General features: G+C 34.3%; 4 protein-coding genes and 1 long non-coding RNA gene across 8 annotated transcripts in view; 3 read left to right on the forward strand and 2 right to left on the reverse strand.

Annotated features, from left to right (window-relative positions):
• LOC132253277 (uncharacterized) overlaps positions 1-920 on the reverse strand; it is a 1,011-nt gene extending 91 nt beyond the window's left edge. Inside the window, exons 1-2 of the long non-coding RNA XR_009465147.1 lie at positions 735-920; positions 1-602 (exon numbers count right to left, since the gene is read on the reverse strand). The exon at positions 1-602 is cut by the window's left edge and continues 91 nt beyond it. This is a non-coding gene — a long non-coding RNA (uncharacterized LOC132253277). The remainder of the gene's footprint in view (positions 603-734) is intronic.
• Positions 921-6,862: 5,942 nt separating this feature from the next.
• LOC100258135 (tetraspanin-8-like) lies at positions 6,863-11,982 on the reverse strand. The gene is made up of 3 exons (XM_019216332.1): positions 11,782-11,982; positions 11,393-11,620; positions 6,863-7,003 (listed from the first exon to the last, which is right to left on the reverse strand). Exons 1-3 carry the CDS (start codon positions 11,980-11,982, stop codon positions 6,863-6,865), a joined length of 570 nt encoding a protein of 189 aa, XP_019071877.1.
• A 13,345-nt stretch (positions 11,983-25,327) lies between these two features.
• LOC100247883 (G-type lectin S-receptor-like serine/threonine-protein kinase LECRK1) lies at positions 25,328-30,824 on the forward strand. The gene is made up of 3 exons (XM_002264238.2): positions 25,328-25,411; positions 28,357-28,408; positions 28,513-30,824. Exons 1-3 carry the CDS (start codon positions 25,328-25,330, stop codon positions 30,822-30,824), a joined length of 2,448 nt encoding a protein of 815 aa, XP_002264274.2.
• A 437-nt stretch (positions 30,825-31,261) lies between these two features.
• On the forward strand, positions 31,262-48,539 carry LOC100242739 (RNA-binding protein 2). 4 transcript variants are annotated; one of them, XM_019216724.2, is made up of 8 exons: positions 31,265-31,365; positions 31,518-31,588; positions 45,457-45,590; positions 45,692-45,977; positions 46,099-46,160; positions 46,259-46,340; positions 46,945-47,096; positions 48,126-48,539. In XM_019216724.2, exons 2-8 carry the CDS (start codon positions 31,525-31,527, stop codon positions 48,129-48,131), a joined length of 786 nt encoding a protein of 261 aa, XP_019072269.1. In that variant the 5' UTR covers positions 31,265-31,365; positions 31,518-31,524; the 3' UTR covers positions 48,132-48,539. The 4 variants fall into 4 exon arrangements, with proteins under 4 accessions (XP_059590803.1, XP_019072269.1, XP_019072268.1 ...); XM_019216723.2 differs by having other exon boundaries at positions 31,269-31,365; positions 31,515-31,588; XM_059734820.1 differs by lacking the exon at positions 48,126-48,539 and having other exon boundaries at positions 31,262-31,365; positions 46,945-47,289.
• A 2,253-nt stretch (positions 48,540-50,792) lies between these two features.
• On the forward strand, positions 50,793-55,693 carry LOC100265028 (extensin). The gene is made up of 4 exons (XM_059734485.1): positions 50,793-51,905; positions 53,217-53,305; positions 54,699-55,306; positions 55,420-55,693. Exons 1-3 carry the CDS (start codon positions 50,844-50,846, stop codon positions 55,276-55,278), a joined length of 1,731 nt encoding a protein of 576 aa, XP_059590468.1. The 5' UTR covers positions 50,793-50,843; the 3' UTR covers positions 55,279-55,306; positions 55,420-55,693.
• The last annotated feature ends 16,396 nt before the right edge of the window (positions 55,694-72,089 follow it).

Consider the following 72,089-nt stretch of genomic DNA (forward strand, 5'->3'; position numbering starts at 1 on the left):
GGGAGGAAGCAAAATGATGAGAAGGTAGGAGGGAGAGGTGATCGAAGAGGAAGACGGAAGGGCCTACGGGCGATGTGTCAACATCATTGATGACATGAATAGGCCTTTCATGTTTCACTAATTGGAATGTGAAAATACCAACTTTATTGGAACATGGGGGCTGGCCCTTCCATTCCCACCATGGCTGTCTTCTTTGTCATCATTATAACCCCATTTTAATTCCTTCCTCCTCGTTATGCCTCAATCATATTCCACAATAACTGCCCTTGCTTCTCTCTTAAGCACCTCCAATTTTTTCCCTAACTAATAATTTTAATCACTCATTTATTCCCTAAATTCTAAACATCCTTCTAGAAGTCAGATGAGTAAATGGGCACCCATGGGTCAGCCCGCTCATGTTGTAGCCCAGCATGGGCTGGGCTGAACTAATCCAAAAGCTAGAGGAAGTCCAACACGAGGCCATATATGATTTTTCTAAGATGCATACCTTTCTCTCTGAATGTTCTCTTCCTACTGTTACCGCCTTGTTGGGACAACTTCGACTGGGCTGGTTTGGTGCTTAATTGTGATCGAACCGTCTCTTCTCGATGGCCTGGTAGCATCTGTCACATAAGGAAGATCCGAGGGGGGATATTAAGAATTCCCATCCGACGATGGAGTCAGGATTTGAGTAAGGGGCAAGGAGAAAGGAAAGAGAAACTTAGCCAAGAGAGATGGAGAGAGAGAGAACCTACCTTGTTCATTGTTGGGCTCCTTTTTATAAACCCTTCTCCGGGTGTTGATTAGTGGGCATGGACTGCTATGCATGGTCTCATAAATTTGTGCCAGGTTGGAGGTCCAGACGGGTGACCGACAACATTTATGAACCGTTGCCGATGCTAAGCGTCTAGGGCAAGGCACGCCATTCCGGGAGGCAGAGATGCAAGTGCGCATTATGATCCGAGAGACGTGGCCGACATTTTGCGGAGCTGATCTACACATGGAGGGTAGGTGTGGATACGAGTATGGGTCCCATACGAATCCGAGCCTTCACTCTGACTGTTACTAGATGTTGATTTATCAAACATTCTTAAAATTAAAATTTAAAAATTTAGAAAAAAAATTAATAAAAGAAAAAAATATTTAAAAAGATTACTTCTTTGGTATTATTTTCAATTATTGCCTTTAGTCAATTTAAAGATATTGTTATATGGAGAATTGTTTGAGGATGTCACTCCTACCATTTACTCAAGGAGGGCTCTTCGAACAACAATTGGGGAAGAGAACATTTGGCACTGGTTTGAAGGGGGCTCTATCAAGTAGGAAGAGGGCAATCACTGTCAACTATCAAGAGAGAAAAAATTGTGTAGGTTAAAATCGTATTAGCCTGTTCTAAAAATTTTTGATAACTAATACCCGTTCATAGTAACCTTTTTCTCAATTTTATGTCGTGAAAATCATATTGTTGTAGGATGTTTGGTATAAATACTGTGAGAATTGAAAAATTCCCTAACACCACTATGGATCTAGAAGACTTTTGGGACGTGTGACTACTAGGTGGCAATGTAACTTGCCCTTCAATGAATCTTTCTAAAAATGAGATTATTCTTTCAGATTGCGTTTGCGGGTGTTTTGAGGCCAGTGAGCTGGGTAGGCTGGTGGGCAATGAAAAAGTGCAAGAGTAGGAATTGGAGAGAATTGTAAGGCATGGGCTTTGGTGCATCCAATATGAGCCATCACTTAGCTTTCAATGAAGAAGGTGGTTGTGGACCCGTATTTTTCACGTGCGTCCCCACTCAATAGGCGATACTCATTTTTATTGGTGAAAAATTAGTTTTGGAAAAGTCAGAATTGCTACTTATTTTATTTTATTTTAAAATAAAAAAATAAAACAAGAAAGAAAATCCTAAAAAAATGACTTCATAGTTTTTGGAAAAACATGTCTTTGAAAAACCTGAGTCTAGGTTTAGGAATCAGGTTACTTATTGGGAAGGTATATCTAAAAGGTAGTACCCCTCTAAGCCTTACAGAGGTCTCTACTGACTAAGTTAAGGGAAACGTGACAATGAATTGGTCGATTATAAATACCTAGGTAGGCTAGGTGATTTAAAAAATAGCATGCCTAACAAGAAAACCAATCACAAATCATAAAGAATATTTAGGGTGTGTACTTGGTGTAGACACTCCATTTTGTCCTCCTAGTACATGTCCTATTAGGTATTTGTTCGGTACTTTACAGTAATTCCTTGGTGGGCCATCACTACTCGTGTAGCCTATCTTTTTTAAGCTACATTTGAGACTTTGATTGAGGGATTTATCTAACTCTATTGTGACACTTGGCAACCCTAAATTAGACTTAGGCTTATTTAGGTACCTTAGGCCCATTTAGGCACCCTACACTCATTTAGGTACACTTGGCCCATTAGGCACCACCTTAGGCCCACTTAGGTACCTTAGGTCCACTTAGGTATCCTAGGTCCATTTAGGTACATTTGGCCCATTAGGTACAACCTTAGGCCTATTTAGGCACCTTAGGTCCATTTAGATACACTTGGCCCATTGGGCACCACCTTAAGCTCACCTAGGCACTTTTCTAAGGTGGTGTTTGTTTTTTTGGCTTTTTGCTGAAAATCATTTAGTTTTAGAATTTAGGTTGTTTGTTTTTTTACTTTTTTATGACTTATTATAAACTTTTTACTAAATAAAAAAAGCCAAAATATATGGCTTTTTCTAAATAGAAAAAATAACACAATGGTTTTTTTTACTTTTTAATACTTAATAGAAATAAAATACTACAAAAACAAACAACCTAATATTTAATACTATTAAGTATTAAGGTTCTATTTAGAATTAAGTAAAAAAACAAACGCCACCTAAGTTTAGTTTTACTTAGAGTTGTTTTCTTGTCTTTATTTATTTATTTATTTTATTGATTGATTTTAGGATTAAGTGAGTTTTGACTTATTTTACATTATTTCATTATTATTATTATTTGTATTTTTGTTTATTTGTTTTATTTTTATTTTAGGGTTAAGTGAGTTTTGACTTATTTTATATTATTTCATTATTATTATTATGTGTATTTTTGTTTATTTATTTTATTTTGATTTTAGGATTAAGTGAGTTTTGACTTATTTTATATTATTTCATTATTATTATTATTATTATTTGTATTTTGTATATTTATTTTATTTTGTGATTACATGAAATGAATTTTTTGATTTTTGGTGGTTTGAGTTTGACACTTTGATTATTATTATATGTTGCATTAGTTTAATTTTTTTTATTAAATATGAGTAATATTTATTTATTTATGTATTATACCTTTTATTTATGTATTGATTTTTTTTTTCTTATTTGCAAATTTAATGACTTTTGGAAATGAGAGTGAAAGGAATCTTGACTTAATATGAGGGGTTTGAGGTCTGCTAGGCCGAGAAATAGGCCGTTGGATATGCACATGGAGTCCAAGTCAGGAACTCCATCAAAAGATGATGAGAAGTCGAAAGCATCATGAATTGCTAGGAATGGGAATTATCGACCCTTAAAGCGAACAATGGAGAATTCCTTGGAGGACTGGGATCAATTCGTTGATAAATCCCGGGATGCTTGGCAGTATGGCATTCAAAAGAAGCAAAGTTCTGCTAGGGTTGTAGCGAATAGAGATTCATAGCAGTTGGTTTTTGTTGTCCGTAAATTCTCTTAGTGCCTTCGAGAAGCTTTAGGCATAATTTATTTTTTGTTACTTTTCTGATGCTTGTTCCTAGTGCTGAAAGCTCTTGAAGCATTAACTCCTTTTGCTGATCTTGTGAATGAAACACAGTTAATTCGGAACAAGTTCCTATTGGCTTATTCAGGATACTTTTCATTAGTTGAAAAGATCAGGGAAAAGAGAACCTGAAGAGACAGTGGCTAAGATCTCCTGACATGGTCGTCTCCTGGCTTGGCTTTTTATACATGGATCTGCACCGAGTTTACTGCACGTCCAATTACAAATAATTAAAGGGTTCAATGTGTGGGTTGACCAGCATTCTGCCTCCTTGGATACGTGAGCTGCAACTTTTGCCCTGTGAGTACCCTCCTCAACTCGACATTGTGTTATGGCTTTGATTGAGTAGGAGTTGGTGAGAGCTTCCCAGTTATGCCCCTAACATTGTAGTTTCCCTCACACAATATAGCTACTGACTCCTTGGATCTTGAAATGCTGATAGGCTTCGTTCATGTAAAACAATTCACATTTAAAAGATGCAATGTACATTCTTGGGATTGGACAGGTTTAGGTTGACATCTGAAGAGGCTGCAACATGCATACACATGGAAGGCGACCTCTCCAAAAAAGGAACACGATATGCATGGCATGGAGAATATTTTTGGGAAGGTGACTCAGCAGCACGTGGATGATTGTTGGCTCTCTTCGGGCTGGTGAGTTGTCTTCCCATGTTGGTGGAGTCAACGAGAGGGAAGAGAGATCTTTGATTTGGGAAAGGATTTTGAGGGAAGAAAACACGCCGGTTTGAGGGGAAATAAAAATGATTTTCAGCACGTGGAGGAGAAAAATGACAGGCTAGTGGAAGAATTAGTCTCACTTTCGGGGAAGATACAACAAGCGTTTTAAAAGGGCATTACGCTGATTTTGGGTGAGAGATTCAATGCTCCATTAAAAAAAAAAAAAAAAAGGAAGAGGAAGTGATCACTCAGATTTTTGTTGTTTATTGGATCAAAACAAAATTTATAACCTAATTCACTATTCTATAGCAATTTGTACCCGATCAAAAAGTGGTTTTAGTACAAACTACTATAGTATAGAGGTTTTTAGGTATCGTCCACAAGAATGGATTATTCTTGGTAATCAAGCCTTGAATGAGAGGAGAAGAAATGATTGAGATCAAGTGAAAATGATTTGACAATTCATGATAAAAATTCAAAATGACAATGATTCCAAATTGAGAGGAAAATGAAATGTAAAATAGAAGAAAATTAATAGAAAATGAAATTCTCGGAGTTAGGATTTTCTAGAAAACAATTTCCATGGTGAATAGATGTTGAGATCTAACTTTCATCAAGTTATATTGAAAACCTAAATTTTCATCTAAACCAAATTTTGATTTAGCTTTAGGTCTAGATCTAATTTCTCTTCAAATTAGGTCATTTAATCCAAGAGATCAATTCAAATCATATATTCAATTCATCTTAAATTATCTTCCAATGATTCACATAATGCAACTATTCAATCTCATCAAATCTAGCATTAAAAATTTGATGAATCTACCTAGTTTGCATTGTAGTAATCATTCAAGACAATTTGAAGAGAAAAATCCTCAAATTTCAATTAATCAATCAATTGGATCAAATTGCTTTTGCAATTCAAGCTCATTTCTCTAATTCACCATAGATCTTGCCTTTAGATCCTCTATCCTCCGAGAAAAATGAGATTTAGTAGCTCATGCTTGGAGATTTGATCTCACAAGGCATGTTTGGCTAGTGAGCAAATAAGAGAAAATGAAGGAAAGTAGAAAACTCTATAGAGAGAAAATCTGGAAAGATTTACAATTAGAAAAATGTAAAAAATCCTTAAAATGAGTAAATCAATCTATTTATAGGTCAAGGTCAAGTGGATACTTGGCATTATTTAAGAGGTCTTTTAGAGGCTTTTTCACCAAGAAATCTGGAAAAAATGCAATTTCGCATGAGCTCCAACAATTTCGCTCGATTGTGCGGAGTGGAAAATGCATCAACACCAATTTCGCCTTCTTGGAGCATTTCACATGATTGTGTGAAATTTTCGCATGGTCATGCGAAATCAGTTTTCAGTTTTCCCTTTGAGTTGCAGTCAAATTTCCTTTTGGTCCATTTCGCAAGACTGTGCGAATTTTCCCCATGTTCATGCGAAATGGAAAAACATAGATTTCAACTCCTTTTTGTCATTTCTCCCATTTCTTTCTTTTGAATCCACCTCAACCACCTTCAATTAAGCTCCAAAGCTTGGTCCAAGTGCATTGCCTCTTCCCCATCATCCACATTGTGTACCCTCCTCAATTCCATTTCTTTTTTGTCACTCAATGCTTAAAAAATCACTTCAAAATATCTCCAAAACTTCACAAAAACCACTAGTATCTCTTGCAAGGGTAACAATGTATTACTTGGGCATATTAGACATAATTACTACTCAAAAGGTATGAAACTCATGAGAATTAGTATCTAAAATGTGTGGTTTTTGAGTAGTAATCAAGAAGCAACCGCACAGGAAAAGAAAAAAGGGAAAAATGCAACATGAGAAAACGACTAGGAGGGAGGATTAGAGAAGACTTTTGGAAGATGATATGTGGAGAGATGTTTTAAAGAGGAGGAAGACTGGTCTTGAGAGATATTTTGGCCCAAGGTTTAATGATATTGAGATCGTGAGGTTATGAGGAATTCAAGCCATGATCGGAAGAAGATTCATGCCATGTTTTAGAAGAGACTTAGGTCATTTTTAGAAGGGTTTTAGGCTACAATCTGGAAAGTTTTTGGTCATAATCTGGATGTGCACTTCAGGTCGTGTTCGGGAGAGTATTCAATCCATTTTCTAAGGCAGTTCAAGACGTATTTTTAGTGAAGGATATCGTTGAAAGATGATGGAGAGGGGAGCATGACGATTAGGAGGTGAGTGAGATTGATTGGGAGAGAAGAGAGTTAGGCCGCACCATAAGAGGCTTCGGGAGACACTACTACATCAGGGAGCCACACCATCAAAGGAGATAGAAAAGGAGGACCGACTTCACTACTCAAGGGTTGGCTTGGCTCGATCATTCATCGATCACCATAACAAGAAAACACTAGTAAGGTTGTATTGATCATTGTCAAACCGAAAATTCTAGATTTCTATTTACACTTTCAGCATCAATTACACGCTGCAACTTGGAGCAAGCATAGCTAGCCGGTTTTGGCTCACCACATCATCCATACGGTTGCCACTTTGAGAAGGAAGTAGTCCACACGCCATTAGAGCCTTCACGGGTGGCACTTCTGGGCACCATCTCCATCTCTGTAAAGAGAACACACCACTCCTTTGAAGCAAGATTCAGTAAGCATCTCCATGTAAGGAAAATCACTCATACGGTTGCCACTTTGGGAAGCATACAACCCACACACCCATTCGGCTAGGCAACCACGCACCATTACATGCTGCAACCTGGAGTACGCATAGCCAACTAGTTTTGGCTCACCACATCATCCACACGACTGTCACTGGGAGTAGGAAGCAGTCCACGCACCAATAGAGCCTTCACGGGTGGCACTTCATGGCACCATCTCCATCCATGTCAAGAGAACACACCACTCATTTGAAGCAAGATTCAACAAGCATCCCCACGTAAGGAAAATCACTCACACGACTACCGCTTTGGGAAACATACAACCCACACACCTATCCAACTGGGTAAGTTATTATTCTTTTATATTTTTTTTAATTAGTCAACACAATTAATACCATGTGTTAAAGATTTTCTTGGAATTTACTATAGTACATTTGTAAGTCATCATTAAATTTGAGTTATATTTTATTTATCAATGTGTTATCTATTTATCCATTCGGTAATAAGATTGATTCTATAGGTTAGAGATTTAGTTTTAAAAATTTGTTTTGGTTAGTTTTTAATTTACCTTTAGGTTTAAGCCCTCTTATAAAATTTTAGTTCGTTAAAATAATTGATCATATGTGTTAAGGATTTGATTTTAGATTTGCCCTAATTAGTGTTCAATTCATTTTAAGCTTAGAGTTCATTTTAGTAATGTAAGTTTATTTAGAAAATTGATTCCATGAATTCGTATTTTGTTTTTAATTATATTTATTTATTTATGTGTTATCTATTTATCCAATTTTAAATAAAATTGATTCTATAGGTTAGAGATTTAGTTTTAAAAATCTGTTTTGGTTAGTTTTTAATTTAACTTTAGGTTTAAGCGCTCTTATAAAATTTTAATTCGTTAAAATAATTGATCATATGTGTTAAGGATTTGATTTTAGATTTGCCTTAATTAGTGTTTAATTCATTTTAAGCTTAGATTTCATTTTAGTAATGTAAGTTTATTTAGAAAATTGATTCCATGAATTCATATTTTTTTTTTTTTTTTAGTTTGCTTTCATTTAATTTGATTCATTTCAATTATTTTAGGTTGCTTTTATAATTTTAGGTCATTAAAAAAATCAAGTCTATATTTGAGAGTTCATGCCTTTAGTTTACTTTGATTTAGATTCACTCATCTATTCAGTTTAGGTATTTTTTATAATATTAGTTCATTAATAAAATTAATTCTATGATTGAAAATTCATGTTTGCCTTGATTTAGTTTGCTCCATATTAATTAGTCTAGATGTGTTTGCGTATTTAATTGATCATATGCTAGTTCTTGATTGCTATTCTCAATTGATGTGCTTCTTGAATACTAGTCATTAATTTTTGGTGAATGTCTCATTAGCTTATTTGATCTAAGTTCAAATAGTTTATTACTTTGATAGTCTCTTGTAAAATTTACTTTTCAGAGGCCATCGGAAAATAGTAAAGATTGACCTCCATTCTCACCACTTCAATTTTCTCTATTGTCAAAAATTCTACATTATGATTTTGTTCTCTTTTGTTTTGCTTGGTATTTTGTTTCTTATGTTCTGTTGTTTTCAAATTAATTTATTTTATTTTAAAATAAAAATACTTCTCTCAAAAGATCCCTTTAAAAATCTATTTTTTTTATAAAAAAAATATTCATTTAGAGTCTTTTGAATCAAAATCTCATTTTCTTAAATAATATGCAACCATGTTTTGATCGGTTCGCATCTTTCTCAGTTTTCAATAAAAATTATGGTTTTAAGTAAGACACGAATCCAAGCTTGTGGTCCAAAATAAATGGGATAATTCTAGGTTAGATTTGTGTGTATCATTTGGGGAATTGGTGAAACCCCTACATAAAATTATTTTTAAAAAAACTCATCTTTGCTGCCACATTTGCTACTTGTTGCAATCATATCTATTTTTTTTAGGAATTATATACAAGATGTATGTAATAATTTTTTATTTCGTATACTTTGATAATTTTTGCTATGTTAATTTGATAACAAACATGCTAGGATTTCTTTATTTTATTATTTATTATCTAACCCCTCATGTCTTGTGGAAGCACGTTATAAGTTACCTATGCTATTTAGGTATATTTCTTACCTTCGTATCTTAATTCCATAAATTATGTATTTGTTTTATATATGATTGTTATGTATTGCTTCGTATGCGATTCTCAACATGTTCAACATATCTTTTTGATTGTTTGTTTAGCTTGCCATGTTTGATTAAGAGACTAGGGTAAAACAAATGTTGTGTGTTATATTTCTATACTAACTTTGATGTTTTGTGATAGTGCTTGAGAAGTAGTTCAGGTACACACCCTAAATCTCCTTTATGATTGTGATTGGTTTTCTTGTTTGACATGTTATTTTTTGAAATCACCTAGCCTACTTAGGTGTCTATAATCAACCAATTAATCGTCATATTTCCCTCAACTTAGTTAGTAGAGACCTTTATAGGGCTTAGAGAGGTGCTACCTTTTAGAGGTACTTTCCTAATAGATAACCTAATCCTCGGACCTAGACTCGGGTTTTTCAAAGACACGCTTTTCCAAAAATTATGGAGTCACCTTTTAGGGTTTTCTTTCTTATTTTATTTTCCATTTTAAAAAATAAAATAAAATAAGTGGCGACTCCAACTTTTCCAAAATAAATTTTTCATCAACAAAAGTGAGTCTCGCTGATCGAGTGGGGACGCACGTGAAAAATATGGGTCCACACCTGGACTGCTTCTTAAGCGCTATCATAAAACATCAATAGTTAGTTTGGAAAATAAAGCACACATGTATTTTACTCTAGTATCTTAATCAAACATGGCAAGCTAAACAAACAATAAAAAAGATATGCTGAACAGGTTGAGAATCGCATATGAGGCAATACATAACGATCATGTATAAAACAATATATAATTTATGGAATTAAGATATGAAGGTAAGAAGCATACCTGAATAGCATAGGTAACTTGTAACGTGCTTCTATAAGACATGAGGGGTTAGATAATAAATAATAAAATAAAGAAATCCTAGAATGCTTGGTATCTAATTAGCATAGCAAAAATGACCAAAGTATACGAAATAATCAATTATCACATACATTTTGTATATAAGTCCTAAAAAAAAAAAAAGATAGATATGATTACAACAAGTAGCAAATGTGACAACAAAGATGAGTTTTGAAAAATTTTCTTATGTAGGGGTTCCACCAATTCCCCAATTGATATACACAAATCTAGCCTAGAATTATCCCATTTATTTGGGAACACAAACTTAGATTCATGTCTTACTCAAAACCAAAACTTTTATTGAAAATCGATCAAAACATGGTTGCATATTATTTAAGAAAATGAGATTTCGATTCTAAGGACACTAAATGAATTTTTGAAATGCATTTTAATGAGGAACATTTTGAGAAAAGGTTTCTTTTTAAAAGGAAAGAAATAATTTACAAACGACAATACTCAAGGATCAAACATAGGCAACCCAGAAGAAAATGAAATCACAAAATAAAACTTTAAACAACCAAGCCGACTAAAGTGGTGAGAGTAAGGCCAACCTTCATGGGTTTCCAGTGGCTTTCAAAAAAAGGATTTGACCAATAGTCACTAAGGCAACAAACTAATGGCTTTCAAATCAAATAAACTAACAAAAATATTAACCAAAACTAACATATAGAATTCAAAAAAGCGCATAAACTAAGATAAAAACCAATCAAGGATTAAGACCAACAAACTTAACATATGGAGATAATAACATGGGATCAATTAAAGTAAATTAACACTCAAACAAAATATGATGAGTCAAAAACCAAAGTTTAACGAACTTGAAAATATGAAAACAATAATAGGTAATTAACTAGATTGATTAGCTAAAATTCCAGAAAGCTCAAACTAAATATTAATAGATCAAAATTAAAATTACTAAACTTAAAACACGAAAACAATAATATGTGATTAACTAAATTAACTAACTAAAATTGTAATCAACTAGAAAATTGAATATTAATGGATTAAAATCAGAATTAACAAAATCGGAAACACATAAACACAAACACGAGATACACTAAATTAATTGACTAAACATTCCTAAACAAATTTTTATTTTTTATTCACTCAACAAGAATTAAATAAAAAAATATCTAACTTACCTTTTTCAATAATGCATGGGGGCTGCTTCGAAGTCCAAAGGTGCAGGCCGTTTTCCTCTCCAAAGTGGATGACGATTAGTTCTTTCCATTTTTTTTTATGATAAATGCGTGCTGCTCCTCCTTTTGACTCATGGAGAAATTCCCTTTGTGCCAAACTTATATTCGCATGTGTACATTGCACATCTCCATTCCTAGGCATTGGCAACACCCACAACGTCGCATTCTTGAACTCAAAACCACAGTAGGTTGGCGGCTTGTAGCAACTCGACTGGATTGCAGACAGATTCTTCCTATAGAATGCAACAACATTGTCATTTATCTCTTTCTTGAGACGACTGCAAATGTCAGTATCCATCAAACAACTCTTGATCCGACCCCAATTCTTGTCATTCGCCAAATGATTCTGGAGCTAGTTAGAGTAATCCCCAAGTTTGTACTCCTTATACCCTCAGTTCGATATCACTTGACCCACGCCCTTGTTGGTGACCACGAGCATGAATATGGTGAAGCACAAGAGCCCCATAATCATAAAAAAATTACAAATAGGTATATCCACAACAGGAAGCTGACCTTGCACGTTGACCCGACCAATTCGCACAATGAAACCATAAACAGAAACGCACCCAACACCAGAAGCGGTGTTTGTAGAAACTTCTGGCAGTGGGTTTCGCCAAGAATGTGAAAATAAATGCCGACGGCCAGGGAGGCGACAACGATGAGCATGGTGAGGATGTTGAGGATTGCGATCAAAACGTTGCTAAAATGCACCATCTTTTATGAATTTCCTATGTGATTCTTTTGCGTTTTTGTCACCGAAATTTTTAGCGATGCTCCCCTGGAAGAAAAATCTTTGATGACTGATCCCCTATCAATGGAAGGGAAGTCCACCTGGTCATGTGCTCGTCTCCTCCAAGATCAACAATGGCGCGGTTGTTTGTGAGGTATTGTGGGTTGTTCCCTCTTTTACCATGTGCATGTAGATGGAGAAGAAAAATTTCTGTTGATAGCGTGTTCCTAGAGAAAAATCCTTCATTTCGTTATACGTGATGTCCTCTTCTCATCAATATTCTAGTACATAGTGTTCATCCATAAAATTTCTAAGAGGAAAGTCTGACTTGCTAGTAGTTTATTCTCTACATAAAATCTATTAGTGTTCCTCCAAAAACCTAATACTCTCCACCATTAATAGACCGACCACTCATCAAACATGCCTATGCACAATATGATTTTCTCTGTAAATAATCCTGTTATTCTCTACCATTAACAACCTTGCACTCCTTTTCTCCTTATTTTGGTGGTGCATGATGGATTCGAATTTCAATGGTGCGTGTTTAAGATTTTTGCAGGCGACTCCCATTGATAATACGTGATATCATCTCCTAATCAATAGGGTCTTCGTCAACATGGATGACTCCCCTCTTTTCTTCTTTCTCCAATTTTTCCCCCCAAAAAACAATTCTCAAATTTTCAAACTCCTCTCAAAACCTTCCAAGGAGAGTCCCACTTTCCTTAAATTCCAATGGTAAGTTTCCTTGCAAAAGCATGAAGTTTATTAAATTAAATAATTGAATGAACAAATAAATAAGTAAATAAATTAGAAAAGATAAAACAATAATAAATAAATAAGTTAATTAAAAAAATAAGAAAATAATATAAAAAAGAAGATAACTAATAAAAATAAACAAGTGATTGATAATAATAATAATAAAAATAAATAAATAAATAAATAAAAACTAAGCCACACAAACCATGCAACAATGCAAGTCATACAAGTCACGCTAAAAATGTCTAATAGGACCAGTGTGCCTAAGTGGACCTAGTGAGTCTTAAGGGGCTTAGGGATGTCCAAATGGGTCTAAGTAACCTAAATGAGCCTAAGTGAACCTAGATGGACCTAAGGTGGTACTTAATGGGCCAAGTGTACCTAAGTGAGCCTAAGGTGTTTTAGACAGTGCCTAAGTCTAAATTAGGGCTGCCAAGGGTCATAATGAGGTTAAATAAATTTCTCAATCAGAGTTTCCAAAGTGGCTCATAAAAGATAAGCTATATGAGTAATAATGGGCTAGTAGAGAATTGTTGTAAAGTACTAAATGAACACAGAATAGGACATGTCCTAGAAGGACAAAATGGAGGGTCTATAGTGGTGTTGATGCTAGAATGGATAGTAGAAATACCAGTGCCTCCCATTGAGACTTCTTTCTTTACTGCTCCATTTGAGATAGTTTACCCCCCTATGCCTTGGAGCCTTGGGGCCTTGGGGCCTTGGATCCATGGAGCCTTGGAGCCGTGGAGCTGTGGAGCCTTGGACCTAGTTATCACTCATTCAAAAACCCAGTGATGGATATTTTGAACTCCTGTTATTTCTTCTTTTTAGTTGTAAAAGTATAAAAAGTGTTATCTTATGAAGACTCTCTACGGTCCATTTTTTTTAAATGTAGTCTCCACTCATGTACTTAAACTGAATGAGTAGGGATGCCAAGTAAATCTATTAGTTTGGAATGTCGCACAGATTTGATCAAACTTCAACATATTTAACATTCGACAAACAAAACATAACCTAATACCAATAAAGAAAAACCGACGACATAATTGAGAAGCTAGATAAGAGAATCTATTTTTCATCAACAACTAAAAATAATTAATTTAACCCTAAAAATCTTTAGTTTGCTTCAACCTTAAATAGACTTAACAAGTTTAAGAGTTGTTGTCACTATGCCGCCCTAAGAAATATGATATCTTTTGGAGCAAGATTTCTCAATAACCCTTCTTTAGCTTGTCACTCATTTGCTGCAAGGTCTGGTGCCAACTATAGCTTTTGAGGGTAATAATTAGTTCTTGTCCATCCAAATACATTTCCTTGCTATGCTACCAAGTGCGTGAGTCTTTCCCTAATGATATTGCAAGTTCTTGCATTCCTCGTATCTGGCTTCTTGTCTAGATCATCTCACAATAATGAGATTGATCCCATCTGAAGTGAACTCGAAAAACTCTGTATATTAGATAATGCGAGCAATTCAAATTTAAGACTTTGACATGAGATCCATCCTTTTAGAGACACGAGTCTTGGTATCTTTTAAAGACAAATCTCGTTTACTAGTAAATACAAAATCTAGACAAAACTCGTCTATAAGAAAATACAAAACTTGGTTCATGAAAAACATAAGAATATATATATTTTTATTATTGTTATTGATTCTCCACCAAAAACATTACATATGACATAATAAAACCCTATATAAATAACTGAATATGGAACTAGAGTTTTTTCAAAGACACAACACTTGACATTTTTTGTGGGAATCAAGAAGCAAAAGCATGGTTTAAATAATGATTTCAAGAGAACAATGAGAAAATATTCCAATGATAGGGAATAACAATTATTGCAACTTGAGAGAAGATTGGATGAGTAACAAAGGGAACATGAGAAGCGAATTGAAAGAGCTCTAGTTAGCTTTGAAAACTTGTCATAGGAAAACTAGATTCTACAAGTAACAACTATGATTGGCAATACACCCTGATTCTTGTATAATTCGTGGACCCTCAACCTTTTTTTTATTAGCTACACTCATTGAAGAGCACACTAGAGCAACCAAGTTGACTTGTATACCCAAACTAGACTTTAGACCAAAGCAATCAATTCCACCACTGAGTGACAAAAGTTTGTATTTGAACACCGAGTAAGCTAGTGATAGTTCCACATGAACCATTTTGCATATCCTAGATTGCAAGTCAATTAATATATTTGAATGAGATGATCAAACATGTAGTATGACGTTCAAAATATTAGATGACATGGTTGCAACAACATATGTGTTTTGGTATTTTTTTTCAATGATCCTTCCTGATAAGTGTTGCAAAGAAAGAGAAAGAAAAGAAAAAAGAGAAATTTACAAAACAATTTCATGCCTTACCCTTTCATTCAATACTATGATATTTTCATATTTATACATAGTTTTGACAATTGTAAAATATTCATTTTCTAACAAACATATAACACCTTAACAACTCTAAATGTTCCCTACTTATCCTACATACAACACCTATTTAGGAGTTTCTTAAAGTGGGTTTCATGTAACTTTGTTACTGCATGTGATCTTCAGTTAAAGACGCTGAAAACATCCCTTTGACATGCCCCTTCAAGCTAAATGTGGACTCTTTTGAAACGGTTGTTAAGGAACCATTTTCGACTTTGTCTTGGATGGATATGTTATGCCCCTTCAAATGTGAAAGAGAGGTTGCATGAAGTTTGTTGCGAAAATACTAGTAGTGTTGGACATGGAGTAGTTTAGTGATTATATTTACCACTTGCTCAAGAGAGGGAACATGTTGAATGGAGAGTTGACGTATGGTTTAAGACCTTTTCATGAATGAAATGAACGCCAAGCTCGATATGTTTTGTGTGAGCACGGAACACAGGATTGTTGGCAAAGGCAATAACACCATGGTTATCACACCACAATACTGGAGGGTGTGGAGGAGAAATATGGAGCTTTTCAAGTAAGGATTGAACCTAGGTGAGTGCTACTGTTGTAGTTGCAATACAACGATATTTAGTCTTTGTAGAAGAATGGGAAACTGTGGTTTACTTCTTAGCACTCCAAGTGATAAGGTTGGACCCCAAGAACACATAATATCCACTAGTTGATTTGCAGTCATCAATATTGGAAGCCCAATCTGCATTAGAGAATGCTATTAATTTGAGAGAAGAATGTTAGTTAAAGAGGAGTCTATGATCATTGGTGCCTCTTAAGTAACGAATGATGCATTTCACGGCTTTCCAATAGGGTTCTAGGGGGTGTTGCATGAATTGAGAAAACCGGTTGACAACATATGTGATCTTTGGACGAGTAATGCTGGCGTATTGAAGGCTGCCAACAATGCAACAATAGAGGTAAGGATCTTCAAAAAGAGTCCCGACATATGCTAAAAGAGAGACGTCGTTAACTATGGATGTCGGTGTTGGCTTAGCTCCATCCATACGAGCTTTTTGAAGGATTTCAGTGATGTATTTGTGTTGTGATAAAAGAACACCTTGAAGAGTGTTATTTAGTTCATGTCCAAGGAAATAGGATGGGTTGCCAAGTTTTTTCAAGCCAAACAAAGCTTGTAGTTGATGGACAAATTGCTGCACTTAAGTGGGAGAGCTTTCTGTGGTGAGAACATCATCCACATAGATAAGTATATAGAGAGAGTGACTAGCCTCAAACTTAAGGGAAGAAAGCTATCAACTTTGGAAGAATGAGAACCAAGTTGATGTAGTAGCAAGTGGAGACGTTCAAACTATGCCCTAGGGTCTTGCTTAAGGCCATACAAAGCACGATGAAGCTTGCAGACCCAATGAGGATGAGTAGTGTTAATGAAGCCAGGAAGTTAGGTCATTTAGATGTTTTCCTTGAAAATGCCATTGAGCAATGCATTGTTAAAATCAAGTTGTCTCATAGCCTAGTTATTGGAGATGGTAAGAGTGAGCACCACTTGAATGGTAGTAGGTTTGATGACAGGACTATAGGTATCATGAAAATCGAAACCCGGAACCTGGTGGAACTCTTTGGCCACCAGCCTGGCCTTATACTTGTTCACAGAACCATTAGAGTTGTGTTTGTTGGGAACCTTGGATTACTCCGTTCCCATGCCTTGGATTGTGTAGGGTGCATACAAATTTATCATAATCTCTCCAAATCTATCACAACGGATAAACATGTATTCAAAATAATATAAATACCATAGAAAACATAGATCTAGAGAATAAAGCCACATACATTTGATTTAGATGTTCCCATATCAATTCCAATTGATGTAGATAACTCTAAAGTCATAATGGATCTCGCAAACACCATGATCTTCTATCCGTTGACTTTTCCTTGTGTCTAGCCACTGAGATAGTAGAGATCTCAAGGATGGAGGTTAGGGTTCTCTCTCTAGACTGAAGGGAAGAATGACAAGATTTGGAAACCCTAACCCCTAAAGGGTTATTTATAGGTTTCCTATTAGGCTTATGGGTAACTTAATCTAGGTTCAAAAGGTTGTTAATTGATTAATTAACCATACAAGACCTAATTAATTAACTAATCTAGTCCAGAGATACCATTCACTTATCCTTGTGTAACATTGTGTACATTTCGCCTAGATGAGCATTTCATCTTGTTGAAGAATAATCTTGTAAACATTTTAATACGATTAATGTATTCATTGTCAGCCTAATAAAATTATTTATTTTTATTATTATTCTTTATTAATTGTTATTGTAATTTATTTATTTATTATATATTATTATTCACTAATGATTCAGATTTTCTTTTCAATGGGCACAGACAAGTAGGAAGAAATAGAGAGAGAAACAAGATGCAACCCGCCAAAGATGAGAATCAAGAAAAACTCCTAAGCAATCCTCTTTCAAGCAAAGAACAATTATTTATTTATTTATTATTATTATTAGTATTATTTGTTTCCAACAGTGACCTAACAGGCAAGCATACCTGCCATGGCAAAGGAATGATCACTAAGGACATAAAAAACATAGACTTCACACATACAAAAAAGACATGCGATCTTATGCACTCTAGTTATGAGTAAGAGAACACAGTTCACCGACTCTGAGACCCCGCTAGTTCCAAGTCTCTATTTATTCTTTCGGTTGTATCCCTTTCTGTTGAGATATTAGGAATGCTTTCCTTATATCATTCTTTCCTTATATCATTTAGTGTTGAGATATTAGGAATGTTTAGATATTAGGAAAGTTGAGATATTAGGAATATTGAGATACTAGGAATATTGAGATATTAGGAATATTGAGATATTAGGAAAGTTGAGATATTAGGATATTAGTTGTTATTTCGTTATATCATTCTTTCCTTGTATCATTCTTTCCCATTCTTAGAATGGTGATTACCCTCTATATATACTCTGTACATAAACGAATGAAAGTATGAATGAAAAAAACTACCATTTATCAATTTGAAGATGGTATTAGAGCCATGGAACTGAAATCTTGGATATTTTGTTGCTATGGTAGTCCGACAGCGATCAACTATCCTAAGACAAGCCCTAATATTGATAAGTCAACCTTCAAATGCACTCACTTCAATAAGACTGGTCCCACCAGTCTGGATATCCCACAATTTCAAAGCAACGACTCTTGGTATGACCAGGAAAACAATAAGGAACTGAGGGTTTGAACCATGGACCTTTAGATCATGTTTAGGCTATCAACACTTTGTTATTAATTATAATAATCGTGATCAACGGAAAAAGAATCCCAAGAAAACCTCGACTGCAACTGTTGCCGAAATAAAAACAGAGGCTAATGTTGCTGAGAAAGCCTCTACATTGGTAGCCGCTACTGATCATGGTGGTAAGTTTTTAAATACTTTTACACCTGTTATTAATAGTGCATGGATAATTGATTCTGGTGCTACAAATCATATGACTTTTGATTCTAGACAGGTTTCACCCCTTAGACCTTCTTCACAAAAAATTGTTTCCACAGCCAATGGTAACACAACCCCAATCATTGGGGAAGGATCCTTAACTCTTACTGATACTTTGAATTTGGATTCTGTTTTAGTTGTTCCATTTTTAGATTACAATCTTTTGTCAGTTTCTCAAATCACTACAGCCTTATCTTGTATTGTCATTTTTTGGCCTGAATTTTGTGTGATTAAGGACATCCAAACAAGACAGACGATTGGTTGTGGTATTAAACGGGGAAAACTCTATTACTTGGACTTGCAATCAAAGGATTCAAATAAGTTGCAACAAGCCTTGATGGCAGATGGATCTGAAGGGGAGAAGAAAAAGTTTGAAATTTGGTTGTGGCATCGACGTCTGGGATATGCTTCCTTTGGTTATTTAAAAAAATTGTTTCCTAGTTTGTTTGCAAAGAGTAATATTTCTGGTTTCCGTTGTGATATTTGTGAATTGGCTAAAAACCATCGTGCTTCGTTTCCATTAATTTTGAATAAAAGTCCGTTTCCTTTTATGGTTAAACATTCTGATGTTTGGGGCCCATCCAAAGTCCCAACTTTGAGTGGCTCACATTGGTTTGTTACTTTTATTGATGATTGTACCAGAATGACATGGTTATGCTTGATGAAGACCAAAGATGAAGTGAACTTGTTGTTTCAAAAATTTCATAAAATGATTGAAACTCAGTACAATGCAAAGGTTCGGGTTCTGCGTAGTGATAATGGTGGAGAATATCAAAGTTCTAATCTTCAAAAGTATTTGGAAGGACATGACATCATTCATCAGACTACTTGTTCCAATACACCCCAACAAAATGGAGTCGTTGAACGAAAAAATCGACACTTGTTAGAGGTTGTTCGTGCTTCCTTGATAGCAGCAAAAACACCGATATCTTATTGGGGAGAAGCAATCACATCTGCCGCATACTTGATCAATCGGGTACCTTCTAGCTCAATTAACTTTCAAACACCTCTCCAAGCTCTTACTAATGTCGTAGTTGCCCCAACCATCCCAAATCTACCTCCTCGTGTTTTTGGTTGCATGGCATTTGTGCATCTACACAAGCACCAACGCACCAAGTTAACTTCTCATGCATTGCAATGTGTGTTTGTTGGATATGCATTGCACAAAAAGGGATATCGATGTTACCATCCTTCAACTCGACAAATGTATATTACAATGGATGCGGTGTTTCATGAAGATTCAATGTATTTTTCATCTGAGTCTGAACTTCAGGGGGAGTACCATAAGGAAATTCAGACTCTCGATTATGATTATCATATCTCTGAGGAAGATGAATTTGGACAATCTGAACTAGTGAACCAAGAAGTGGGTGAGTTGGATATGAGTGGTCAACAATTTGTGTCCGAAGATGTCTTCATTGAAATACTAAACCAATCGTCGTCTGTTGAGGGTGTTCTTAATTTGGAACCTGATCCATTCATGAAACGGTTACCACATCGTCATAATAGAGGTATTCCTAAACCCATATATGAACTTGAATTGTCTACTAAAGTCAAATATCCCATGAGCAACTATGTGTCTACCCATCGTTTGTCTGAATCAAATAAGTCATTTGTAAATCAATTATCTACTGTATCTATTCCTAACAGTGTGCAGGAAGCCTTAGCTGATCCAAGGTGGAAAGCAGCCATGAATGAAGAGATGAAATCATTGCAGAAGAATGAAACATGGGAACTCGTAGAATGTCCACCAGAAAAGAAGTCAGTTGGGTGTCGTTGGATCTATACTGTGAAGTACAAGGCAGATGGTAGTATTGAACGATTTAAAGCAAGACTGGTAGCAAAAGGGTACACTCAAACTTATGGAATTGACTACACAGAGACATTTGCACCTGTAGCTAAGATCAACACAATTCGAGTATTATTGTCTTTAGCTGCAAACCTAGATTGGCCATTACAACAATTCGATGTGAAAAATGCCTTTCTGCATGGCGAGTTATCTGAAGAAGTATATATGGATCTTCCACCAGGATGCATGGTGTCAGAAAAGCAATGTCAGAAGGTGTGCAAATTGAAGAAGTCATTGTATGGGTTGAAGCAATCCCCGAGAGCATGGTTTGGAAGGTTCACAAAGTCAATGAGAGCTTTTGGCTATCGTCAAAGTAATTCAGATCACACTTTATTCCTAAAAAAGCAACATGGTAAGATTACGGCACTCATCGTGTATGTGGATGACATGGTAGTTACAGGAAATGATCCTGAAGAAAGAAAAGCTCTGCAAAATTATCTATCTAGAGAATTCGAAATGAAAGATCTAGGTCTTCTGAAATACTTTCTTGGGATTGAAGTTTCTCGATCAAGTAAAGGAATTTTTCTGTCTCAAAGAAAGTATGCCTTAGATCTTTTACAGGAGACTGGAATGTCGGGATGTCAACCTGTTAATACACCGATAGAAGAAGGTCTGAAATTGTGTGTTGAACCTAATCAAGTATCAACCGATAAGGGAAGATACCAGAGACTTGTGGGGAGATTAATGTACTTAGCTCATACAAGATCAGATCTTGCTTATGCATTGAGTGTAGTGAGTCAATACATGCATAATCCTGGAGAGCAACATATGAATGCAGTCATGCGTATTTTGAGGTATTTGAAGAATGCTCCTGGGAAGGGAATTTTGTTCGCTAAAAATGTTGATCATCAGAGTATAGAAGTATATACTGATGCTGATTGGGCCGGTGCAGTGGATGATAGGCGATCTACATCTGGTTACTTTACCTTTGTAGGTGGTAATCTTGTGACATGGAAAAGTAAGAAGCAGAATGTCGTCGCTCGTTCAAGTGCAGAAGCGGAATTTAGAGGTATGACTTTAGGACTTTGTGAGGCATTATGGCTAAGACTCCTCTTACAGGATTTAGGTTACCTATCTAGGTAACCAATCCGATTGTTTTGTGACAATAAAGCCGCATGTGACATTGCTCATAATCCAGTACAACATGATCGTACAAAGCATGTCGAGGTGGATAGATTCTTCATTAAGGAAAAGTTGGATGATAAGATTGTGGAATTGCCTAAGATTCGATCAGAAGATCAATTGGCCGATATCCTTACCAAAGCTGTCTCAAGTCAAGTGTTCTCAAAATTTTTAGACAAGTTGGGCATGTGTGACATCTATGCACCAACTTGAGGGGAAGTGTTGAGATATTAGGAATGCTTTCCTTATATCATTCTTTCCTTATATCATTTAGTGTTGAGATATTTGGAATGTTTAGATATTAGGAAAGTTGAGATATTATGAATATTGAGATATTAGAAATATTGAGATACTAGGAATATTGAGATACTAGGAATATTGAGATATTAGGAAAGTTGAGATATTAGGATATTAGTTGTTATTTCCTTATATCATTCTTTCCCATTCTTAGAATGGTGATTACCCTCTATATATACTCTGTACATGAACGAATGAAAGTATGAATGAAAAAAACTACCATTTATCAATTTGAAGACTTTCTTGGTATGAGCCACGGGAGGGTTCTCCACCTTTGTCGGTAATGTCAATGCTGTTGTTGGAGTTTTAATTTTTTTCCTCATCTTTAGGTGGTTCCGTAGAGTTCTGATCAACAACCTCTTTATTATTCTCTCCTACTCTATCTTTCTCTTCCTTTTCTAGTGTCCTTTTTATCGTCACCATCAACTCTGCATCTACATCTGCATCATTGATTTTCTTTATATTACAACAAAGCTTTTATCAATGATGACCCGACTCTAATCTGATCCTTGCCAGCAATTGACTATTTCAAAACAACAAATAGGCGTTTGTACAACTAAGATTCATCGATCAAAACATAGATTGAGAGGAGATCCATACAACTTTTAAAGCAGAAGCTGAAAAGGTAACAAATATGTCAACCATGGAAGCAAACTCTATTGAAGTGAACAAGTAAAGATGCACTTGATAAAAAGTCATTTTCTAGTCTAGATTTCTGTAAAATGGCACTAGGACCTTCTAGAGAGTATCGGGACACATTGCAGCCAGGGTAAGATGAATTTCGACAATTTTGCTCTAGATTCTTGACGACAGCAGTAGGAGTGGCCTTCAGGTAGGATAAAATGTTGAACGCTGTGGGGCAACTGAGGAACGTAATTTGGTGGGATTTCCACAGCATGTTAATGCCATCTTCATCCTCATGTCCTTCAATTGCTTTGACTACTGTAGTTGCTGTTCGGAAGTCTAGGATGAATCATTCGTAGAGCTTGGTGAGACACCACCATTATGTGACGGGGATATGGCTTTTTGCTCGGAAATCCCCACAGATGGCGCCAAATGTTCTGGTATTTTTTTAATGGTCCTTCCTTATGAGCCGTTTAATCTATTTATAGCTTTGCTAGTCCTTGACACGTGTATATCCTTGGGAGATGTGTGTGGTAACAAAAAAATATTCTCTCTTTGTAACGAGTATTAGCTCTAACTCTCATTTTCTCACTAATACAGCTCCTTGGTTTCGTGAACCTTTTTCCAATACAATATGCTTCTCAGATTTTGAGAGAAGAGGCTTCACAATATTTTTTGATGCCCAAATTCAATATGTATGATGAGAGGAGTAGATGTATACGAAGATTTGAGGTCATCTAAATATAGTGTTGCAACATCTTGCTGGTGGTGGGTGAGGAAACCAAATGTGGTTCTAAAGCCGAAAAACCAATTAAATAGCAGTCAATGCATGACTCCTATATGCTTAATGAATGAAAACCCCTTGTCATTGAGGTGTTTGCAGTCTTATCCTTTGTTTGTTTTAGATACACATAAAAAAATGTTGCTTGATGCTCATCTATCTTCATATGAAATTGAGATGTTATTAACTTTACTCCAAACCAAGACGAAAAGTCCAAACAAAACGAAATGTCTACTAAGGTGAATTGCCTGATTAAAGTGAAATGTTTACCAATGCTAAATGCTTAGTTAAGACAAAATGTTCCACCAAGATGAAATGTCCTATCAAGACGAAATGTTCCATTAAAGCAAAATGATCAAACAAGTGAAATGGCCAATTAAAGCAAAATATTCCACTAAGATGAAATGTCCACCAAGGCGATATGCCTAATCAAGGTGAAATGCCTGCCATTTTCAAAATGTTCATTAATCAAGATGAAATGACTCACCAGGACGAAATCCCTACTTAAGGTCAAAGGCACAACAAAGAATTTGAGGGAGATTGTGTACTTTCAAATTTGAAGTAGACCCATTTAAAGTCAAAAAGCTCAAAGAAAAATCAAATGACCATCATATGCTTCCTATAGTCATGCACGCATTCTGATCATGGTTTTCACCTAAAAACAAAATGTTAAGGCATTATAAAATACTTAAAAGTCACATAAACCATCCTTAGAAAGAATTGTTAATCATGAGTTTTGAGAAACTCTATAAATAAACTAAAAATAAAATATAAGGATTGATTTAGCCCAAAAATGAAGATTCGAGTTCTTAACATAGAAAAAGAGTAAAAGACTTGTATTCCTAATAGCATAAGCTAGACGGTCGTCTATCTAAGAACACAAAAGTCCAATGGGTAGGTTTATCATTGGTCATAGTCCTTATACCAAATGGTATCATAATGTAGGGAACCCTCTCAGGGGCAAGTAGCTTCACTTGTAGCTATCATAAGATAGCAAGCTTAATAATTTTTTTTTTCACCTATAAACTCTTTAGAGATGAGCATATAGGTGATAAAAGGAGAGTAAATAAAGGAACCAAGTTTAGAACTCATGTTTCCATGAACACGAGATGAGGAAGCTCATCTTCTTTAGTTTGAAGCCTTAAAATACGAACTTTAGGATTGATTTTTAAGTGTCAAATGCCATGGAGGAGGCAATTTGTATTGGTACGAACATGAGCATTATGTTTGTTCGTTTCGTTTTGAAAAGAACACAAGCTAAACCTTGAGTTCCCAATGAAAACCAACTTTATGGTTGAATGATGAGACAACATGTGACAAAAAGTAATATTATATAATGATAAATCTATGATAGAAGAGAGACTTGTTTCTAGTCACAACAATTGAAAAACTTAATAATATACTAAAAATTGGTTCGTCTCAATGGCAAAAATAGTAAAGAAATAAATAAAAGAAAGTCCTCAAAATGAAGCCTTGAGTTCTTAAAAACATGAAAATGATGTAAAAAAAAATTAGCTACATTCTCCTGATTACGTGGTGTTATGTAGCAATGCATCCACTAAGGGGCATACAAAAAGAAAACACCTAAAGATAAAAGGCCTGTTTGGAAAGTGTTCTTGAAAACTGTTTTTTGTTTTCTAGAACAGAAAAACACTTAAAACATGTTTGGTAAGGAAGAATGTTTTTGTTCTCCGTGTTTTCCATGTTCTCAAAACCCTATTTTCTGATAACAACTTCAAGTTGTTTTCCCTGTTTTTTGCACCATTTAGAGGAAAAAAAGGTGGTTGTTCTCCGTGTTTTCAAAAGGGTGTTCTCCTTGTTCTCGTGTCTTCCCTTCTCAGGTTGATGTTGCTAGGTCTGAAAACGTGTTAGCCTTAACCCTCTAAAATCAAACCCAATTTGCTAGTTCTGGGAGTAGAGAAAAAGTAATTTAAAGGCTTTCCCATTGAATTTTTCACCCCTCGATTGCAGCTACGATAGCCACGACCACTGCAATCACATGGCCTTTGCTTAGCGATGGCAACAGCGGAGACATCATCATTCACTGGTGCAACACCACCCCCACTGTCGGCATTGACGGAAGCTGCAACCTTTCGTTGGGTTTGTGGCGATGCGATTTCTTGGTTCGTGGGTTTTCGGAAGATCCATCTCTGTTTCTCTCTCTTCTACGCAAAACCCAGCAAACACCACTATTACATCCATTTACCCACCAATTCAAACAGACCAAAAAACAAAATAAATTCAAAATTTTCAACAAGAAAAAATCTCAAACCTTTTCTTCGTCTTCCTCCCGGTCATGTTCCTCTCTTCTTTTACCACCTCTCTTATCAGTCTCTTTGGTAGGAGATCTGAAAGCTCTTGTTTTTCTATGTTTTTTTTTTTTTTTTTTTGTGCTTTCTTAACTGCTTTTTATGTTTCCACAAAGCTGACCTCCACCCAACCACCACACTCCCACCCACCAACCCTTTCTTCTTTCTTAAATTATTGAAATTAATATACTTACACATGGTTACAAAGTCATCATTTGTTTAAGAAAATTATAACTAGTATAAAAATTTCAAAATAGAATATTTTTTTTTAATTTAAATAAATTATGCATATGAAAATTATTTACATATTTATAATATCAAATTAATGGAAGAAAACACTTTATTAATTAAAAAAATAACTTTTAAACATGTTTTTATTTATTCTAATTTTTTTTATTAACTCAACCAAACATGTTTTTTTGTTTTTGAGAACAAAAACTGTTTTTCAAAATTTAGTTTCTAAACACAATTTTTTTTTTAATTCTTTTTTTTGAAAACACAAAAAACTGTTCTAAAAAATTGTTTTCACAATAGTTTTCAAAAACAGCAACCAAACAGACCTAAAGTATTTTTCCAACATGAAAACTCTTCAATTGTTGTGTTTAAAAGTGAGAAAAATGGGGTAAGTGAAGTGTTCATGGAAAACTTGTATATTAGATGATGTGAGCTATTTGAGTTTGAGACTTTAGCATGAGATTCGTCAAGACAAATCTTATCTACAAGCAAATACACAACCCAGATGAATTTTATCTACAAGCAAATGCAAAATATAGTCTACGAAAAACGAAAGAATATTTTTTTGTTGTCAATTTTCCACCACAAACATTACATGTAACATAATAAAACCCTATATAAATAACTGAATACCGAACTATAGTTTTTTCAAAAACAAAACACCCACAACTTTGAATCGATATCTCCCTTGAGTGGCTGAGGCAACCTGAAGTAGAGGGCAACCTTTGATGTCATTTCTCCCGTATCCTAGTTTAGAATTTTCCTTCTTGGCCCCAGTCCTTTTAGGTTGTGCATTTTAGTCTCAAGCATAATATTTGATCCTCCTCCAATGATGCATTTGCTTGCTTTGTGGAACGGGGATTCTAAGCTGGTGGGCTTAGAATAGGCCAACGACTTCAGATCTCCCAATTTTTAAACAAAGCTTGCCGGAAGGCTTCTTTGGCAACACTCTACCCCGGGTTTGGTGCTTGTATTTCGTACCAACAGTGGTGGTGGTCGACCTTGGGTGCGACGTAGTTGGCTAGATTCAGCCTAGCGACCCTGCAATAGCGACTATCCAAGTTCGTTTTCAACTCACAGTTGCTTCATACTGGCGGTGGTGCTCCGTCTACTGTGCCTCCAATTAGACCATAACCGTCTTTATCTGTTCCTTAAGGATGAGGATTACTCCGCTGCTGCCTGTTGTATCACCACCTCTGGCCGTCATGGTCATGAGGGAATAGCTTACTGTTTATCGATTCCCACACATGGTGCCGAATTCCCTACAACACTTCTCTACCTTGTCCCACCTTCATTGCTCTAGTGTGAAACTGCATGCCAACTAGCTTTACTTTCATCCATGAATAGCCTGCAGACAAGATGATGCCATGCAGGAGATCGGGCAGGAACCCCAGTGGAGAGAGCAAAATAGAGGAAGAAAAAAAGAAAAAAAAGAAAAGAAAAAGACAAATTGCATAGATCTACCTCACATTGGCTTTTCAATATCCATGATGCCCAGAAAACTCAATACTTTTCCCCAATGTACCTCTATACAGCTCAAACACCGATTACTATGTGAAACATGAGATGCTCTATTTGCCCATGGATGACAAATAAATTTTAAGGAAACCCAGTTGGAAAGGAGATTGCTGTCGCAAAAGCACAGAGTTCCATAGGGTTCCCTCAGTAATTGGTGGAAAAGTTCCAGTTAATGGGTTCGATATATAAATTACCAGATTAAGACAATAATAATGCAACTGCACATCATGATTCTTCATTATTCTTAGCAGTTACAGCATAGTTAATCTTTGGTTGAAGACCATCATTTTTGACCTAAAAATCATGGTTGCATACCCAAAGACAGGTCCCATGGTTCAGAGTTTGAAAATTGTTCCCTTGGTTGAATGATTTGAGCTAAATCCAATGTTGATTGGATCAAGAAGTTTGAACGAAATACTGAAAATTCAAACATTGTGTCTTTATTTTCATCTTTGGTGTTTTTATTGTCATTATGAAAAATTTCCAACTGAGAAAGCATAGTGCTAGACAAAAGCCTACCCCAGCAATTTCACATCCAGGGAAGCACTAATGGGGATCAACCACAGGTTTTATAAAATGGAAATCTTTCATTTTTTATTTTTTTTGGGTCCAGAGGTAAAGGAGAATACTGTGCAGCTGAAGTGGCGAAAAGGATTGGCACTAACTGCATTTCAAAGGAGTGTTCAAATGGCCCCTTTGAAACCTAAAGTAAACAATTTTGGCGTGTTGACTGGTTTGGGTCGTTTATATTAGACATACACGGCAAATCAAAGTCAAGCTAATCAAAAGGCTCATCTTTTCAATTCATTGAATAGGGAAATAACGACTGTTGAGAAGAAAGAAGAGAGGAAGATATGTACATCTTGGTGTTTTCCTTGCCATTGAGTCAGTCTTCATAACAATATTATCTGATTGTTCCACAAATACGGCCAAAGGATCTGAATAAAACTAGTTCTAAACTCTTCTTTTCCATTTGTTGGACAGTGTGATCAGCCTTCGGTCATTGACGTGGACAAAGTTCTATGCTTCCCAGAAAGTATGTCAATTTCCATTGACTCCAATTCTGGAAATGCAAGAATTTTCCTTCATGAATTGAGGCTTCTGAATTCTGAGATTATTGTTCTATCTTTAAATGATCAGGGGAACAAAGGCATAGGAAGCACAACTATCTGAACATGGTTGTGATTATTCTGTTTCTTCTCTTCATCTCTGAATTCTCTACAACAACAGGACAACTAGGGAATTCAAGCATTACCCTGGGCTCTTCTCTCTCCCCCACTGGCCCCTCGAATTGGTCTTCACATTCTGGTCAGTTTGCCTTTGGATTCTACCAAAAAGGCAAAGGCTACGCTGTTGGCATCTGGTTTAACAGAATTTCACGAAGAACAGTCATATGGACTGCAAATCGGGATGCTGCACCACTCTCCCGAGATGTTCAACTGATTTTCACAAGTGACGGCAAGCTCATCTTGCAACAGAATCAAGGGGAAAGCATATCCATTGTTGACAGAGATCTTCCGCCTGCTTCCTCAGCTTCCATGCTCGATGATGGCAATTTTGTCCTAAAAAATTCAAGCTCCAGTGTCATATGGCAGAGTTTTGATACTCCAACAGACACCATTTTACCAGGGCAGCCTCTTTTGGCGGGGCAAAAGCTGGTCTCAAGCGTTTCTGAGACTAATCACTCGGCTGGAAAATTTCAACTCATTATGCAGAGCGATGGGAACTTGGTTCAATACCCGATAGATGTTGCAAAACCAGAAACTGCTTACTGGAATACTTCCACATTCACTGCTGGAGCGACTGTGAGTCTAAATCTTGATGTCAATGGCAAACTCTACCTGCGGAATGGAACTGGCTTTAATATCATGAATCTGTATGAAGGGAGTCCTTTCTCTACAGGTATCTACCGTTTGACCATAGATGCAGATGGTATATTGCGGTTGTATTCTAGCAGTTCGGATCAGAATGGTGATTGGACAGTGGAGTGGTCACCAACCACAAATAGGTGCGTCCCAAGAGGCTTGTGTGGTCTGAATGGGTACTGTCTTCTTACAAATCAGAACCCTCAATGTGTATGTCTTCCTGGTTTCTATCTCACGAAGCCGGGTCAGAATAACTCCGATTGCGAGAGGAATGTCAGCATGAGCAAGAATGGAGATATAGAGTATAATATCATTGCGTTGGAAGATATTACATGGGAAGACGACCCCTATTCTGTTCTCTCCATGACGAGACAGGCTTGCATAGAGAACTGCTTGAGTGACGGTAACTGCGAAGCCGCACTGTACAAAAACCAGCAGTGCAGAAAACAAACGCTTCCATTAAGATTTGGGAGTCAAGAAGGCGGAGTCACAACCTTATTCAAAGTAGGTAATTTTAGTTCGGTAGGCAAAGAAAGCAGGAAGGAGCTGCGAATAATTGTCATCCTAAGCACAAGCATTTCATTTTTCCTAGCAATCTCCGGTGTTGTTATTTACAGGTACGCATTCAAAAGGGTCTCGAATCAGGGAAATGATAGATGGGCGGAAGATGTCGCTCTACGACCATTCACGTACCATGAGCTTGAAAAAGCAACAAATGGGTTCAGGGATGAAGTGGGGAAAGGAGCTTTTGGAACAGTCTTCAAAGGGGCCATATCAAATGGCAAGACAGTCGCCATCAAGAGACTCGAGAAGATGATGGCAGAAGGCGAATGGGAATTCCAAAATGAGATGAAATCAATTGGGAGAACCCATCACAAGAATCTAGTTCGACTGCTGGGCTACTGCCATGACGGAAGTAATAGGCTTCTTGTCTACGAATACATGACAAATGGATCACTTGCAGATTTCCTCTTCAAGTCCGAAAGAAAGCCAATATGGGAGGAAAGAATTGAAATAGCCCTGAGTGTAGCCAGAGGCATCCTCTATCTGCACGAGGAGTGTGAAACCCAGATCATCCACTGCGACATAAAACCCGAAAACATTCTAATGGACGAGAAAGGGTGCGCAAAAATTGCAGATTTTGGGTTGGCAAAGCTGCTGATGCCCAACCAGACCAGGACCTACACAGGAATAAGAGGAACAAGGGGCTATGTTGCACCAGAATGGCACAGGAACTTGCCTATAACGGTAAAAGCAGATGTCTACAGCTTCGGGATCATGTTGATGGAAATCATTTGCTGTCGAAGGAGCTTAGACATGGATGTTTCGGAGAATGAAGTAGTACTTGTAGACTATGTGTACGACTGCTTCGAGGCAAGAGAGCTGGACAAGCTGGTGCGCGATGAAGAGGTGGATGGGATGAAACTTCAACGGATGGTGAAGGTGGGGCTTTGGTGCATTCAGGACGAGCCATCGGTTCGCCCTCTGATGAAGAAGGTGGTGCTTATGATGGAAGGGACAGTAGACATACCAGCTCCTCCTAGAGCTTCCTTTGCTAGTTCCATGTCTAGAGAGGCTCATAACTAAAATGTAAAAACCTAGATGTACCAATCTCAACGTCTCAGATGTATAAGTTATGCTTATTTTTCAATTATTTCATCTGTTCCACAATGTCTTACACTAATGTGGTATATAAATGGCCAAAACCTTCCTTATCAATTAAACCACTTCAATGTCTTCAAAATTTGTGACGAAAATTTTCAGACCTTCCGATTTTCATCCACATCACTTTTTCTTTAAAATCACATTGGAAAATTTTAGTTATATATATATATATTTTTTAAAAAATTTGTTGTATATTTTAAATTGAATATTTTTAAATGTACAATTCGTGTATATTTTTTGGGCTGTAATTATATATTCGTTATTTTAGTAATAAAAGTAACAAATATTATTCATTTTCATTTTCGTAATATTAATATTTTCACGTCAATTTTTTTTTAATTGAAAAAAACCCAGTATTAATATTTTTCCCTTCATTTTTGTGTGCCATAAATTTGAAAATCTAAGCAAGCGCAGAGGAGAGGACAGCTAGGGTTTCAGCAAAATCCCAATTCCACCATCGCAGGTACATTCTTCTTTCGGGTTTTTTTTTTCTTTTTTTTTTCTTTTTTCCTTTTCATTACAAATCTCAACCATCTCCGTCAACTCAACACCTTCATTCATCCCTGTTATTCTCTTTTTATATTTATTGATTGATTTTGATTGGTCTTACAGAAGACCTGGGATGGCGGATAGGTTCTGGAGTAGGCAATACTTTGGCGTGCCCAAGCGGCCTCGATCAGACTATGGTTTCCCCTCTCCTCATTTTTTTTTTTTTTTTCAGTTTAATTTGTATCACTTGAACCTAGATGATATTTGATTGGAATTATGAACTTCATGCAATTGATTTAGGTTTGTTTGTTTTGATTTGTTTTTGTGTTTATTACATTGCACTCTGTTTGTGATTTTGAATCTACTGTGTTGAATTGGGATTTTCAATTGAATGTTGGACTTGATGCGGTTTCAAGTATGGGGAATTTGAAAATGTTACTGTTGTTTTTGAATTGTCGTTGATTTTGAGTCTTTGGATTTAACTCTTAGTATGTTGGTGTGTAGAGCAATCAAACAGTGGAGTTGGAATTGGGCCCTCCAAGTTCAACCGCTAGCCTGTAATGGCGGGAATTGATATTTATGATGGGTGTGGAGTTCCTATGTTTGGTTTTGAGTCTATGTGTTGGACTTATTGAACTCGATGTGTTTGGTTGGTACAAATTTCATATTTGTGGACAAAAATTGTTCTGTTAACATGTCAGCTTTAGAAAATTTTAAAATTTTATCTTATTTGTTGAATTGGTCTTGGGCAATGTATGTATGTGACCTCAACCTAACTCAACCAGCGTATGGATTTTCAAAATTATTGGTTGGCAAGATGAACAATGTTTTCCTTTTCAATATATATATATATATCGGTACAGATAATCTGTTAAAATGTAAGCCCATACTGATCTTACCATAACTCATGTTATTGTTGCCTTTCTTATTAGTCACATTAACACAGACCATATATTTTATTTTTGCTTAGGTTGGTTGTTGGTTGTAGGTTGTCGTTGCACACTGCCGCAACATTTCAAGTCTGACCATAGTGAGCTAGAATTGTTGGTTATTCAATCTTTTTGAATCATTGATTTTATTGCAAACACCAAAAGGGTTATTGATCAATTATTTGGTCATGAAATAATTGATCATGATATATATATACCAAAAGGGTTGTTGATCAATTATCTGGTCATGAAGTAATTGATCATGATATATATATACCAAAAGGGTTATTGATCAATTATCTGGTCATGAAGTAATTGATCATGATATATATATATATATATATATTTAAATCATCAAATAATTTAGTGTCCATTTAGATACACTTCTTGTTTTTGTTTTTAAAAATAGAAAGTAGTAATAACTTATATATAAAATGTAGAAACTCTTATACAAAAAGTATAGGTTTACCGTTTACCTTATGTCCTTAACAATTACTTTAACAAATTTTAAAATTGTTAAGAGTTTTCGTATTTTATATAGAACTTGCTACCATTTTCTATTTTTACGTATAGCAAATAGGAAGTATATCTAAATGGACACTTAATTATCTGATTATATAAAGTGTTTTTGAATTTTTGTGGAATAAGAAGGAATCAGCTTTATTGAGGTTCCAAATCATGGATTTATGTACACATCTCTGAACTTGAAATTTGGTGCCTTTTGTAATTTAAGATAGGAAAGATGGCAATGATTGTGAGCCTATGACTACAAAGTTCAGCTCAGCTACTATCTATATAAGTATAGATATGCCAATAATGTATTACTTGATTTGGTAAATATAATGATCTAATGTTTCATTTGCATCCCAGAAATTTCTGTTTTATGAAATAATTTCATTTTTATATGGATTAGGGAAAAAATGAATCAGGTTTGTTGGAAATCTTCAAGAGTCTTTATAAACCAAGTGTTAGAAAAATTAGGCTAATCCAATCTAAGGTAATCACCCTAAAGGGGGGGGGGGGGGTGTGAATAGGGTGATTGTCTCTTTTTGAAAATTTAAAAGTATGAATGCAAGAGACAATTATATGAAAATATATAATAAAACAATATAAAAACAATTACATATAAAGTAAAAGTGTAGGGAAGAGAGAAAATAAACACAAGATTTTTATAATGGTTTGGCGCAACCCGGCCTACATCCACTCTCCTCTAGCTTCAATCCTAAGCTTGAGGTTCCACTAATTTAAGGCTTTCAAACCAAACCTTCAAGCAATACAATTGGATCATGGTTCCAATTCACTCTTTTGGGCTTTTGGCTCCAAGCACCCTTTACAATCCTTAAGAGATACCCCACTCTTGAACAACCTCTCAAGTAATACCCCACACTTGAGAATCCCTAAGTGATACCTCACACTTAGATTCTTCCTTTCAAAGATATACAAATAATTTAACAAAATCCTAGTACAAAACTTTAGGCTCAAACGATACAAGAAAACTAGGATTGTATGGTGTACTAATGATATGCAACTTTTAGAACAATGGTGCACTCAAAAGCACTTTCCCAATGTTCAAATATATTCAAGAAAGGTTTTGGAAGATTAAGCTCATGAAATAATGAAGATTGGAGCCTTTTTATAGAGGAAAAATGTCAAACTAGCTATTAGGGGTTCAACTGGTCGAGCTGAGGATCAACCAGTTGACTAGTCGTTAGCATTTAATGTTTGATATGTGACCGTTGGACTTCGACCGCCCCTTGACTGGACCTCAACCAATTGAGGTGGGGGTCAACCGGTTCAACCGGTTGAGTCGTTTTTGACTCAACAACCAACTTTTTAAATTTAAAACCTCTTAAACAAGTTTGGAAAACATTTAACGTAAGGTTTTAGTTAAAAATATGAAATCATCCAATTTTAAAGGATTTAAAAATGATAAAACTCTTGGATGATTTTGGTGCATAAGTAAAGAATGTAATGCATAAAGAACTTAGTACATTAACAACCTTACAAGGAGATTTTATGAAACTTGGGTCTTGAAAAATACTTATCTTTGAGGTCTTCTTCTTCTTCATGATTTTTCTTTAGCTTGATTTGTCTTTATAATTGCCACTTTGGAAATTGTCTTGCCTAATTACACTTGAAATATAATCATTAGTTTTAAACCTTGTTTTGTTATCATCAAAATCGAGATTAACCAAACCTTGGTTTCACACTAAGATATGGCCATTTTGGATCATATTGCCACAGTGGTTTGCGTTTGAACATAGTTTTAAAAGGTGTGCTTTAAGTGCACCTTGAGCTGTGCCTAGGCTCAAGGCGCAACCACTCCCTAGTTATAGCTCTTCCTAGCCAAGACATGCACCTTATTGAAGAGGCGTGCCTTATTGACTTTTATTCTTCTTTTTTAAACACTTTTATTTTTGAAAATTTTAATTGTATATTGAAATTTATATAATTTCATTACTTTTTTTATTGAATGTTTCTTTTAAATGTTTCGAATCTTAAATTTTTTATTGATTGCATTAGATTTTGAATCATATTTTATAAAATTGATATGCATCCTATGTTGCATTTCACTTCACTCAAGTGCACGCCCTGTGCTGCACCCTACGCTGAAGCTATAGGAGACTTTTGCGCCTTAGGCGCACCTTGCACCTTTTAAAACAATGCGTTTGAAATACGACTCCTGCCTGCCCGTCTCAACATTGTTTTCAATTTATCTTGGAGATGGTTGTCCTATGAAAATTGAATATCTCATTTAGATTTACTGTGTTTGAGAGGAGTCCATTGACTTTTTGGTAGTAAATTGATTCTCTGTGGTTTCATTAGCAGTAAAAAACTTTTATGAATTCAAAATGTGGCTATTTTCATTATTTTTTCCTTTTGGTGTCTATCGCATGTGCAGACAACTCTTCTTAATGTATTATGTGCCCTTTATTAGTTTTCATTAAGTTTTCTTTTCAAAGAGTGTCTTGCTTTGGGCTTGCTTTTCTTTTTTGTTTTTTTTTTTTCAATTCTTTTCTACTAAAAGCCAAAGATGCACATTATATTGCCTCTCTTTTGATGCATGATATCAGTCATCATTACTTTTGTGGGGCAATTATCTAGTTAAATTTCTCACTAAAAGAGATTGACTCACAAAAGCAATAAAATAGCACTTCCCAGGACAGCTCTATTGGCAGGTGCCCCTGCTTGGAAAGAGCAGGCCCAAGGTTCGAGTTCCCACAGAAAATAGATTTTTTTTTTTTTTTTTTTTTGGGTGGACATGTCCAGTGTGGGTGCTGTTTTTCTCATTTTTCTATTAGATCCCTGATACTATTGGAAAATATAAAGGTAATAAACAGTTGGTTAATATAGGAAAGTTTATTGAATTTACATTTCAATTTTGTATGACTTCCCTGATTTAATAGGAATGCATTCAGGAAATAAACAGTTTCGGTATAGGAGAGTGTATTTAATTTACATCTATTGTCAGTATGAAGCACTAAAAGAGATTAATTCACGAAAGAATCTATAGAATAGCGCTCCCCCAGACAGCTCAACTGGCTGATGCTTCTGCTTGGGAGTGAGAGCTCCAAAGTTTGAGTTCCCCTCAGGAAATAGATTTTTATTTTATTTTTATTTTTTTTATGTGGGGATATCCAGACTCCAGAATGGTTGCTTTTTCCCTCATTTTTATATTGGGGTCTTTGATATTATTGGAACAGATAAGAAATAAACAGTTGAGTAATGTAGATTTTATTGAATTTTCATTCCAAATTTCTATGACATGTCCCTGATATTATTGGAATGCATTCGGGAAATAAACAGTTTGGTATAGGAGAGTATATTAAAAAATATAGAGTCTGGATGAAGCACTAAATGTCCAGATGGCTTGATTGTTTAGTTTTTCCATTTATTTATTTAGTTGAAGCTATATTTGGTTTCTGAGAGGAGTCAACAATTTAGTACGCTATAAAGTTTGGCATAATGAATAATTAATATATTAGAACAAAAATCGCTTTAATTATGGTTGGCATTATTACACCAAACAATCAAGTTTAAAATCTCAAATTTTTGATTGGTATTATTATTTTAACTAGATGAAGATTGACAATTGACAATCCACTAGAAGAATTGAATTCAATCCCTTTATGAGTATTCCATTCTCTCTCTCATTTATCATAGAACTCAAACCAACTAAAATTGCACTTGAACTTTCTATTTTACAATGTTATCAAAACTGGACCGGTTATTAAATTAGAAAAGTTACCGGTTTAGGATTCAATGATCGGACTGGCAGTTAAACCACTATCTAACCGACGGTTATCTGCGGTCTAACCTGTGACGTAATAAATATATAATTTATAGATTATTAAAATTAAAAATAAAATTAAAAATTTTAAAATATATATAATTAAATTTTTTAATAATATTTCCTTTTTATATTTGATACGTTAAATTAAATGGTAATGATAAATATAAATGTACTAATATAATAAATTTTATTAAATAAAATATGTATAATTTTTAACTATGAAAACTTATTTAAGATGAAAAGAAAACTTTAATATTTAATTTTATCTCTTATCTATTTTATTATTTTAAACTTTTAAAAATTATTATATTATTTTCATACTTATCATTGTAAAAATAATTGTGAATGTAAATATTTATATTTGTTAAATAGCCCTAAATGATACAAATTTGAAAAAAAACATCAATAATTTATATATTTTATTTTATTGAAACATTTAATAAGTTCGTTGCATAAACCAGTGGTACAATCACTGTGTTTTTTATCCAAGATTCATGGTTCAAGCCCCCAACATGCAAAGAAGTTTCTTTTCCTTATAATATTATAAGCAATCCCACATCGGAAGTCTACAAACTATATTTCCTGTACAAATACCTTGTTTATCGTTGAAGTTACAAACATATTGTTGGGCTGGAGCTGGGACAGACATTCGGTTGGCTCTTGCTGGAAGGCACATTGGGCCAGAAATGAGGGGGGTCCATTATGATTTTGGTCAAATTAACCTTGACTGGTTCAAGGGAAACCGGATGGTTAGTCCGGTTCAATGGCCGTACTGTTGTTTTGGATGGTTTAACACCGGTCCAATGAAGGAGTAGTTCAATCCAGTTAACTGGATTGGAGAGGCCGCCAGTTGACATTCCTACCGGTTGAACCGGATGGTTTGGTTCGGTATTTAAAACATTACTATTTTATGCCTATCAGCACTCTTTTGGAACTTTTTACCATAATTGTTGAAGGACTACTTTTGTATCATCAATCCAACTATTGTTTCAATCATATTTGTTAAAGGGGGCTCTTAGGCATGCAAAGGCCCAAGGTGCAATGACTCCCTAGCTAGGGTGCAGTGCCTGCCAAGGTGCGACCTTTGTTGAAGAGGCACCCTTTGTCTATTTTCTTTTTTCTTTTTTTCCCTTCAAACTTACTGCAAAACAACATCGTTTTGGCTCCCTTTTTTTGAACTGAATTGGGGAGGACAAAACAATGTTGTTTTGCTCTCTTTTTCGGGAAATATTGAAGGCAAATATGTTTATGCTTGTGACATTGTGTTGACAGATGTCAATGCTAAATAGTGTTATATTCTTCTCCAATTTGTTAGTTTATTAGCACCTAAACCCTCTTGAACATCCATTTTGGTTTTTGTTTTCTGTTTTCTTATGCTTCTATTCTTAAATTTTTTACTCTATTGAAATTTTGCATTGTTGCATTACTTTTTGTTGGATGCTTCTTTTAAATGTTTGAAATCTTGATTTTTTTGTTACTTGGATTGGATTTTGGATCATATTTGGTGACACACACACACACACACACACACACACACAAGTTTAAACAATATTTTAAAATTGCACATATGCCCTTGGTTGTTATGCAGCTTATGCCTCACTTTGCTCATGTGCACACATTAGGTTGCAACTTGTGCCTAGGCCCCGAGGGATCTTTGCACCTCAAGAATGCCTTATGCCTATCAGAACTATGGTTTCGACTAGTTGAAGTTGATTGTCAATTGAATATTTGTACATGGTGTCCAAACCTCTTGATTAAGTTTTTTACCCCACTTATTACCTTTGAGTTAACTTGAAACCATTCAAAATGCATTTATAACCTCAAATCCATGTTTGATAGACCTTGGTTGCAAATGTTTGAACCCTAATTTTCGTACTTATTAAGCTGTAATCATAAAAAAAAAAAAAAGTCCTGAAACTATAACTCGGTTTCTTGTTATACATCTAAAGCATGGTCTAACCATTAAAATTTCTTTTAAAGCCTTAAATTTGCATTTGGTAAACCCTCCTTCCAAATGTTTTTGTGTTTGGAAAAGATTCAAAGGGATTTCTATGGGGAGGAGGAACTCTTGATAAAAAGCCTCATGTCGTGAATTGGTCAAAAGTCAATATGTCAAAGAAGAAAGGAGAGGTGGACACTTGTGATCTCTTTGTTTTGAACAAGGCTCTCCTAAGCAAGTGTTGTTAGAGGTTTGTGTTAGAAGTCTTTTTGGAAGCAAGTTATTATAGGGAGGTTTGTGAAAGAAGGAGGATGTTACTCTATGGAGGTGAGGAAGGGGTATGGTGTAGGGCCGTGGAAGGCAACAAGGATAGGGTGAGGAGTGTTCAAAACTAAGATTTCGTTATGTTGTGGGCAATGGAAGGAAGGTAAAGTTTTGGAAGGACACATGATGTGGGGTAACTTCTTTGAGGGTCTCTTTTCCCGTAGTTGTATGCTATAATTACCTTATAGGATGCTTGAGTAGTTGATGTTTGAGAGTAGGCTAACAAAGGTTGGCATTGGACTTTGTGTTTCTCAAAACATTTACACGAGCGGGAGTTGGATGGTGTTGCAATTTTCTTTCTAAGATTGTGAGGAAAATCAATAAGAAGGGATGCTAAAGATGGGGCAATGTGGATAGCCTTGAAGAGAGGCAACTTTTCATTCAAGTCCTATTATTTGGTTTGGATCATGGGAGACCAAAATATTTTTTGGTGGATGTTATCTAGAATTCATGGGTTCCAACAAAACTAAGCTTTTTTTCTTGGGAACCAGTTTGAATTACGGATAATTTAAAGAATGGAGGATGAATTTTGGTGAATAGATGTTTTTGAACACAGAATAGAAGGAAAAATAATTTATGATTAGTTTTTTTTTTTTAAATTGAAAAATTACAGATAAATAAATAAATAGGCTAAGTTTGCAGCTTTACCATGTAACTGACTACCAAGAAACTAGGAACTAACAAGCACAAGGATCTAATTAGCAGAATACCTAGATATCTTAACTTGATTAGTAATCAGTTTGGATTTATTGGAAACAAATAACAGAAAAACATAGCAACAAACTCTTAATAATTTAACACTCCCCCTCAAGTTGGAGCATAGATATTCACCATGCCTAACTTGCTAACAAGAGTTTCAAACCTAGGCCTGGATAGACTCTAGGTTAAGACATCAGCTATCTGTTGTTTTGTGGTAATGAACGACATGCAAATAACTTTACTTCCAAGTTTTTCTTTGATAAAATGCCTATCAATTTCAACATACTTCATACGATCATGTTGAACATGATTGTTTATAATGCTGATTGCAGTCTTGTTATCACAAAAGAGCTTCATAGGAGGTTCTCAACTCAACTTTGGTTTATCAAAAATTCTCTTCAGCCATAAAATCTCACTTACTCCACTAGCCATAGCCCTAAACTCGGCCTCTACACTACTATGAGCTATAACGCTTTGTTTCTTGCTCCTACATGTAATAAGATTCCCCAAAAGGGAAGTACAATAACCCAATGTGGATCTTCTATCTGTAACTGAACCAGCCCGATCAACATCTGTGAAAACTTCCACATTTCTTTGGTTACCTTTTTTGAACAAAAGTCCTCTTCCTGGTGTACTTTTCAGGTATCTTATAATTTGGTACACAACTTCAAAGTGTTCTTCATATGGTGAATGCATAAATTGGCTCACAACACTAACTGCAAATCCGACGTCAGGTCTTGTGTGGAAAAGATAAATTAGCTTCCCTACTAGTTGTTGATACCTTCCTACTTCAACAAACACTCCCTCGGTTTGTTCTCCAAGTTTGTGATTTTGCTCCAATTGGAGTATCACTTGGCTTGCACCTGCTCATTCCTGTTTCTTCAAGTGGATCTAAAACATACTTTCTTTGTGAAATAAAGATCCCGTTTTTTAGATCTAGCAAATTCCATTCCCAAGAAATACCGTAAAGACCCCAAATCTTTAATTTCAAACTCTGCTGCAAGGCTCCTCTTTAATCTAGCTATCTCAATGTCATTAGTTCCAGTAAGAATGATGTCATCCACATAGATGATCAAAATAGCTGTCTTACTATCTCCAAAATGCTTTATGAACAAGGTATGATCAGTTTGCTAGTGACTGTGGCTTTGATTCTTAACAGACCTTGTAAATCTTTTGAACCGTGCCCTAGGAGATTGCTTTAGGCCATATAGTGACTTCTTTAATTTGCTCACTTTGGTTCCAAAGCTGTCCTCAAATCCTAGTGGAGCATCCATAAAGACCTCTTCTTCTAATTCATCATTAAGGAATACATTCTTGACATTTAACTAATGTAGGGGCCATTCTAAGTTTACAACCAATGCTGTATTTAGCTTTGCAATTGGAGCAAAGGTCTCCTGATAATCAATCAATCCCATAAGTTTGTGTAAAACCTTTCGCGACCAACCTAACTTTATAACATTCGAAGGACCCATTTATACCCCACCGGTGTCTTTCCTTCAAGCAAGTTTACTTTTTCCCATGTGCCATTTTTCTTAAGAGCCTTCATCTCCTTGAAGACAACCTCTCTCGATTCAGGAACATTTAGAGCTTCCTGTATATTTTTAGCTTCATCCATACTAGATAGTTGTGAGATAAAACCTAAAAATATACAGGAAGCTCTAAAATATGAACCTAAAAATATACAATAAGGTTACTGATTTTTATAGGACACATGATTGGAAATTGGATGCTTAGTGCATGTTCTAGTAGCTTTTCTTTGAGCAATGGGAATATTGATAGAGAAATCAGTTTTTGGTTTAGAAGTGACACAAATCAAGAGAAGTACCTGGACTTGAAGTTTCTATAGCATTCGGATCTGGTCTCAGATTGGACTCTTAGCCTTGTAAAGTTGTAATAGCATCTTTCCCTTGAGTTAGATTTTTCCTTGAGTAGACAATTTCACATCCGCCTTTTTTCCTAGTTCCTGGATCATTTTCTGTTCTAGTATGGACTCCACTTATGGGCATTGAAATAGGCTGTCTTACTTCTAAATGTAAAGCATCCAAGTCCATTAAAACATTCGGATTCACTATAAAAATCAGAATTTAACAATTTTGATTTTTTATCAGAAACCATGCCAGAAGTTTAAAATTCTGATTTTTTTATTAGAAACCATGTCATTCCCCTCCAATTCAAGTAATGAGCCTTCATAACCATTCTCCCAATGAAGAGGAGTATTAAAAAAATTGAGCTTAGAAAAATGTGACTTCCATAGTAACAATACTTTTTTTATTTTTGGATTAAAACAATGGTACCCTTTTTGTGTTGGAGAATATCCAACAAAAACACATTTCAATGCTTGTGGGTCTAACTTACTACAATGATGATTATGCACATGTACAAAAGCAACACAATTGAAAATTTTAAGAGGTAAAGCAGAAATTAGACATGACATTGGAAAACCCTCTTTAAACATTTTATTGGTGTATTAAAATTCAAAGTTCTTGAGGGCATTTTGTTGATCAAATAAATGGCAATAAGAATAGCTTCTCCCCACAAGTATTTAGGTATTTTAATTGTAAACATTAAAAATCTAGCTACTTCTAAAATATGTTTATTTTTCTTTTCCGCCACTCTATTTTGCTGTGAAGTATCAAAACAAGAGCTTTGATGTATAATCTCATTTTCCAAGAAATATGTGCCCAATATTTTGTTGAAATACTCCTTTCCATTGTCACTTCTAAACGCCTGTATTTTTTCTTGAAACTGAGTTTCTACCGTAGTGTAAAACTTTTTAAAAATTTGTTCAACATCTGAATTTTCTTTGGGCAAATAAACCCAACAAACACATGTATAATTATCAGTTAGCATTAAGAACCATTTTTTTTTCTAGAAATTGTTGGAACTTTATATCGACCCAAACATCACTATGAACAAGAGTAAAGGGTTTAGAAGACTTGTAAGGTTGCATAAGGAATGATGCACGATAATGTTTTGGAATTTGACAAATATCACAATGAAAACAAGAGGAATTTTTATTTTTGAATAAATTTGGAAACAAATACTTCAAATATTGAAAGTTAGGGTGGCCTAACCTAAAATGCCATAACATTATTTCATTGCTACTAGATTCAAAAAATGATTTAAGACTAGTTATTTGAGTCTTATGAGTTTGTCCACACAAGTTACTTCCATCTTCAAAGTAGCAAAGTCCATCACTTTCTTTAGCATTGCTAATCGTCCTACCCAAGTCCATTTCCTAAAATTCATAGTGAGTAAAGAAGAACCACATTTTAAGTCACGAGTGAGCTTGCTAACCAATAATAGATTACAAGAAATATTTGGAACATGAAGGACAAGAGATTTTGAAGTAGCTATTGATCCTTTCCCAACAATTGTTGAAAGAGAACCATAAGCTATCTTGATTTTTTGATTTCCTACATATGGACTATAGGAGGAAAATGATTTAAAACACCCGATCATATGATCAATTGCGTCTGAATCTATGATCCATGGACAACTAGAAGTAGCAAGTACATTAAATGTAACAACTTAACAGTAGTTGCCTTTTTGGGCCAAAGAACAAGAGGAAGACACATTATTTGAGAATTTTGTGGATTGATAAAGTGTATATAGTTAATCTATTCCTTACTGAAAGAAGACATCTCTGCGGCTCCTCCCAAGCCACTACACTCCTCAGCTACTTGAAATGCCTTTGGATCATGGTTTGTTTGACTGAATGATCTCGGTTTTCAGTTTTGTGTTTTCCATGTAACTCCCAGCATGTTTCTCTAGTGTGTTGAGGCTTATGGCAGTGATCACACTAGATCTTGTCACTTCTTCAATTTTGCTGTGGTTGTCCAGGTTGAGCAGATTGATTGTTTCTTGTTACTAGGGCAGGAACTTCAATTGTAAGCTGACTATTTTCTCCCATTATCATCTTTCTTTAACCCTCTTCTCTCCTTAATTTAGAAAACACATCACTAAGAGATGGTAGTGGTTTTTTGCCAAGAATTCTACCTCTAACCTCATCTAGGTCTTTGTTTAGTCTTGCTAAGGACACATACACTTTGTAATTCTCCATTCTTTTTATATACCTTACACTATCCTTTGTGCAGTCCCATACTTCATTATAGCATAGGTCAAACTCCTGCTATAGTGCTTTCATCTCATTATAATACTCTGTTACCTCTTGATTTTCTTGATTTGAATGGCACAACTTTGTTTTTAGTTTGAAAATCTGGAATGAGTTTTCCAGGTCTGAATATGTCTCTTGAATGGCTTCCCAGACTTCTTTTGTAATAGGGAGAACCAGATATGTCATACCAATTGCTGGCTCCATGGAATTGACAAGCCATGCAATCACTAACGAGTTCTCAGACCTCCAAGTCTTCAATGTTGGATCATTGTCTGCTAGTTTTGTTGTCTTGCCTATCAGGTGACCTAGCTTTCCCTTGCCATCGATCATAAGCTTGATTGACTGCGCCCATTCTAGGTAATTTTTACCGTTCGGTTTGTGAACGATCAATTGAAGAGATGGATTTTCAACTTCATTAAGGGTTACAGTAGAAACTGGAGGTGTACCTGTACTAGCAACACTTGTGGATGTTGTAGTCCTTTGCCCAGTCATGGCTGTTCTCGCTATCACGATTTCCCAAAAAACAACCTATGCTCTGATACCATGAATGTAGAATAGGAGGAAAAATAGTTTTTGGTTAGTTTTTTTTTCAACTAGAAAATTACTGATAAATAAATAAATAGGCTAAATCTACAGCTTAACCATGTAATTAAATACCAAGAATCCTGGAACCAACAGGCACAACTTTAGGACCTAAACTAACAAGCACAACTCTAGGACCTAACTATCAGTATACCTAGATAGCTCAACCTGATTAGTAATCAGTTTGGATGTATTGGAAACAAATAACAGAAAAACATAGCAACAAACTCCTAATAATTCAACAATTTTATATGTAAAGGTGAGGAGGAATCTGGTGAGCACAAACCCCTTCATTGTACTAAGGGAAGAATTTTATGGTAGTTTGGTCTTCTCCTTGTTTGGAATTGCATATATGCTACATTCATTAGTTAAAACAACATTACTAAGCTGGCATGGACATTTCGCTGGGAAGAAGAGGAAGAAAGCTTGTAAAGTTGCTCCTTTGTGTTTGTCTTGGACTATTTGAGAAGTGAGAAATAGGAGGGTTTTTGATAATGCTGAGTTATTGGATCTAGAGTTCAAATCATCTTTTATGTGTAATTTTTTGGAGTGGGTCAAAGGGGGTTTAAAGGATGGATCCATGTCTATGGTTGATTTTATTCTCTCTTCTTGTTCTTTGCCTTGTAGTGCACTTGTATGTGCCGTGTGTACTTTGTGTGCCTTTTTTTCATGCCTTTTAATATGTTACTTTCTTTCCTATATATAAAAAAAGGGTTTTAAGCCATACTGCTTGTATTTTTTAAAGTTTGTAACTTGGTTTCTTTTCTAGCTATCAAAAATTTGACCTGTCATTTTAAGATATTACATTTATAACTGCTGTGTTTATTACTGTAGCCTAGGTTTCGTATCTCTTTCACTAGTCCTATGCTGTTCTCTTTATTTAAATGGGAATAGAGGTATCCCAACTGTGTTTTAGACCATGTTCAATCACACTCCCTATTCTAAATGCCTTTCCTTGCTCAACTGTGTTAGACAATATCAATAAAAAATTTGAAGTATTGAGTTTGCTTCATATACGCGTCTAGTGCAAGACATATTATAAGAAGTGAAACTGAATCCTTCTTGCTGTTGAAGACTTTTGGAATTCCTTTCAGCTATTCCTGCTTGGATGACTGCATCACCATGCTAAATAAAATGAAACATAAGTACAAAATTTACTCCTTTATTTTCGACATTTGCAGATCTCCCATATTCTGGATTGCCTTCAGGCAATGAGGTCCATAATTATTTAGTTCAAGGTGATGATCTTGGTGGCCCCCGATCTGTAAAGGACTCAAAGACTGTTGGATTGGCATATGACCAATATTTCCAGGATGTTTGTGCTCTTAAACCTGAGCCTATGTTCATTTTAATCAGACATGTAACTAATCTACCTATTGGTGTGCTAAAGCATTCATCCTATTGCTTTTGAAGCAGATTCCTTCTTTTACTTCTGGAGCAGCTAGTGATTTTCGTGGGGTTGGGTTAGGAACAGCAACTGGTGAAGCAATATCTGGTCTTTCAATTTCTGGTCCTGCTGTTATGGATCATTTGGAGGCCCTGGATTCTGATCTACCACCAAGTGGTCAAGGCAGGCGTTTTGGTCATCAGCTGGATGCAATTATCAGACCAAGCCGGGAAACGGCTCCTCTACCTCCTGATGCATCCAGCACTCTTTATGTTGAGGGGCTTCCTCCTGACAGCACAAGGAGGGAAGTAGCTCGTATCCTTCAAGATGTTATAACATTGCCAAGGAATTATTGTGATTCATGTTTTTTTCATCCCATTCTTTCAATCTAAACCCTCCTGCTGCTATTTGTTGACATTCCTTTACCCAATCCTAGATATTTTTCGCCCATTTGTGGGGTATAAAGAAGTAAGACTCGTGAGCAAAGAATCCAAGCATGTAAGTTACTTGTAATAAACACTCCACTGTCCTAGGCCCACTTGGCTAGTCAGTTTTCGTTACATCACTGTGATTCTCTTCTTCATACTGTTTTGCAGCGTGGTAGAGATCCTCTTGTCCTTTGTTTCGTGGATTTTACAAGCCCAGCCTGTGCTGCAACTGCATTGAGTGCTTTGCAAGGTGATCATTTTCCCAATTCATCCTTGATGAATAAATTTTCCAACAGTTTCTGCCACTGGAAGGGAAATCTCTGTCATTGTAGTGTACTGTGTGTGTATATGAAGATGGTAGGGCAATATATATATATATGTATGTATGTATATGTATATATGAAGATGTATGGTGATCACAATTGTTATTATGCATTCTCTGCTTTATAGGAATGTTCTTTATTATTCTTGATTTTAGTTGGCCTTGTATTTATGCAATCATTTTTAAGCTTTTGCTGCCTATTAAAGATGTAGATGAGAACTATTATTTGGGCCAGAGAAACAATTCTCATATTTGCTTGTGTTGTCTGATAAAGAATGCTATTCAAAGGGAGTTGTGATTATAATAACCAATGTTAATCATGATACTCCTAGGAAGCTGTTCTACCTCACCTGTAAGGGGTAGAAAATCTGGAAGGGCAGGGGGTTCAATGCTTACTGTTGAGGAAAAAATGGATTAGGGTATCTCTTAAGGGGAACCTACCAAGATGTAGATTTAAATGGTGTTAGGTTGATTCATTTGCTTATGCTACTGGTGTCTAGCAATGTCCTGAATTAATTGTTCGATTCCACAGGTTATAAGATCAGCGAACATGATCGTGATTCTGCCCAAATGAGATTGCAGTTTTCTCAGTACCCAGATCCAAGGTCTGGCTCTGGATCCCGTGGGAAGCGCAAAACAAGCTTCAAGAGAGGGCGCCCAAGCAGAATGAAGTCTCATGTACTTGTATGTACTTTTATATATTTTTTCATAGATTGTTCTTTGGCAAATTATAAACATAGCTGTATTGTGCAATCTAGATTGTTCAATCCTGCCCACACACTATATCTTCTACGATGGCTTTGCTTTAGTTTCTTTGGTCAGTTCATACAATATTTAGAGATTAATTTTCTATTTTGAGAAGTTCTTATATTTCCAACCATAAGTGCCAATAATTTCGTTATAAAAATCGAGAAGATTCCACTATTAAAAAACTATCAAATAAAAGAAAAAAATAAAAAAAAAAAGTTGACAATGATTGATGGACTAGATAGGAGAAGAGAATAAATGAGAGAAGAACACGTACAGAGTTGCAGAGAAGGAAGATAGAGAACTTAGCATTTATTTCAATGAGATCCCAACCCTATGAAACTCCAACATTTTTTTTTAAAGGAATTAAATTTTTTTTAAATTCTTCAACTATATCCTTTGAATCCTTTCTCTCAATGAATTTTGTTCAAACCTCTCTTATTCTAAACGCTTTGTAGGCAGGTTTCACCTAGGGAAGTGCAAGTCTTCTTTTTTTATATGAATGGATGATTGATGAGAACGTAATCAGATCGATTTTTATTCTTTTTAATTGGATGTCTTGTTGGAAGTCTTCTATTTCCCTCCCTTTTATATATGTATATACATATTTGTTTAAAAAAGGGATTAAAAGTTAAAGAGAAACAAAAGACAACATTGATTTGTTTTTCAGACAGAAGATACAATAGGATTTGTTTTTCAGACAGAAGATGCAATAGGTTTCGTGTTGTAAGCTATTGTGGAAGAGGAATCCGGTTTTGCATGGAATTTGCTGAGATTTGGGCTTTGAATTTCCAGATGATCATGATTTTGCTTTCATTTCATAAAAATTGATCAGGATTTTTTTGTTGAAAGCTGCAGTAGTTTATATTTTTTACTATAATCCTTTTTCAGTTGATGCTGATTTTCATTAAGAGATTTTATATGGCTTAAATAATTGATTTTTTTTTTTTCCTATTCTTTCTGTAGCGCTGAAGAAGACGTAGAGATGTGAAGTTTGCATCATTTATTTGGTAGTGAATAGAAGGCTAATGGATAATAATTGGAAACAGTCTGGGAATTCCAAACCATATGCAATCAGAGCTGTTGATGGAGGATGGCTCGAGTTAAAACACAGAATAGTTTTGGGCTTTACATGATATAGTTTACTTCATAGGACAAGTTTCCGCAGCCATTAGAATGGCTGACCAAGGTTTTGTTGAGCATCACCAATCCAAAGTTACATATGTTTTCTTTTTTTGTGAAACTGGCTCCTATATATGTAGGATCCATTCATGCCAGTAATCCATTGTAGTGAACAGGTACCTATTAAAATCCTCCTCCTCCTCCTCTGACATGGAACCAAGAAAAATCAGAACCCTAAACTTACTGGGTGTGTTTGAATCCTTTGCATCAAACTCTATATTTTCTGTTAAAGCCTATGTGAAACCAGTGAAAATGTGACCTTTGCCATTAAGGTTGTGATGATACATTCATTGGAATGTAACGTCGATAGCGACGAATTCCGAATTCGGATTCCCAAATGACAACAATGTCTTTGGTGTCGAAGCAGATGGTGACATTATACAAGCTGTCCCACCTCATTAGTCTTCACAGAATGGTGATCCTAACTGCATCTGATTTTTCTTCAGTGTTTGGTGGTGGAATTGACGTGCCTATACATCTCCATTAGTCAACCACAGATCGCTACATGTCTGTTATGCAATCCACCTTTCATACATTTCCTATTACAACTATATGCTACTACTAGGAATATATATATACACACACAATGTCTGCCAGCCAGACCCATATAATCTGAGCATCTTATATTTTATGTCTACTATAATTATAGTTAGATCGGTCCTGATACCGCCTCTTGGGGAGTATTGACCTTAAAAAACAAAGGGATACTACTTGGTGTCAGCTGGATTGGGCATTTCTATATCTCATATGGTCATGGATGGCTGCGAGTTGTTACTATGGGTTTCATATTCACGTTAGGTTCAGAGTTTGGACTTCTAAGGACCGTGCTGTAGATAAATTATTACGAAAAGATGGGTTGATTCAGACTCATTGGACTGTTGCTAATCAGCTTGAAGCTATCACATATAGGCAGCATGCCCATATTCAAGTAACTTAGATGGGGATGGGGTTAAATTGATTCAATAGCCATGCTATTTTTTATGAACTCTTTTAATTTTTACTAGTATTTATAAAAATTGTAACATATTTCTGTTATTATTACTGATAGGTCCATTTATTAACTGATGGGCTCCCTGCTCAAATATTCTCCTTTCATAAATACTAAATAGTGAATAAATGCGCCTTAGACATAAACAAAAATATAACGAGGGGCTGTGATTGACAGTGATGATTACCCAACTGCAAGAATTTCAAAGAATTAAACAGAATAGTAGGTAAGAGGAGAGAGGTACAGCACTAAGTGAGTAGTGAGTAGTGAGTAGTGAGAAGTAAGTGGTAACAACTGGAATGTTGATTTGTACTTTTTATACTCGAATTGGATATGCCTAAAGCCACTTTTACTTTACGTTTCACCTTTCTTTATCTCAACCTAATCTTTCCGTACCCAAATGATGGTAGTAGGTGATTCATGCAGAAAGGACAGCAGGACTGGCATCCATGACGTGTTTTAGGTTTCACTGTTTCACTGTTTGACTTTTTTTTTTTTTTTTTAAATTTCAATTTCTACTCTTCACAATATTTATTCTTTCTATTATTTTTTTCGAAGTATTGTACTTTTAAGCCACATGAACGTATAAATTTTGAAAAAGCTTTGTTAAAGTGCTTTGATCCTTTCTTTCTTGTAGGGCTTGCCTAACTATTGATTCAATTTTTGTTTTGAAATTTTATTAAACATATGATTAAATAAGGTACTATTTTGGTTGCTAGAAACAGTTTTCTATTTTAAAAATTTAAAAAAACAATTTTAAATTTTTTTAGAAATGTTTTCAAATAAACCTCAAATTGTTTTTTTTTTTTTCTTGTTTCCCCGAACGAATGAACGGCTTGATTTACAATAATGATTTATACCTCAAATATTATGCAAAGAAATTACATACCCTTCATATTTATCCTTTTTTTTATTTGGGAAATAAGGAAGAATTTATTAGATTCAAATGGAAGCTATAAAGCCATGTAAAATGTGAACAAAGTCGAAGAGAAACCACTCCGGTTAAGAGGGAAAGAGACGGGAGATAGTGGCCGTGGGTGTGAAGTCGGGCCGCCTGGTACCTGCACCCTAAAAAAACCATGGAAAATTTAGGTGAGAAAGACAAAAATTCAAATTTCTCTAGTATATACGACTATACGAGGAGGAAGACTTTCTCTGTGAATGATTGCATAAAAAAACACGACCTTTTTACTTTATTCCTTTGCTGAGCTTGCATGCACACCTTCTCTCTCTCTCTCTCTCTCTTCATTTTCATATCTAGAAAATAGAACCGGTCCCCACAGCCAAGCCAATTTCTTCCTACTCATATCTTAATGAGTGGTCCATTCTCTTTTTAAAAGGAGATGACCAATTCAAACCCAAATTCATTTACAAATGCTACAAGTGTTTTTAAAGTAATTTTTTCACTGATTGGGTGAGGTGTGAATCTGTGAGAGGGTAAAAACCTAAGCTATATTAAGGGTGGAGAAGGCCTGGTTCAGAGCAGAACACAACCCCCCATTTCTGTACTGAAAATGGGAAGAGGAGGAAGGGGGCCTTCAATGGCCTCTCTCATTGCCACTCTTCTGGTGGTTACCATTTCCCTAAGCTTGCCTTCTGAAACCTCTGCAAACTACCATTACTCATCTCCTCCACCGCCTTACTACTACAAGTCCCCACCTCCCCCTCCACCTGTTTACAAGTATAAGTCTCCGCCACCACCTCCTCCGGTCTACTCCCCACCACACCACCCACCATACAAGTACAAGTCTCCACCACCGCCGCCGCCGGTTTACAAGTACAAATCTCCACCCCCACCTCCTCCGGTCTACTCCCCACCACACCACCCACCTTACAAGTACAAGTCTCCACCACCACCGCCGCCGGTCTACTCCCCACCACACCACCCACCTTACAAGTACAAGTCTCCACCCCCACCTCCTCCGGTCTACTCCCCACCACACCACCCACCTTACAAGTACAAGTCTCCACCCCCACCTCCTCCAGTCTACTCCCCACCACACCACCCGCCTTACAAGTATAAGTCTCCTCCGCCACCGCCACCGGTTTACAAATACAAGTCCCCACCACCACCGCACAAGAAGCCATACAAGTATAAGTCACCTCCTCCTCCACCGTACAAGTACAAGTCCCCACCACCACCACCCAAGAAGCCATACATGTACCACTCTCCACCACCACCACCATATAAGTACAAGTCTCCACCACCACCTCCTCCGGTCTACAAGTACAAGTCCCCACCACCACCACCCAAGAAGCCATACATGTACCACTCTCCACCACCACCACCATATAAGTACAAGTCTCCACCACCACCTCCTCCGGTCTACAAGTACAAGTCCCCACCACCACCACCCAAGAAGCCATACATGTACCACTCTCCACCACCACCACCATACAAATACAAGTCTCCACCACCTCCTCCTCCAGTCTACAAGTACAAGTCCCCACCACCTCCACCGCCCAAGAAGCCATACAAGTACTACTCTCCACCACCACCACCCTACATGTACAAGTCCCCACCACCCCCACCTCCTAAATACCTCTATGCATCACCTCCTCCTCCTCACCACTACTAGAACCGCTTTCAAACTACTCAGGTAAGCTTCAATTCTACTGCATTTTAATTATATTTCACCAGATTCAAAGACCTGATAAAGAAAATGGACTAATGACACAAGCTTTATGTACTATATATTGCAGTTTGGAAAGCAGAACTGAGAAGAATCTCAAAATAAAGAAAAGGGGGCTTGCTGCAGAGCTTTTACAAAGAAGGAAAGCGAGTCTCTGCGTTTGATTGATGTTATCTTGTGTTAAATAGAAAAGTAATAAACTAGGGGTCCAGCATTATCATCATGTATTCATCAAAGTTGCCGTCGCACTGGTCCATATATTTTTGCGTGTTTAGACGAATCGTGTGTCTACGTAGATTTCAACCTTTTTGGCGAATGCTGAGGTTGATTTTATAATAAGATCATCAATATCTTTCTCAAATTAATTCTCTCTCTGCCCCCTGTGTGAACTCTCTCTCCCTTCATACGCAAGCTCACGTTTGAACAGATTCGTATACAAAATGTTAATTATCTTTTATGTACATTAAAATTTTTTGTGAACTAATCAAAGAAAATGTTAAAAAAGAATAGCGTAACAAATTTGCAATTATCAAATTTGATTTTCTCTCTCAACAAGAGGGAAAATTAATCTGCCATACATTTCACGTGGTACCTTATCTTCTTTTCCTTTTTCCCCTTTATTTTTGTTTGATACTGTCTTGATATGTCTTTTTCACTGGGTGTGCATCTAATTCATTAGCATGTGTATAATTATTCAACACCTAACCCTAATGGTAATGGGTCTGGTGTATTTCATTTTCTCCTAATTTCCATCTTAAAAAGGAAACATGTTGACAAGAAGAAAATATGAGCTTCTGTAAATTCTTTATTCACCATTTCATGTCTGACTCTTTTTACAGCCATAAATAGAAACTTCCAAATGTTTAAAAATAAGAAATGTTGACTTCATTTTTCAGTTTTTTTTTTCTTCTCGCTTGTTTGATAACTATATTTGAAAATAATTTTGAAAATTAATTTTTGAGAATGATTTTTAAAAATTGTTTTTTGATTTTTGTAAAACAAAAGTCTATTTTGAAACTTAAAATATTTTGACTTGTTTTTAATATTTTTAAATTTGTTTTAAAAATAATTTTTATATCTAAATGTTTGTATAATTATTTCTTAAAAGAGCTTTAAAAAAATAAATAAAAATAATATAAAATAATTAAAAGATGTTATTTGAAAATATTCTATTTTTTGTTCTTAGAATAAAAAAAATAGAAAATAATTTTTTGTTGTCAAATGTATTTCTATGTTTTTTGTTTTAAAAAACAGAAAACAGTTCTAAAAATGGGTTCCCAAACAGGACCAAGTAATTCAGGATTTACTTGGCCGACAGTAGGAATAAATGTCTCCGGTGAATTGTCTATTTTAAATAAAAAAAAGAAAAGAAAAGGGAATTAGAATCTAAACATGAATCTTAGATAGCTAGGTAGCAGAGGGGAAATTGGTAAATAAGATTTTTTGTGGTAACATATGTGTTTGTTTTATTAGCCGAGTGATGTAATGAGGACAATAATAAGGTGATCTTGTTTGGAAAATGGACCACCCATGTCAGCTAGTAAATGGTTCGAGTAATGCTAGCTGGAATGCCTTACACCTCCCTGTATATTATTATTTATTTATTCATATGTAATTTAAACCATAATATTAGTTTAATTAAAAAATCATAATCCTCCATCTAATGATAATAAAATATATAATTAATGATGCTGCCGGCAGGCAGCCGCATGGTGAAGGAATACATTATGGTGAAGCTGCTAGGGTGTATTTGGTAACTACTTTCAAAAGTAGTTCTAAAAAATAGTTTTTGAAAGTTATTATCTAACATTTTGTATAACAAAAATCTATTTAAGAATTTAAAATGTTTTTAATTTATTTTTAATATTTTTAAATATGTTTTATTTTTTTTTTATATCTAGTACTTTATTTTTAACAATTCTATATGATATAATTATTTTCTAAAATAATCTTCAGAAAATAAGTGAAAGTAATTAAAAAGATATTATTTAAAAATATAATATTTTTTGTTCTTAAAAATAAAAAATAGAAATAATTTCCGATTATCAAACGTGTTCTATTGGTTTTTTTGTTCTGAAAAATAGAAAGCCGTTTTTAAAAACAGATATTAAATAAACCCTAATTGTGTAAATGTTAAAAAAATATATGGAAAAAATTTAGAAAAAATTTGAAATTTTCTCAAAGTAATTAAATAGAGCTTACGATTTTGTCAATGATACAAAGAGGTAGGTAGTTAAGTAGGAGAAACTACATTTTCAAGGCTTATCATTTTCTTTTTTATTAGTCGTACGTTTATTAATTACTATATGAACTAGTCAATTAATTAATTAGATAAATTTTGAAACTCTCACAAAGAAATATATAGGAATGGAAGTCTTTATCTTTGAAAAATTGCACCAGGAAGCCTAGATGGAATGGCGACACTACTACTTTATTCTTTAGCTTGCAGCTTCCATCGATCACCCCGATGCACCAAGTCAATTTCATCCAACTCAAATTTCTTTCTTAATTTATATAAATTTTTTTTCTTAACAAAAATTAATCATAAAATGACCCATTCAAACATAGCAATGATTTTTATTTTTTTTTTACTAGTAGAAATTAATGTTTGGGTGTTTTGGAGTGATTTTACTACGATGAATTGAAGTGTTAGAAAGGTAAATGAGTAAGCTATATAAAGGGTGGAGGTGGTGGCCTTAAAGCATAGCTCAGTCAAATTTCCTTTTTGTAGTAAAGAATGGGAAGTGGAGGGAAGGGAGCGAAGGGGTCTTCAATGGCTTCTCTCTTTGCCACTCTTGTAATGGTGATTGTGTATCTCAGTTTGCCATCTGGAACCTCTGCTGATGAATACGAGTACAAATCCCCACCACCCTACAAATACAAGTCTCCACCACCACCTCCTCCCGTTTACAAGTACAAATCCCCACCACCTCCTCCTCCAGTGCACTCTCCACCCCCACCACCACCACCTTACAAGTATAAGTCTCCGCCACCACCCCCACCAGTTTACAAGTACAAATCCCCACCACCACCATCACCACCTTACAAATACAAGTCTCCACCACCACCACCTTACAAGTACAAGTCTCCACCACCACCACCTTACAAGTACAAGTCTCCACCACCTCCTCCACCAGTTTACAAGTACAAATCCCCACCACCACCAGTTTACAAGTACAAATCCCCACCCCCACCACCTTACATGTACAAATCCCCGCCACCACCTCCTCCAGTTTACAAGTACAAGTCTCCTCCACCACCACCTCCCAAATACTACTACTCTTCACCCCCTCCCCCTCCCCCTCACCACTACTAGAGTGGTTCTGCTGCATGCAATCATTAAGGTGGGCTTCATATTTTCTACTTTTTCCATAAATTCCATTTCTGAATTCTGCATTGTTTTATGTTAATCCATAGGTTTTGCAGTGGCAAAAACCTGACATAGAAGTTGTTGCAGGTTGGAAGTTGGAACGAAGAAGAAGACGAATATCAAAAATAAATAAAAGGAAGGGTTGCTGCTCTCCATGTTTGATTCATGTTGTAATCTTAGACACGAATAATAAAGCAGTTGGCCTGCATTTTCATGCATTCACATGGCTGAATTGCAGTTACACTGCTTCATGTACTTTAGTGTTCTCCGTGTTAGAGAAATAGTATTTGATATTTATACGTGTAGATTTCAACCTTTTTGCATTGCCGGGTTGACTTTATAATAAAATAAATTTCTCAAATTCTCTTTCCAGTTTTACTTTTATCTCTTTTTAGTCTTTACTTTCATTAGGGGCCCAACTATTCAATGCCTAATATGAACAGGAGAAGTTGGGAGTATTTTTTGTATGTCCTTGGGAAATATGTTTAACTTTTCAATAGATTTTGAGGGTTTGTTTGGAACATTTTAAAAAAATCGTTTTTGAGAATAACTCGATCTTAAAAACAATTTTTAATTATTTGAATCGAATTAAACTTAAATATGGAAAATAATTTTATTAAAGTGTTAAATATTTACGTACCATATAAAAGTTTATAAAGTATTATTTATATTTTCAATTATTACTTAAAAATATTTACAAAGAAAACAATAAAAAAAATGAAAAAAAAAACTTATAAGAACAAATTCTTCAAAACTTAGGCCCCATTTGGTCATAATTTTTAAAACTTGTTTCTAAAAATTATTTTTTATTTTTTGATTTAAAAAGAGTTTTTAAAAAATATGATCGAACAAGTTCATGTTTTCTTTTTGCTTTTAAAAATTGGTGAAAACAATTCTTATTTATTTTCTAAAAATTATTGTATATTTCACTTTATTTTTACAAATTATTTTTAGAGAACAAAAATCAAAATAGTATTAGAAATTTTTAAAAATAAAAAATTATTTTAAATCACACTGGCAAACCAAGTTCTATATTTTTGTAAAAAAAATAATAATAATAATTCTTCCATATATCTAAATTGAAAATATTAATTACAACAACACTTGAAAACTCTTCCCACAATTTTCATGATCTTGATAAGTTTGGAAGATGAGGCACAAATAGAAAAAATAAAATAAAATACTCTAAGCAATATTCCATCCAATCATCATCTAACATTGGTTACCAAAATAATAATTAAAAAGTAATAACAAAAACATATTGCCAATAGGAATATGACTAGCTATGTGAAGAAGAAATTGCAGACAAGCATTTGAAGAATTCATATGCAAGTCAGGCAGTAGCTGTACGCATAGTATTGGACCCTCCTTTCCAGATGATGCTAAGCATCGGTCCTTTTTGGAAACCAAGAGTTTCTAGTATGATGTCATGCACGACTCCTCCATCTTCAATTACTAATCTGTTATACTAAACCCATCCGTATACTCTAAGTTTAATATATTATACTATAGTACGTCTGATCTAGTTAATGATTACACATATGTAATAATAATGTTGCTGCAGCAGGAGCAGGAGCAGGGTCATGACTCATAAAGGAATACATACAACAGGAAGGAGACAAAACTGAAGTAACTGACCCATTTATTTGAATTTTAATACTATATTAAAAAATTTATATTTATATATATATATATATATATATTAAATAATACCCATTACACCTAAACCATATAATATAATAATTATAAAAAAAAACAAGCCAGTTAGGTAACTGTTTGACCGAGCGATAGTATTATTATAACTTTAGACCCATGCATGCATGAAAGCTACGAAGATATGAGTGGATGAGGAGAGTCAAACAATGGAAAGGAGGTGGGTTTGGTAACGATGGTGAAGGAAGCATAAAATGAGGAGGTGATCGGATACAGTGGCTCGACGGTCCACCACCAGACATGGTCTGGAATCTCAATAAAATGGTGGTGGGGGCCTTGTCTTGATGACTCATGAAAGTGAAACCCTAGGGCTCCTATTCATTTACAAGATTTGGTTGAAAAGTCTGAGTGAAGGAAAGCAAGCGTTCAATGCCGTTCCACCTACTCAGATACGAATTCTGTCACCACATTTATAATATTATCCTCCTTTCTGCATCGAGACAAGAACAAGTAGATAGAGGAACCTTCATTGGAGTGACAATTACTTCATATGAGAGTGACAATTCCTTCTAAAATTATAGGAAATGTTTGTTTGTTTGTTTTTATTTTTTATTTTTTTAAAAAAAATAGGCTGTTAAAAATTATTTTTTAAAACAATTTTTAAGAATATTTTTTAAAAAAACTTTATCTGATCACTGTAAAATAAAATTCTATTATATTTTAAAAATAATTATTACATATAACACTTTATTTTTAATTATTTCTCATACTTACTTAATTATTTAAAAAAAATTCAAAAAATTAATTAGGAGATGTTTTTCTATTCTTTTTTAAAGCAAAAAATTGTTTTAAATTTAAAAAATAATTATCAAACATATATACTCTTATTTTATAAAGTCATTCTTCTACCGATAACCCTTAATTAATTATATTAAGGAAGAACAAATAAATTAAAATCTTATTATTTATGTCCAAACTTGAACCAGGTCAATCCATTTGTTTCTAGATTGAAGTGGAAAAATTCAATCTACTAGAAGTACCGGGTGGAGTTGCTGCCAAGATTTCATAGGTCATTTACATATTAAGTCATGCATTAAAGGATTGAATAGTAAGAACCCTTCAAGTGGGCCTGTCTTTCTCTTGACTGAGTTGGGCATGGAAAATAACAAAGCACAAAAAGAGGACATTATGGTAGCTAGAAAACTAGGTCTCCGTGCAGATTGAATTGGTCTACTTTAATCTTCACCTAAAAAAGCAGACCAGGAAAAGTAAAAGAGAAGAGATCAATGGAAACCCTCCCAGCACGGCTAAAAATAAAGAGATGGACCAAATCAATCTCACTGACCCACCCTTCAACCCCACTTGCATTTAAAACTGCCCCATTTTTCATATGTTTTGGCAAAATTCTCACCTACAACACCACAAAATTCTTGTTTTTTTCTTTTTTGGCATTTTCTTGAAGATTTCTAGGCCTGGAACACGAACTTCAAAATGGGTTTAAGGACCCTTGTCGTTAATTTTACGGAACATACCTTATCATATGGGCCCTTTTTTTCAACATTATAGACCTTGCAAGATTAGGGCTATAATAAGGCATATTTGTGTCCCATCATTTTTTTTTTAAGCTTTTAAAAATTTTCAAAATTACTTAAAAATAATTCATGAAAAATCATTTAATAATCAATTTTTTTTTTAGAAAAAAATTGGAAATTAAAAACATTGTAATTAAATTACTCACAAACGAGCTCTAGTCATGTGATGTGTCTAACTTTATTATTATTATTTTCTTTCTTTTATTTCTTAACCATGACTAGTGGGTTTTGAACGTTGAAAAACTGCAATAAATAGAGGCACGTGCTCTAACGTGGAACTGATCTGCAAGTGAAAGGCCTCCATCCATGAACATGGACCGACTCTTGGTAGATGCGGTGGGTTACATTTTATATCGTTTTCGCGTGGGAAGGTTGTATGTGATTCTTCGAACGGTGCTTCTTTAATTTTCTTTTCAACCTCCACACCTCCCAATCCATCTTAATCGCTTTATTTCTTTATAAAATTTCAAATCATCATCATGGAATTTTTTTTTCTTTTTTTCTTTCAAAGAATTAGATTGATGAAGAATTAGTTTTCATGTTTGATTTCATTATAATAATAAAAATAAAATATAATTAAAATTTATATATATATATTCATATTAAAAAATTAAAATAAACGAAATAAGCTTAAATAAATCTCATATATATATATAAAAAAATCTAAAATAAATTTAATTTATTTTATTGTTATCCAGACGTTTGAACAGACACATACTTCCATGGATATGCGAAGACTTGATCACTTGGATATAAAAGAAAATATATAAGATCCTAAAGTTTTAATTTTTGCCTCATGGTGAGGCAAGCTTTGATATGCGTGATGTAGTAATACCCTTGTGGGAGTTCCCTACATGCACACTTGTGTTTTAAAACTTATCAAATATTAAAAAAATTAATGAATGGAGATGCTTTCATTAATTTGACTTATAAGGTCTATGATATAAATTATTTAATTAATTAATTAATTAATTATTAGATTACAAGGAAAACCGAGGAAAAACTTAGAATTTAGTGTCGGTTGTGATTATTTTTTAAGATAAGTTTTAATATTCTCATATTTTATATTTTATGTCAAAGTTATTAACTATTTTTGCTTTTAAAAAAATAAAAATGAAAGAAAATATATTTTTATTTTTATAAATTATTATTTTGTTAAGCATACCCTGATTGACGTGCAATAGAAGACTAATGTAAATAATATCGGTCTATACATCTAAATTCAACAATACAATCATGTACAAAAACTTTACTATCGTAATTGTTTATATCCACCTAAAACTCCAATGTTTTATTTGGTAATTGTTTTTTAAAACTGTTCTTTAATGTTTTGTAAAATAAAAGTTTTTTTATTTTTAATTTATTTTAAATATTTTTAAATATGTTTTAAAAATAATTTTTATATTTAATGTTTTATTTTTAGGGAGAATTATGTTTTGGGGGTAGATGAGCCCCCAAATTAATAAAAGGTTCATGTAACTCTTCAAATTGAGTCTAAGACCCAATGAAAGTATGGAAATTGAGTTGAAGGATATCATCCTTCAGTATTTCCAAAAATGCCCTTTATTGATTTTGAGAAAAAAATTAATATTTTTGAAAAATACTTTTATTTAATTTAATATTTTTGATTTAATGTAATATTTTTTAAAAATGCTTTTATGTAATTTAATATTTTTTAAAATACTTTTATTTAATTTAATTTTTTTAAAAATAAATTTATTTAATTTAATTTTTTTTAAATACTTTAATTTAATTTAATATTTTTGAAAAAAAATTAATTTAATATTTTTGAAAAAAAATTATTTAATTTAATATTTTTGAAAACTATTTTTATTTAATTTAGTATTTTTGAAAAAAAAATTATTGAAAAAAAATTATTTAACTTAATTTTACAAAATATTTTATATGTGTTCTTAAAGGGTATATTTGTCCATTACTATTTCATATCCTTCCACTCAATTTGAAGAGTTATATGGATCTTTTGTTAATTTGGGGGCCCATCTACCCCCAAAACATAATTCTCCCTTATTTTTAATCATTTTACATGTTTGTATAATTATTATTTTTAAAATAACCATAAAAAATGAAAACAACTAAAAAATATTATTTAAAAATACCTTATTTTCTATTCTTAAAAATAGAAATCAGAAAATAATTTTTAATTTTTAAACGTGTTTTTTGTTTTTTTTTTTTTAAGAATAGAAAACTGTTATAAAAATTAGTTACCAATCAAGCCCCAACATTTCAGAAAATAAAAATGAACCTATTCCTTAGTTAAATTTAGATTTCAAATTTTTTTAAAAGAACCTAAAAATAAAGAAAAAAAATTATTACTTCAAATTTGTTTAATTTAAATTATATTTAATTCTTTTCATATTTTTTTATGATAAAATCAAACATAAAAAATTTGTTTTTCTTTAATATGTTTTTTGCTTTTTGTAATACTTTTCTTTTTTTTAACCAAACATAACTCTAGTAAGTTATATGGGTAGCAACATCAACATGTCACTCTACCATTTGAAATTTCATTAATGTTCCTCTTAATTATTTTTTTCATTGTTTAGTAAGGCAACATGGCCAACAAATTCAATCCAAAGTGAATTGAATGGTATGCAATTTTGGGACGCCGGCATGGTAAAATGTGTTTAATATTAGTGATAAAGATGGATAACTAGTTATAACTGTTAGGTATAGGCCAATAAATCGACACAAGCTATGTCATTTGTGGACATCTCAAAGTCATGGATTTGAATCTTATGGTAAAAGCTAAAATTAAAATAAGTGCCAGTCAATTCTCATCCCATTCATCCAATTATTATTGTCCATTTCTTATTTAATCAATATGATTAGAATGATTTCACCCTCATCAATCAATATTTTAATCTTTCAGTTAATTTTGAGATATCATATGATTGATTCGAGATTATAATTTTTTTTTTATTTTTTTTTAATGATGGTCATATATGGGTGGATGAGACTTGAGACAGCTAATATTTTATTTATTTTAATCCATGTTGTTTTTAAAAATTCATTGATTAAGGTCACCAAATCAAAATTTGGGGTGGGCCACAAGTACTCGAGTCAACAACCCCACCAAACTAAACCATTGGTGTTGAAAAATTCATGAAAATTCTGAAATGGCCAAATATTTTTAGGGATTCTATGGAGGATTATGCTCATGGATATTCTCAAAGATAATAATGTGGATTAATGTAGTTTTCAACATATATCTAAATTTATTTTGGATTTTTGCTTAATTTGAATTTGTTTGGTTAAAATACCAAAACTACGTGGGTACATTAATACCACTTTTTGTATGACACCGACAAGATTAATTTCAATGATTATGGTCTAAATATTGTATTTGAAAACAATTGAAGTAGTACACATTTCGTTATGCTAATAATTTATGTTTTAAAACCATAGTATTCATCAACTAATCCATTTCTTTTGGAAACATAAAGATGTGCACTGGCACGTGGATGATGATGATGTTAGATTTGCCTAACTTGATCAAGATTCAAATGATTTAGGTTGAATATTGAAAAAGCAGCATTTGAATATGACTGCCAGAGTAAACAACTTCAAACTTCATGAGATGATGTTATTCTAACAATTTTGGAGCTCTATTGTTTTAAGAGTCATAGTAAACTGGAAACCATTGAAGAATATCACATTGCTCTCCTTTTTCCTTATTTATATTCCAAGTATCCTCACCTCTGATTAGCCCATTCTTGAAGTCAACAATGGCTGCTCCTGGAAACCAAAGAGCGGCTATTTATCGAAGGTATCAAATGTCCACCAGATACGGGAGATGGCCATTGCCATGCTAATGTTGCATTCAACCTTAAATTATGAATCTACAATTAGCCTTTCCTTCTGCAATATTTTCTATTCATATTTATTGTATTAAATCTTGATCAATACATTTGAAGAAAGCTTTTTCAATTACCATTGTTATTTCATGATGGAGAGCGATTTGGACAATTTTCTAAATGGGAAGAGGGGATGAAGGTGGTATGGGAAGGTGTCCATGTTCATTGGATGAATGAATATGTGTTGTGAAGGTATCTTAGTTCATTGGATGAATGTGTTCCATGAAGGTATCCAAATCCATCATGATTTGAGGGAAATTGGAAAAGAAGAATAAACTCAATAAACAAAACATGTTGAGATGAGAAAATCTTACAGTTATAACAGTTATGTATTTGTTGAATACCCTAAAAATACACATGACCTTGAACGTTGTTCTAGGTTGTGAATGATGTAAGGTCGAAGTTATGGGTAGCACAAACAATCGAAAGTGCAAATTTCCATGTATGGTTAAGAGTTTTTCAAACAGGACTTGATAGTTAAGAATCAATGTGGTGCGTGATGGTTTGAAAAGTAGTTGACTGGTAGGACAAAGGAAGAGAAGCTTAATCATAGGAGAGTGAGGCCAATGTCTACAATGTGATGTTATTGTTGTTCAGCGATTGATATGAGGTGTTTTATACCATGTTTTTCTAAGGTAGGATGAAAACCAAGATTCACCAAGTATCAAGATAAAGAGTAATAATGGGTGTTTGAAAAAATTTATCCATAACAAGTTTAAATTTTTCAAACACTTGCATCACTTCGTATTTTATTTAAATACGTAAAGCCATGACTATTTAGTGTAATGATAAAGCAATTCTAAAGGTTTGGAACGAGAAAAAGAGGAAATTTAAAATTAAAGTCAGTGAATTTTATTGTAAAGACAAGAATAACAATAATTATGAGACTTGACTCTAACATGGGAAGTGACTTAGATGATACTAATTTCTTAAGAATTTGATATCTTAGATGACTAGGACATCAATATCACTGGTGGAAAGGTTCACCAATAGAAGTGAAAACTAGAAAAATCACTGCCTTAGTTAAAAACAAGGTTAGCCATTCATAAATATTCCTCTTGCTTGGGCTTAGATAAGTGATGCTCCTATTGTCGAATCCTTTACCACAAAACAAGTTGGAAAAAATTCAATGAATGTGTTATTATGTTTACAAAACTAAGAAACAAAATTAACTTTTTTATTTTTATTTTTTTAATGTTAAGGGCACATAAAATATTATTCAATTTAAAGGTAGATTTTAGAGTAACAAGAAATGTGGAACCAATGTAAGTGATGGGTCTATGTAGTCCATTACTACAAGGATTCCATCATTACCTCTATATAATGAGTGAATAGGAAGATTTTCAAGGTTTGAGGTGATGTGATGAGAGATGGCTCGAGTCCATCCCCCAATTGGTGTTGGTTTGTAGTATATTGTTTGTGTAGTTTATCTGAGGTTCAAATTAGGGTTGATTTCTATTTTATAAACCTTTGCATTGTGACTAAATTTTTTGCATATTTGGCAAATGATTCTAAGTTGATTGGAGTTGGTGTTAGATGGTTGCCATTGTTATTAACCCTTGTTAATTTAGTTGGAATTATTGCCTCGATAATGATTGTTGAAACTTTTGTTTTGATTAGACTATTATTGTATTCCATTATGGAAGTTCTGCTTTTGTCCCTTATGATTGTTATTGTTCTTTTTTTTGCTTGTTCGTGTTGGTTTTATGGCTAAATTAAGTAGGACCAAGCTATTTCTTGGAATTTTTTTTTTCTCTTAAGAAAGGGTTCATGATCAACAAGCTTGTCATATAACTCTTCAAAATTGATCAAGGTATCTCAAGCTCTTATGGCAATATTCATTTCTTTGTATTCTAGACCCAAACTTAAGAGTACATGGAGAACATTATCATCATCAAAGAATGGATGATCAATCAATGCAACATTGGTATTGTTTTGTAGTCTATTGTTTGTGTAGTTTATCTGAGGTTCAAACTATGGTTGATTTCTATTTCTGCAAACCTTTGCATTATGACCAACTTTTTGTATATTTGGAAAATGATTCTAAGCTTATTGGAGTTGTTGTTTGATGGTTACCATTGTTGTTAACCCTTGTTAATTTAGTTGGAATTATTGCATCGACGGTGATTGTTAAAATCATGTGGTTTTAAAAATCGAACCGGACAGGTCGGTTTGACTGCCGACTAGTCACGGTTCCAATCTGGTTCAATCAATTAGATTGGAAACAGGTTGAATCGGGATCTGACAGGTTGAATCGGGATCTGACAGGCTGAAGGTTCGATCGGTGAACTGAACGAACCAATCAGTTCATTCCAAACCGTTCGGTTCGATTCAATTTTTTTTTAGCGTGATGTCGTTTTGATGCTTCTGACATCAAAATGACGCCATTTTGGAGGATATAAAACCCTATTCTCCAAACCCTCCCTCTCCAAACCGTAGTTGTCGCCCGCCTCCCGATCCGCCTCTAACGCACCACGACAGGCTCCCACTATCGACCATTTCACCGTGCAAAATCTCTCTCCACCGGCCGTTGCAAGATCACCATCGCCTGAGTCGAGTCTTCCCCGTCGCATCGTTGCAAGCTACCAAGCCACCCCTTGCCACTAGAACCCCAGTTGTAAACCCCCTCGGGCCAGTTGTAACCCAACCCCCCCTATTGTAAGCCCCCACTCCGTTGTTGTAACCTCCCCTATAGTAGCTACAAGCCTGCAACCTGGAAAAGTGGAAATCAAGGTATGATATTATTATTTAACCCCATTGTGTCTTCTCCTTTCCCTCATTGTGTCTTCTCAAATGGAATCTTGTATATGATATTGTCGTGTGGGGAATTAATTTACATACAAGTTCGTGTTATAAAAAAGTCAGGCATGATGTTGCATTTGGTTGGTGTGTAGAACAATTTACATACTGATTCATGTCATAAAAAAGTCGGGGATGATGTTGCATCTGGTTGGTGATCGAAACTATTATTGAACCTCATACCTCCAGTAGAGTTGAATGTAAAATGGAGGTTTGCATCTGGTTACGTTACATAAATATGCTTTTTCGGTATTTATTTAAAGACACCATTGATCAAGTGATGTCACATGTATAATTTTAAGTCTCATTGTTTGCATCTACCTATATACTTTAGTTTCATTCCTTTGTATCTTGTTTAACTATTTAGATCTCATTATACATATTCAACTGTTAAGATTTTTTGTTCTTATCTAGATCTAATAATATTTAATAATTATATTATGAATTTCAAGAATTACATTTTATAATATTTAATAATTATAAATTTTAGATAAATATTTGGTTTGAAAGTAAATTTCTCGTTTTTTCAATTGTTGATGACTTTTATTCTCTAGATTAATATGTGATTTTTATAAATTGTTGATGACTTGATTATAAATCATTAAATTGTTGATGACTTTCATTCTCTAGATTAATGTGAGATTTTTATTTCTAATTTGATAGAGAGATAAAAAATGGAATCAAACTTGACTCCATCCCTAGTCAAGATTCAATTACTAATTCACAAACAACTAGAAGTAAAACCGACCCTGCAAATCAATTAGCCCAATCCAGAGACTTTGTTCACTTACCCTTATGCAACCTTACATAATTACCAAAACACCTTTATACATAAAAGTGAACTTAGAGTCAATCCGACCCTCATAATCCGTGCCAACAAGGTATATAAGCTCAGAGCGGGGACCATTGGAATCCATAGGAATATTAGCTTCCTCATAATCCAATTCTAAAGTTGATTCAACATCCTATTATAGAGAATCAACTGCACTCTAGTATCCTATGTAAATAACAATAAGACACCAAGTGTTCAAGTCTGTGACTAGGGATGGTAACGGGGAGGGTTCGGGACGGGTCGCCCTCATACCAACCCCACTCCATTTATTCAAAATAATTCTCATCCTCATCCCATTTAAAAAATTAAACAGGGCAGGGCAGGATGGGGCGGGTATGATAAATTCTCATACCCACCCTACCCTGCCTCGTTTAACTTTTTTTTTTTTAATTTTAATTATTTTTTTAAAATTACTTTAAATTTTTTTAATTACATTAAAATAAATATATTTTCTAAATAATTAAATTATTATATTTTTATAACTTATTTTATTAAAAATATTTTATTATTATTTATATATTAAAAATAGTAAAATAAAAATTAAATTAATTTTAAAATTTAAATTAAATTAATTTTATATATAATCAGAGCAGGGCGGGATGGGACGGGGTAATACCCAAACCCGCCTCGGGTTAAAAGAAAAAAAAAATTCTCAAATCTGTCCCAAATCCATTTATTAAAATTGAACCACATCCCATTAAGGGCAAGACGGGGTGGATACCCAAAAAAACTCACCCCATTGTCATCTCTATCTGTGACCTACTATCTATTGTGTTTAGTCTCCCCATGAACCGGTGTCCATAGTTTACTAAGGTGAAAGCTATCCGCCTTTGAAGACTATGAATATAAGGGAAAAAGCCATATTATTTTTTCGTAGAAGCAATGAAATCAAGCCCACCAGCGAAAACACAGTGAAGGCAAACATTGCAAGATGGGGAAAATGTAGCATTGAAGTGAACCAAGTGGAAAACATTGAAGAATATCACATTCCAGAGGTCACTGAAGTGACCTCAGTGGAAAACAATTAGGTTGGATGGGATGAGCTTTGCTCTCTTTCTTCCCCTTATATTCCCCTCGTGATTATAACCCACGCTTGAAGTCGACAAAGGTGGGACACTTGTGTTTTAATTCCCGATAGCCAAAAAGCAGACGTGTGTTAAAAGTATCAAAATCCAGTGTCCACGAAACACCGGACATGTCTGCTGCCATGCTAATTGCCAATAAAGGGGAGAATTCAATCCACAAAATATCTTGTAGGGGTTGGTGATCAGACCCCAATGAAATTCAATCATCAAAAGGGGTGCTTGATTGAACTTGATGATACCGCCTAAACGATGACCTTGCCTAGGCATCTATAATGGAAAATGGCCGGTGAGCCTACTACTACTTAGGAGTTAGGACAACACACACAACAAGGGTAGCATGAAAAATCGTGAGCTAAATTGTTTGCAGCATTTCAATTATTTGGTCTTAGTTACTACTTGTGAGCTAAATTCCTGTTCGGGCAGCATGCAGCAGTGACAACCAACAGTGTCTATTTGAATGGAGGCTTCACCACTATCGTCTCTAGTAAGTTAAGAAGGTCCGTTACATCATACGTACTAAAAAGGGTGACTAATAATTTCACCATATTACTCTATACTCTATTTATATCATACTCTTGTTCAATTGTATTTTGATCTCATTTCTTTATTATATCATATATATGTATCTTTGTCTAACAATCTTAAATTGGTTATCCAAATTATTAAAAAATATATGATTAAATAAGTGCATAAAATAAATAAAAATTAAAACTCACTAATAAAATTAATTCAGATGCTTAGGATTTAGTGGCACTTCAAATCACAAATAACCAATCATATGTTTGGATGATTGTTGGAAACTTGGAATGGCTATGGGGAAAGGTGATATTTCATGTGGCTAGGATTTCTCATTACCCACAAGCATGTCGGCCTAGATCAGGCCCAAGTCCACACCCATCTTGTCGGACCATGTATATGTGAATTAACCCTACGTTTACTTTTAACCTTATAAAGTCCTCCACATTTAGATGCGAAATTACTTTCTTCCACTATATTTGTCGTGAACACATAGATTACTTTGATATGAATTCCACATTCGTTTGTAAAAAGATTTTTACCATGTAAATATATTATGTTCATCAACTCGTGGAGATGAACGCATTTCAAAGTTATTATATCTTAAAACATTTGAATGATTCACTCAAATTGTCTTACTATTATTTTTAGAAACAACTTTTTCAATAAATATTACCATATATTTTCTATTGCCTTACGTTGTAAGTTTGATTTGTACTGCTTCGACACCCTTGAATTTTCCTAACTTAAAAACATTAAACTCATTTGTGCATGGGTATAGACAAAGAAATGTTTGAGCTTCTAATTGTTAGGGTTAAAACATCTTAATCCTATTCTTGATTAGAGCTATTACGTATTAAGCTTAAGTATTTTGGTACAATAAAGAAGAACAGTCACTTATTTGTCAATCATCACCATTTCAGTTTCTACATCAAAAGATAATAACATTGTTTATACCTAAAAGTAATAATATTAGTAACTAAAAATACCAATATAGATAGCAAGATGTACTAAATGTATTAAGTTTTTTTATTGTTATTGTTATGACTTTGATAACGATTATTAAATAATATGTAAAAAAATACACATAATTAATGTAATTTTTATAAACATTATTTATTAAAATAAAAACAATTTTAATGGTTTACATTTTTAATTAGAAATGTACTTTTTTTTACATATTTAATAAAATAACATTAGTTTTTCTTTTTAAATATCAATATATTATGATAGGAATTGTGAATTTATATTTAAAAATTTAATGCAAACACTTTTAAAATTTTAATTTTACGTACTTTCAAATATTGGTTTGAAAATTAAATACGCTTAAAGAATAATCATTACTAACTTTTGTTGAATGAAATTAAAGGTAAGTTAATAATTTTTTAATATTATTTTTTTGTTTTATTTAAAAAAAACAAAAAATTTAATTTCAACCCATGTGGACGTGTTTTTATATTTTTATATTTTTAAATTTAGGTTTAATATCCTATAAAAAATTTAAAAATAAAAAATGAGATCCATAATATGAAAATTATAAATATTATGAATATATATATATATATATATATATATATATATGAAAACAGTATTATTAAAAATATTAGTATCTATTTATTTATTTATTAGATTATTAATTATTATATGTGAGTATATTTTTATATTAAAAACTAATTTATTTTAATGGATTAATTACACATGATGTTAGAATTAAAATTTAATAAATAAAATAAAAAACATAATGAACAAATGAACTGCACTTTTGAAAATAATTTTTTTTAAATTAAGTAGATTTTCAAAACTAGGGAAAAAATATGAGAATTATTTTACAAAATTAATCAAAATCAAAGTATTAAAAAAAATAAAACTTAATTTAATTTGGTGAGAATGTGGGAAAGGGGGCGCTAAGAGTGGGGAGGGAAAAAAGAAATCTCGAAATGATATAACAAAATAAAAAAATAAAAATAAAAAAGTGTGTGGAGGCCCAAAAATTGGGCCAAAAAACTAAGGCAAAACTTTGCTTTCATTATTATTTCCACCCTATAGACCTCTGAAGGGCATTTCTTTTGGTTTTTTTTTTCTTTTCTTATTTCTTCTTCATTTTTCCTTTTGGCCACCCCAAGGAGGAGCTATTCTTGGGCAGCCAAAAATAGGATTGGAAGTGAAAGAAAGCGGTTGATGGGTGAGCCATTCTCGGGCAGCCAAAGATGACTGGGAATGAGTTGTTTATGAATGGCTAGACGGGATGGAAAATAAGAAGAAAAGCAACTGATGGTAAGTTGTTTCAAAAAGGAGGGACACAACTAGGCAAAGAAAAGACAAAATTGAGTAGAAAGAAGGCACGACAGAGCAAGAAGCGGACACAACTATTTGGAAAAGGGGAATTTATGTAACCATACACCAAGGGGCAAAATTTTGCCTTTTGGAAACTTAACTTTTTACTTTTCAAATTCAATGGATTTTGTGAAAAATAAACAATCTTTCATACACTGTAATAGTGATGTTGAGACCCTTCCAAAAATACCCTCCTATAATTTGACATCTCTCCTAGTTGGATAAGTTGCTTGTTGTCCACTTAAGCCAATGACATGACTCAGTTACATGTCATCAGCCAGCTAGACATTCCACATGGATTGATGTTTTAAACAATATTTACCCCCAAATATCTTCTTCTTTCTTCAACCAAACCCTAACACCAAAAACCCATGTTCTTTCTTATTCGTTCATAGGCACAACCCATCACAAGGCGAAAGGATCCATAAAAAATCTGGTAGGTTCTCAAATCGCGATAACCCATCAACCCCAAACGAACCTCCAAACTTGATCTCTTATTTTTTTTTCTCCTTCATCACCATAAGGAAGACGACATCTTCATTTTCCCACCAAACATCAATCTGAAAACAAAAGTCCAAGTGCAAACCCCTTAACAAAGGCCAGGTAGACAAAAAAAAACCCATTTCCTTCTTCTTATTTCAGGAGTGGCAGTCATTTTTCTCTTGGTTGTACTTCCTATTTTGCTTTTACATCGAAAAAGGAGAAAGAAAGCAATTGAGAGAACGAGATAACGAAGAATAAAAATATTGTAGTTGCATTTAACTTTTAAAGCAAGGGTTTTTCCAGGTGATATATATATATATATGTTATTAAATTTTGTAATAACTTTATATTTTGATTTGTCATTTTGATTCTTTGAGATTTGAATAATGTCATAGTTATGTGATTTGTGCAATTTTGTGATTTAAACTTGATTACATTGCATATTTCTACATGTTCAATGTCCATTAATATTGTATCTAAATTTATATTTTAATTTATTTAGGGTTTATTTGAAATGAAATATGGCTTAAATTTTGATAAATGATGGGAAAATGAGATGGTGGTAAGCTATATTGATTTTGTTTTATTTCTGAATTGTTGTGTTTGTGTTGTATGTGGTTGTTGGGAAGAATACAGAAAAGAGAAGAAAAATATGAGTATTGCATGTGAAGGGAATACAATTTTTAGGAATGTTCAAACAATTTGTTGTTTAATGTTGTTTATATGGGATTCGAGATGTTTTGTTGTTTAATGTTGTTTATCTGGGATTCCAAAATAAGTAATTTGAGTGATCTTTTATAGTTGTTAATTGGTGAATCTAATGCATGGGAAAAGAATTCATGTTTAGTCATGAGTAGATGAGTATAAATTTTAAAAATGATTGGGATTAAAGTTTGAATAAATTTCTTAATAAAATTTTTGAATTTGTAATGAATAAGGATTGAATTGAAGAAGAAAATAAAACAAATTTAGTAAAGCGGGCATGAATTTATGTGGGAATTAGGGAAAATAGTATTGGAGCCTTAGGTTCAAAATTGATGGTCACAACCACAAATATGAAATTTGTTTTGTTTATGTGTGTAGTGGTCATAGTAAGGGTCTACCCTTAGATGAAGGGGTTGGCCGTAATTCAATTAATGACATTTGGATGAAATTATTGTTTTCGTAAGAGGTTGCAGTAAGTGAATTAAAGGCTGACCCATTTTTTTGGAGGTAGGCCCTTAGTTGTAAATATTGTTGTGGTTTAATCTGGATAGTAGGCAAAATAAAGGCTGACCCATTTGTTTGGAGGTCGGCTCTTGGTTGTAAACATTGTTGTGGTTTAATTTGGGTAGTGGGCAAAATAAAGGTTGACCCATTTTTTTGGAGGTCGGCCCTTGGTTGTAAACATTATTGTGGTTTAAGTTGGGCAGTAGGCAAAATAAGGGCTGGCCCAATTGTTTGGAGGTCGGCCCTTGGTTGTAACATTGTTATGGTTAAATTTGGGCAGTGGGCAAAATAAAGGTCGACCCATTGTTTGAGGGGGTGGCCTGAAGAGAGTGAAATTAGCACAATTTGGCTTGAAAAGTTACCAAAACAATGGTTAGCC

Source organism: Vitis vinifera, chromosome 18, assembly GCF_030704535.1.
Source record: "Vitis vinifera cultivar Pinot Noir 40024 chromosome 18, ASM3070453v1".
Lineage (NCBI taxonomy): Eukaryota > Viridiplantae > Streptophyta > Magnoliopsida > Vitales > Vitaceae > Vitis > Vitis vinifera.

Bases quoted from the DNA above. Each gene is read 5' to 3' on its own strand.
- LOC100265028 (XM_059734485.1), top strand. From the start codon at position 50,844: ATGGGAAGAGGAGGAAGGGGGCCTTCAATGGCCTCTCTCATTGCCACT. The intron at 51,906-53,216 runs TAGAACCGCTTT...TTTAAAAAACAG, and splicing joins CTCCTCCTCCTCACCACTAC to AAAACAGTTCTAAAAATGGG. The intron at 53,306-54,698 runs GTCTATTTTAAA...TTTGTAGTAAAG, and splicing joins ATAAATGTCTCCGGTGAATT to AATGGGAAGTGGAGGGAAGG.
- LOC100242739 (XM_059734820.1), top strand. From the start codon at position 31,525: ATGGCGGATAGGTTCTGGAGTAGGCAATACTTTGGCGTGCCCAAGCGG. The intron at 31,589-45,456 runs GTTTCCCCTCTC...CGACATTTGCAG, and splicing joins GCGGCCTCGATCAGACTATG to ATCTCCCATATTCTGGATTG. The intron at 46,161-46,258 runs GTAAGTTACTTG...ACTGTTTTGCAG, and splicing joins TGAGCAAAGAATCCAAGCAT to CGTGGTAGAGATCCTCTTGT.
- LOC100247883 (XM_002264238.2), top strand. From the start codon at position 25,328: ATGGCAACAGCGGAGACATCATCATTCACTGGTGCAACACCACCCCCA. The intron at 25,412-28,356 runs GTTTGTGGCGAT...TTTGTTGGACAG, and splicing joins AAGCTGCAACCTTTCGTTGG to TGTGATCAGCCTTCGGTCAT. The intron at 28,409-28,512 runs GTATGTCAATTT...TTAAATGATCAG, and splicing joins AGTTCTATGCTTCCCAGAAA to GGGAACAAAGGCATAGGAAG.
- LOC100258135 (XM_019216332.1), bottom strand. From the start codon at position 11,982: ATGGTGCATTTTAGCAACGTTTTGATCGCAATCCTCAACATCCTCACC. The intron at 11,621-11,781 runs GTCAGCTTCCTG...TACTCTAACTAG, and splicing joins TGGTCGGGTCAACGTGCAAG to CTCCAGAATCATTTGGCGAA. The intron at 7,004-11,392 runs GTGCAATGTACA...TTCTCTTTACAG, and splicing joins CAATGCCTAGGAATGGAGAT to AGATGGAGATGGTGCCCAGA.